Source organism: Pararge aegeria, chromosome 13 (genome assembly GCF_905163445.1).
Source record: "Pararge aegeria chromosome 13, ilParAegt1.1, whole genome shotgun sequence".
NCBI classification, from domain to species: Eukaryota; Metazoa; Arthropoda; class Insecta; order Lepidoptera; family Nymphalidae; genus Pararge; species Pararge aegeria.
In genome coordinates this window covers 5,779,900-5,851,988 of record NC_053192.1, presented here as the reverse complement: position 1 = coordinate 5,851,988, position 72,089 = coordinate 5,779,900, and the positions used below count along the sequence as shown (strand labels likewise).

Genomic DNA, 72,089 nt, shown 5'->3' with positions numbered 1-72,089 from the left:
ACAATATCGCGTTTTTCCAATTGTTCACCAACAATCAGGATGGCAACTTCGTCTACTGTTGGAGCATTAAATGTCCTTTCGTGTGTTCCAGATGGTCGTTTATCTGCTTTGATAACAACTTTATAGTCATCACTTGGCATGCGCTCTAAAGCACTCTTAAACAACCTGACCAACGCATGATGTTCATGAAGCAGACACTGCAAGTCTTGAAGAATTGCTCGCTTCATTCCTGCATTGATCTCTAGGCGTCGATCAAGTTGTTCTTCCATGTTGCCCATGAAATATATTTGTAAAAATTTATTCTGTGTATCTTCGAAAGGTAGTAATGATCCAATTCGATGATGAATCTGTCCTTGTATCTACAAAATAAAAACCAGACAGTATTAACTGGGTTATAAACACTTTTTTCGGTGGGAGAGTAGAGTTCAGAATTAGCAAATATACTACATAGGTACCAATAGATAAAGTAAGTTATTCTTTAACTACATTCTATATAAGTACAAAAATAAATACCTTAAATGTCGGATTAAATCCCCGTTCTTCGATAATATCTGCCCCAAATGACGTCATCTGGAAACAACCATTGTATTTTTGAGTATTTGCAAGAAAGTGGCGTGATTCTTGTGTTTCGCCACAAAGCAATGAATACAATGGCTCAGGTGGCGGAGTCAACAATGGCAATTTCACTTTACCATTAAGGCAGCATAATCCAGGCGTTTCTCCGGAAAACTTTAATGCACCACAATACTCGCAAACTACGTCCATTTGCCCAATGCAAACGCTAGGATGCAAGCTGTAATCATTGCTGCAATCGTATTGAAACGCTGCTCGATTCAAATCAGCACTTGATAAATATCTTGTTCTGCGTCGCAAATTATCTATTTGTTGACCTCTGTTGTTCGCTCGACGATTCTGCATTGCCAACCGAGCTGTTTCACGGGCTGCTTCACTTTGCTCTCGTGATTGAGAAGCACGAAGTCGAGCCATACTATCGCGGCGCTGTTCACGTGCAATTTCTTGTTCTTCTTCAGTCCTTTCATTTGCAGTATTTCGTATTCTTCTTGCATCACGGCTTTGTCGGGAAAGATTCGATCGTCTTGGTCGCGGCATTATTAATTAAACTTCACTTCACCTAAAAACTTAAATTTTTAACCATACCGAGTTTTATAGTTCACTTCACTGTTTATACGAATGGGCAATTGGGCAATAATGTTAATTATTTATTTAATAGAAATAGTTATATTATTGATTTCTTACAAATATCAAATAGTCATCCATACGTCATTACATAGCTGTCATTATACGTCAATTTTGTTATTCCAAGTCTGATTCTTTTTTGTTATACCACGTTTTATAGTGACTGACGTTACATGTCAAGTCACACGGGAATGATGTCGAACGGGATAAAAAGTATCCTATGTCCTTCTCCTGGCTCTAAACTACCTCCCTGCCAATTTTCAGCTAAATCGGTTCAGCCGTTCTTGAGTTATAAGTGAAGTAACTAACACGACTTTCTTTTATATATATAGATTTTCTGCATGCGAGTCAAGTACTATGCCTTCTTGACAAGACTTTTAATAATTACTAGCTGACCCGGCGAACTTTGTTCCGCCTTAATGTCAATAAATAAGCAGATTTTTTTTTTATTGGAAAAAATACAAAAAAAATTAAATTTCTACATCAATCATTCATAATTATTTCTGTATTTTAGTACATAGGTTGCTCTTCATTTAAGTACCTTGTGATACACGACATTTTTTGTTTTATTATCAGGCGCAAAAACAAACAACGCAGATGGTCTTCCGACCCGTGAACATGCCACGTATAATTGACCATGGGAAAAACATGAATGTTCTAGATTTAAACCACAAACTTTTAAGGATTGGCCTTGTGATTTGTTGATGGTCATGGCAAATGCAAGACGTATCGGAAATTGAAGTCTTTTAAATTCAAACGGCATATCGGTTGGGATCATCGGTATCCTCGGAATGAGAACTTGCTCACCTTTGAATTTTCCTATCATTATCGTAGCGTAAATTACATTGTTCATCAATTTTCTAACCACCAAACGCGTACCGTTGCACAGTTTTGGTTGGTTTATGTTTCGAAGCATGATTACTACGGAGCCAACCTTTAGGCGTAAATTGTGCGGTGGTAAGCCAGGCACGTCCAAAGAGTTTAAAAATTCAATTGGATAGTTGGTGGCTTCATCTTCATTTGTGACGCAGTCAATAGATTTGAATGAATGCATTGTTCCAATGATCTTATTTTGAATTATGTTGTTTAGGTCATCTACATCTTTATTCTTAGCCGCTAAAATTGCTCGCTCACTCATCCATTCATAATTTTTGTAGTTAGAAATAATTTCTGGAAATACATTGTTGATAAGTTCGTCTTTTGATGAGACAAAATTACAGAAATTATTTGGAAATGATATTAATCCGCTCGATTCATCGACAGGTACTTGACCATTACCGATAGTCAGCAATTGCTCCGAGAAATCTTCAGCAGATGTATCATTAAGCAATGCAACTCTCATGTTTGTTGTCAGTTGCAGTTTCTTCACATGGCGCCATAGATTTGACGATTTGAGGCAAGCGTTTATTTCGTCGGCAGCCGTAGATCTTGGAATTACTGGCAGTATTTGGCGGAAATCACCAGAAAGTAAAATCATTGCTCCTCCAAAACATCTCGAGTCATTGCGTAAATCTTTTAATGTTCGGTTAAGTGCTTCTAATGCACGTTTATGCGCCATTGTGCATTCGTCCCAGATGATGATTTTCGATACCGCTAAAACTTTGGCCATTGCTGAGTGTTTTGCAATATTACACGTTGGTTCTTCAATAGTTTGAAGATTTAACGGTAATTTGAATGCTGAATGAGCCGTACGGCATCCTTCTAACAATGTGGCTGCTATTCCAGAAGAAGCAACTGCAACCGCTATGTTAGATCTCGCCCGAACAGTTGCTAAAACTAATGACATGAGGAATGTCTTGCCAGTTCCACCAGGGGCATCTAGGAAATATAAACCACCATTTTCATCATCGATTGCCTTCATTAAAGTATCATAAACTTTCTTTTGTTGGTAATTCAACAGGGGTACATTCGTTTGAACTACTAAATCTAATTCCTGGTGATCATATTCACGTTCCCGTTCCAATTCTCGATTAAATGCGTCATTCATTTCACGATATGGTGCTGGCATTCCTAACCTGATTAATAAATTACCGCACATGAGGTAACACATATCTTCGATCAAGAGTAAAGCACGATTATGTATCTCCTCATTCATCTCAATATCGTGATTTCTGGAACTGACACGAATTTGATGTAAAATATCTTCTGACATATTATCCTTGTATTTGTGCCACAGGTTACATGGGTTTGATGGAAAACATGTCGAAATTATGATAGCGAATAATGTGCGTATCTGACTTGGAGATGCACAGATAATGGCTTCAGCGATTGTCGTATCCCAATGACTATCGTTTTCTAATAACTTCAATTCTTCACATGCAGCACGATATGTTGGGAATATTACACCATTAACAGTTCGTAGTGACTCAAATGACGTTGGCCCACGCACATTTACCAGCAACAACCGCAAATAGAAACATTCATTATTCTTTGGATGAACTGTATACATACGACCAAGAGCATCAGTAGAACGCACATCTGGATACCCAGGAACCGCATCGCCTTGCTTCCGTCTTTGAAAATTCTTCGATGAAGCATTCCAAGTATAATAACGTGGCATCTCCGAGTAAAGCAAAGTTCGTGCAAACTGATCGCTTTGGCAGATTGCAAAAAAACTGGTCAATGTAGTTGCTGGAGGTGTTTCAGCACGTTGCGTAGCATTCGAAGCCGTGAAATATACTCGTTGACCATTCTCCAGATGCACCGCCAAATGCGTAACAGTAGGATGACGTTCGTGAATGGGAAATGCGAATATACGCCAAATCGCTTCATTACAGTTCACATAACGACCAACTTGATAGCGTGAAATTTCATCGTTGGTATTCGAGGATTGCAATCCAAAAACCGCCATATCACTGCCTTTCGTGACATATTTGCAAATATATTTTATGGACTTAACTGAATTGCAGTATTCAACGTTGCAATGTGTCTTGAACGATTTAGAAATAAGTGGCGAATATGGAACAATCCAACTGTTGTCGACAACGAAATCCATTCTTTTCACTTTCGTTGTGACAGTTCGACCGTTGTCATCTGGTGATCGACGCCGATACAGCGGATAACCATCATTGCCAGTGACAGTCTCCGCCGTTAATTTCCGTGGATATCGTTTAGAGCACTTTCCATCGACCATGCAAGGTGATTGGGGATTGATGGCACCACACGGTCCATGAATCATATTAGTAGTAACAACATCATGTAGGTCTGGATCGACTTCATAATCAGGAATCTCAGCACATATGATATCATCTATTTGGTCAGGCTGAATTCTTTCCACTAACCAAATAAGAATGTGTGCGTGCGGCAGGCCTCGCTTTTGCCATTCGATTGAATACATCCAGCATCGAGTATCTCCAAAGACGCGTTGTTTAACAATAAAGTTCATCAGGGACCGAATTTTTTGCCTGAATATACGTGCTGTGATGTCGTGTCTATCACTTGATGTTTGTCCGGGAAGCAGCAATTGAGTAATTTCTATCCATTTTGGATTACAGGTAAAAGTAATAAAGAGATCGGGCCGACCGTAATGACGAACATATGTCATTGCATCTTGTGCATATTCATGCATATGACGTGGACTACCAATGTATGTCGCCGGCAGAATAGTTAATCGACCAATATTAGCTGCATTTCCTTCAGTATTAACTGCATCACGTAAATGGATGTACTCCTCAGAACGCAGTTTGGCTTGGTTCAACCTAATGAATGTTAAACGTTCCGTTTCTATTTTTACATACATGTCAACGCAATACTGCTGAAACAATCGACGAAACCGCAGCAAATAGTTGTCAGCATTTTGACGAATCATCAAACGATATGCGTAATAATTCATTGAGCTAACTTTCTTTGTAGTTTCTTCACCTGAAATTAAAAATTTGATAATTAACCATTTCAAAGGCAAATTTTAAAGGCAAACAATACAGACATTAACCATTTTTTTAATAAGCATTATTTTAAATCAGTGTCTTTCACAAATAAATGAAATAAATTATGATACTGATACTCACCATTCAATGGATTTTTCATTTTAATATTAAAATAATATCCATCTTCTCCTTGCCAAAACATCAGCGGGTATTGCAATGTGTCATATGATCGATGAGTTTCAGATATTTGTTGCAGTTGCCCAGTATCGCGACGTGTAAGCACAATATCGCGTTTTTCCAATTGTTCACCAACAATCAGGATGGCAACTTCGTCTACTGTTGGAGCATTAAATGTCCTTTCGTGTGTTCCAGATGGTCGTTTATCTGCTTTGATAACAACTTTATAGTCATCACTTGGCATGCGCTCTAAAGCACTCTTAAACAACCTGACCAACGCATGATGTTCATGAAGCAGACACTGCAAGTCTTGAAGAATTGCTCGCTTCATTCCTGCATTGATCTCTAGGCGTCGATCAAGTTGTTCTTCCATGTTGCCCATGAAATATATTTGTAAAAATTTATTCTGTGTATCTTCGAAAGGTAGTAATGATCCAATTCGATGATGAATCTGTCCTTGTATCTACAAAATAAAAACCAGACAGTATTAACTGGGTTATAAACACTTTTTTCGGTGGGAGAGTAGAGTTCAGAATTAGCAAATATACTACATAGGTACCAATAGATAAAGTAAGTTATTCTTTAACTACATTCTATATAAGTACAAAAATAAATACCTTAAATGTCGGATTAAATCCCCGTTCTTCGATAATATCTGCCCCAAATGACGTCATCTGGAAACAACCATTGTATTTTTGAGTATTTGCAAGAAAGTGGCGTGATTCTTGTGTTTCGCCACAAAGCAATGAATACAATGGCTCAGGTGGCGGAGTCAACAATGGCAATTTCACTTTACCATTAAGGCAGCATAATCCAGGCGTTTCTCCGGAAAACTTTAATGCACCACAATACTCGCAAACTACGTCCATTTGCCCAATGCAAACGCTAGGATGCAAGCTGTAATCATTGCTGCAATCGTATTGAAACGCTGCTCGATTCAAATCAGCACTTGATAAATATCTTGTTCTGCGTCGCAAATTATCTATTTGTTGACCTCTGTTGTTCGCTCGACGATTCTGCATTGCCAACCGAGCTGTTTCACGGGCTGCTTCACTTTGCTCTCGTGATTGAGAAGCACGAAGTCGAGCCATACTATCGCGGCGCTGTTCACGTGCAATTTCTTGTTCTTCTTCAGTCCTTTCATTTGCAGTATTTCGTATTCTTCTTGCATCACGGCTTTGTCGGGAAAGATTCGATCGTCTTGGTCGCGGCATTATTAATTAAACTTCACTTCACCTAAAAACTTAAATTTTTAACCATACCGAGTTTTATAGTTCACTTCACTGTTTATACGAATGGGCAATTGGGCAATAATGTTAATTATTTATTTAATAGAAATAGTTATATTATTGATTTCTTACAAATATCAAATAGTCATCCATACGTCATTACATAGCTGTCATTATACGTCAATTTTGTTATTCCAAGTCTGATTCTTTTTTGTTATACCACGTTTTATAGTGACTGACGTTACATGTCAAGTCACACGGGAATGATGTCGAACGGGATAAAAAGTATCCTATGTCCTTCTCCTGGCTCTAAACTACCTCCCTGCCAATTTTCAGCTAAATCGGTTCAGCCGTTCTTGAGTTATAAGTGAAGTAACTAACACGACTTTCTTTTATATATATAGATTTATAAGTAATAGTAGTAAATACTGGCGGATGCCAGATTTTTTTTTAATTTCCCAAGTACGGTGCTCATCCATTTACTGACTTGGGTCAACGTTGACCCAGCGCTATCAACTAAAATGTGATGCTGCTACTTAGATATGTTAGATTAAGAATTTAAAGTTTAGTTGGACGGTTTACGGGATTGATTGATATGTTTTTAAGCAATTAAAATATCACTTGTTTCAATGGTGAAGGGAGGAAAACTACAAGCCTGAGACTTCTCCATAATGTTCTCAAAAGTGTGTGGAGTCCACCAATCCGCACTGGGCCAGCGTATTGGTCTAGGGTCTAGTCAAGCTCTAGAGCTTGTTTATATACTTAGTTAATTTTAAACTGCCAGTACGTTTAAAAAATTATTTGCGTTGTTTAGCTGATTTATTGACGAAGTTCGTAAACTGTAGTATTACGCTGCCTCCCGTAGCTTACTCGGGTGAAACAGCAGGCCACAGCTTGTGCTTAATAAATCGCAGTTATTTCAAAGACTTCTGTTTTATTTATGTGCTATTATATATGTATAGATTCCCGGAAAACCCGAGCGTCCTCGATTGCTGAGCGAGAGAACAAGTCAGTTGATCAGATTGAAAATTTAGTTATCGTGGCTTAACAATCAATACTTTGTTATCTCGCTTTGGCACTGTCTGCTGCATAAACAATGAATATTTGTTTGTATTCGGTTTTGTTTGCGTTAGGGCCGGAGTCAGCAAGATGGAAATTGTACGATTTCGCTGACAATATAACATTAACTTTTACACAGGGATACACAGTGATTTTTTTGCCGTCGAACATTGACACCTTAGTCTATACGATCTTCAGTAACTCTAAAATAAAATACTCATGATAAGCATACTTAGATATATTTGCCGTTATTGAGGTGATGGTGATAATAAATCTAACTTCGTTTACGAGTAACTTTATTTTTAAATAGTGATAACATTAACATTTGGTTGTCCTATTTCATGTAAGGAGCATCTTTTGCAACTGATTAATGATTCGTTTTACCGAGGTAGCGAAAGAGCAAGAGAGTGAGTCAATAGTACTTTCTTCCGGAAAAACCAGTTTCATCATCAATAGCCTATAACAGTCCACTGCTGGAGTAAAGGTTTTTACCATAATCTCCTGAGCTGAGCAAACGGTTTGGTGATCCCAGTAAATTTTTGTATTAGCATAGAGAACGCGGCTGCCCGATTTCCAATATATTCCCTTAGTCACCTCGTACGAAACCCGCGGAAGAGGAGGGTGGACAATATGAAAATTAAGCTTAATTTGCTTATAGTCCACGAAAAGCAGGAGAATCTGTATGGTGTACTTAATTTATAATTTCTTAAACACTTATACCTACTCCACACCAAACAGATCTTCGGCAATGTACCCTCTACGCACGTCTCGCTCCGAAACCGGAGCTGTTGACTTTACAATGAATAATTGTTAACAATTAATTTGTCATACAGATTGTATGTCATAGTTTGCTATAGTCCGCCAAATGCAGGAGGCACTCCGCGGACTATAGCAAATTAAGCTAAATTTTCATATTATATCATGGATTTCCGTAAAGTGCTTCTATCCAATTGGAGGGGGGTCTTTATTCTGAACGTCATCACACAAAAACGAGTTTATGCTGATGAAACGTGTAACGAAAGTTGATGAGTTTATGGAAATCTTCTTCTACGTATACAGGGTGTAAGAGAAAAAAAATAAAAATTAACGAACACTATGTGAAGAAGTTACGCTTAATTCCTACGGCAAAAATACAAATACCATTTACTTCAGAAATTATGGGTAACCGATTTTGTAATTTTTGAGCACGTAGTGTATTACGAACATTGTGATCTACGTACCTATATTACCTATTTACTTTTTTTTTTTTTGGTGATCATCATATTTCTTATAAATTTCATTTAATATCTAGCTAAGACTGAGAAAATTATGATCTTATGCTATAATTAGTATAAAAAACGGAAAAAATATCATGTAATTTATTAAAAAAACTGTCAAATTTATGAAAAGACTGACAAAAATTGAAAAACTCAGAAACTTTTGTTGAATCCCTGGTCGTTATCATGTCGCTTACATCCTTTATTGGCTGGCTTTGGTAACCTGATTTAAATCAACCGCATTTATTGCACTTATATTCCCAGTGCTCGTTGCTTTTCATCGATATATCACGCTGCGTTATTTGATACTGAGAGCCATTACTGTAATTTGAATCGCCATGACATCGAGTAAACTGAAAAATAGAATTCACAAGATACACAATAAAAATATATAGGTACATATTAATTATTATCATTATCTATATATTTTATTGTAAGTTTGTTATATGTATATATTACATTTGTATATATAGGTTTATGCATGTTTTAAATGCACCACCTACCTCTCTTCTTGAGCTGTTTTTAACGCCTTTGGTTGCCTGGAAGAGATCGCTATGTAGCGATAAGGCCGCCAAATTGTATACTTTTTGTTAAATTTTTACTTTTAATTTGTCATGTTTATGTGGTGTACAATAAAAGTGTATTCATTCATTCATTCATTCATATTATCTAATCTTACGATTAGTTGCGATTTGCCTTTGTTACTTTAATTGTCTTAAATGAAAGCCTATCTATATGATAAAAACAATATACTTTTATTGTACATAAAACAGAAATCAATCACAACACATAATATACAGTTATCGCTAAAATCTAAATAACGACCTCTTCCACGCAGCAATGGCGTAAAAAACAATAACTACAGATAATAGGTAGGAGCATAAGCAGCAATATGGATGGAGTAGTATAGTAGGCGTCACTAAACATTTGTTAACAGTAATTTGATGGAAATTACTAATACGTGGAGAAAACCATACCCCCGCCACATCACGCGAGTAGCTTACATTTGGGGTAAAATGTAATGTCATTCATAAGGATATAGCGTACGTTCATCTTTACAAAAGAAAACAAAATAGAATAGTTTATAACACCCCATCCTTTGTTTTTTGTTAACTAAAACAATAAATTCAAAATTTAAAGTTCCTCTGACTTTCAATTAAAAGTACATTATTCTACTTATCAAGCCCTTTCATTTGATTCCGATGCGTGCGATGCGTGAACGGTAACCGTTACGCCAAACGACGGAAGTATGTAGTAAGTATATCGGAATTGTCGGAATTCTTTCTTTAAAGTTCTATAAAACAGTCTGCGACAACATACGACTATTTTTAAAGTTTCGCGGACGTCCGCGAAAGTCCAGCAGCTTACAAATAAGTTGGAGAATAAAAATAGATTCAAAATAAAAAAACAATACTACCTCCTAGTTTGTAAATAAATTGTATACTACTATACTACTAATATTATAAACGCATAAGTGTTTGTTTGTTCAGCTCAACCAGTTCACCGATCTTCGAACATTTCGCATTTCGGAGATATATATTGCACCGTTGACATGGTTGTACAACATAAAGTAACGTTTCCCGCGGGACTTTAAAAATAACGAAAATAGACTCTGACCAAGCACCAGGCTACGTGGCATTGATAAACAATGCTAACTGGCAGTAACGAGCTCATATTAATGACCTACGAGCTCATTGCTCGATGCTAACGGGATTTTAAGTTGATTTATATGCCTCTAGAGACCGCTGAATGGCGCGAGACCTATTTTAGTACTTTAGAGTAAGTTATTTTGTGTGGCTGTTGCAAAAAAGAACCGATTTTGTAATAAAACTAATAATTATAATATACATTTTTTTTAACTTCAATTGCTGCATCAACCCGTTCCTTCGTCTTTCCTAACGTCAAAAAGGAACGTCTGGAAGAAATCGCTTTAGCTAGAAGACCGCCTTGCACTCCCCATTTTTTAAGTATCTTCTGTGTAGGTATGTTTTCATTTTATATGAAATGTATGTGCGCAATAAAGTTTTCAAACAAAACAAATAACTAATACTATAAACATCGCCTAGAGCAATAGGCAGTCGATTTAGTAATTTAAGGTAATTTAAAGTAATTTAAGAATGCGTTAGCTTAGATTGATGGTTCTAAGCTGAAATATTTCGTAGAATAATTGGGCTAATCGAGTCTGCAATAACCCTAGGACAATTGAAAAGGACTAAATAATTGGACCCTATAAATCCTATCTTCCATTTTCACCTTTACACCATCGAACTGCGAGGGATCTCCCCTTACGTAGCTGATATCCCCTAGACTCAAAACTGGCAATTACGTGCCGCAAAGCGATTTGGCATTCCGGTACGACGTCGCGTATTAACCGATTAGGGGTACGGGTTTCATATAATTGCCATACCCCTAACAGGTGAGCCCGTTACCATCTGCGACTGCATCATCACTTACTAGCAGGTGAGTTTGCTGTCAAGCGCTAGTATATAGATTTAAAAAAAAAAGTTTGGTACTAAAATATTTGAATAAATAAAGTTCGGTTAAGTTAGGTGACAACACAAAATAAATAAATACAAAATATAAATATACTATGTCAATATACACATCGCCATCTAGTCACAATATATATTTATGTATATTAAAAATAACCATAAATATATATTAAGAATAAAATAACCACCTGGACACTGATAAACATTCATGTTCATCACACAAACATTTTCCAGTCGTGGGATTCGAGCCTTGGACTCAGAAAGCAGGGTCGCTGCACATTGCACTTATCGCACGTCAAAATATATTAATAACTCCTGCATGGGCACAAGACAATTATCTCCTCGGGGAAAAAATAAAAATTTATCTTCTCCCACAGCTTTATCAACTCTCAGAGCATTGGCGTACAAGTGGAAATAATATCCAAATAATATATGAATAATAAATAAACGGGGGTAAACTTCTCCTTTTCTATGTTACCGTGCTTTAACATGGATACGTTAATTTCCCTGTCAGGAGATATAATTTTTGTCTCCTGCCTGTGCTAGCCCTGTAGCCATGCTCTTACGCGATGGTAAGTATAATATATCTTCTACCTATAGCCAGAAGGTATATTATCCTATCCTGGATTTTATCCTAGTCTGGATGATTGCAGACTGTAAAAACTGTCCCAAATATTCAATATTACAATTTTAAATCCAATTTTCCAGCCCTGTGCAATCTTTCTAGATTTTTTGCTAATTATCGATTGAATCTCACATATCCTTATTCTATGAAAGTCTGTTGAGAGCCTGTTATTTGATATTTGCTCGAGCAATTTCTAAACTGATTATGATAGTGATCCTCAGCACACTCTCAGGAACTCCGATTCCGATTGCTTTTCTGTCAATATTGAATGAACAAACCGAAACAGTTTGATATATTTGCCAGGTAAAATGTACATTATTGAATTTCAAACCTTATTTTAAGGGCACAGAGCTCAAATTGTTTAAATGCTTCTAGATGTAAACGTTTTTCAATCTTTCTCGAAAGGTCGTTGTTGATATGAAAACTTGGATGACCTGGTGTGAATTCTCGTTTTTAAATTACAAGTCACAAGTCTTGTATACGATATTCAATAGTACATTCACTACAGTCATTCATCCACAGAATGTCTGGGTTACCGGATGACCTCCCTAGGCAACGGTTAGCGCTGTGAATTTAAGTAAGAAGTCCCGGGTTCCCGAAATATTTGGGAATTTATAATATCTGAATAATTTATTTATTTATTTAAAGACGTGCGATTAAGCATTCCGGTGCAATGCCGCGTGGAAACCGATTAGGGGTATGACTATCATACTCGGTACTCCCTACCATCTTAGACTCCATCATCACTTACTACCAGGTGGCAGTCAAGGGCTAATGTGTAGTGGAATTAAAAAAAATATATATGTTTCTATGTTTCTACTGTCAAAAAATAATTTTCTTTCCTCCTTCTTCCTGAGAAGGGAGTAGCTTGTGTAGAGCAGTGAAACATTAATAGATTGATGCTCATCATCAAATTGAACAAAATTTTTTTGATCCGTGTTTGTAAGATCGATGACTTAAATGATTTTTTAAAAGAACAAATTTAACATTTAGGTTTCCTTTTAAAAAAAAAACAGTTTTAAATTCGCTTGTACGCGCTGGAGTTTAAAGCCAAGTATAACTAAAACCATAGAATGAATTTGAATTTGCATTTGATCGAAAACGCAAATACATACATGAACTTTTTCTCACACACGCGGTACTTTTTGAGTTACGGGTGAAGTTTGCCAGAGCGCTGTATATTTACAACATTATAATCTCAGTTCGTCTGTGTAATCATACTTGAGTTATATGACATAACGTTGTATCGCAGAAATTCCGTACATCGTATAATTCCGTACCTATGATGTTGAAAAAGTAGATGGATCATTCACCAACAACACATTATTAATAACAATTGCAAGTGCTCATCATATTTCTCTTCACTCTCTCCTAGAACACACAATCCTTCTAGCATCGGCGATATGCGATACAGATGAGTCCGATGCAAAGAGCATCTTCAACAATAAACCTTCCCAAGGAGAGTTGACGTCAGACAGGTCATGGTTCGTAAATATGGGCCTACAACCACACCAAAGTTGAAGACGAATATCGTCCTCAACTTTGAGGATCGCCGTCTACGTCCGATACTATCGGTGACCGATTTTATGTCGGCCAGAAATGGAACATATCGACGGCAATATTGAACACGTTCCACCAAAAGTCGGTCAAACACAATTCAGAAATATTACGGCATAATCATCGGTCAAATTATTTATCTAGCCTACAAAAAGTTTGACGTGGGCGGGCCTGAAATATAAATGTCACACACATAACTTGTGTTACGGGCAAGCGGAGAGATCTGCGTTATAGCCGCTTTTCCGAAGCTTGAAGATTCATCCGAACTCCTCAATCTGCATATTTGCATACTCTTGTTGTGGCAAACAACACAGCCAGCTGATCCAACATCCATAGTATCGGGAAAACGTGTGTAGCTTTTAAATCACGACATTTCTAGAATGCAACGAAAATATTGTCTAGGCAACGAAGCAAACGCTTTAAATATCAGGCAATTACCTTATCGCAACACTGCCATTAAAGGCAGGCAACGCTTCTATTCTGATAAGATCTTCGTCTACTATGTTAACGTAGCTGTTCTGTTTAGACAGATGCTGGGAAATGCTGTAGTGGGTAGGTTATAAAGTTGGTTAATGAACACCAGGTAAATTCATAGCTAAGCAAACTTTCTTAACTAGACTGTCTTTCGTGAACTCTCTCAAACTTTCTCCCGCTCATCTCACTGCGACTTCGCCCGCGTGGAATTGTGAAGTCTAAAGGCGTGACACGGATAAAAGGACTAATGCCCGTTAACACTAAAACTAGGAATTGCCTTAATCGGATGCCGATTGATTTAGGTGTTTCCAAGCAAAAAAATTCAAGTTTTCATTTATTTACCTTAAATCCTTACAAAAAAAAATGTGATAAAAGAAATACAAAATACCACACCTAAACCATAAAATGGCAAGAACCATAGACAAGTAAGGCTTGTGCAGGAGCTTTGGTGATGTGCTCGTCCGTAACCATAGGAAGATCTTTACTTAACAGTACGAGATTCTCCGTGTCTGTGATCGTGCTCGGGGACCGAGATCTTTATGGCGCCATGGCTTGTCTAGTGAAAACGATTGGTGAAGTGGGTGAAGGAGTGGGTGTTGCCATCACTTACGGTTCTGAAACGTGGTTGCTTACTATGGGCCTCATAAGAAGGCTCAGAGCCACTCAGCGGGTACTGGATACTGCAATGCTAGGAGTATCTCTATGTGATCAAATCAAGAAATGAGGAGATCCGTAGAAAAATTAGAGTTATTGACAGCTCAGCGGGTCGAGCTCAAACTCAGTACACATAGCTCGAAGAATCAATGGACGTAGGGGCTTTAAGGTGCTGGAATGGCGACCCCGCACCGCAACGCAGCGTAGGACGGCCCCGAACGAGCTGGACGGACATCAGGCGAGAATTTCGAATCTGTAATATGACGGAATTTTCTCTACATGGACTTTGCTTTTGTTATTTAATTAAAAAATGCAAGGTTATTACGAAACTGCCCCAAAGGAAATGTAATCGTAATAAATTCATTACCGTCCCACTATCTGTTACGCGTCTCCTATTAGAATAAGAAGGGTTTAGACCATAAACCAACACGCTGGCGAAGCGCGGATTGGTGGACTTCATACGCCTTTGAGAACGTTATGGAGAACTCCCAGGCATGCAGGTTTCCTAACGATGTTCCTCCTTCGATGAAGCATGAGTTAAATTAAAGAACGCACGTAACTCGAAAAGTTACAGATGTATGGCTTGGGATCGAACTTTGTCTCCCTGCATGGTTAGCATAGGCAGGAGACAATTATCTCCCCGGGGAAAGGGTAAAAGTTTATCTTATCCCCCAGGTTTATCAACTTTCATAGCTGGCGCATAAGTGGAAATAATATATATATGGGTTATAAACGGGGGTAAACTTCTCCTATTCATTGTTCCTGTGATTTAGCAGGTGGACACGTTAGTTATATCCCTTGTCTATATATCTTGCTTTGTCAGGGCGTGTAATCGGGGATATAATTTTTGTCTCCTCCCTGTGCTAACCCTGCTGGAAGAGGGGCCGAAACCACCACCACCATGGCTATGTGTAGGCGGTTTCCACGTTATTCGGTCTTCTCTTGAACTAAAAACGCACGGTGCATTCATTATTAGTCTCCTATCCAAACGCAGCGTTGGTATTTTATCGCATTAGATCCTCGTCGGAACTCGTATTGCATTTTTACCTTTTTAGTAGTAATATTTTAAAATGTATACAATATTTCATTAGATTCACTCATCTTCACAGTACGAAAAACGAATAAAAATCAAATACTTTCCTAATTTGAATTTGGAATTATCGTCTTTAAAATTTAAACTTTTAATGATACCAAAACCAGCCAAATACAAATAGAGAAAGAGATTTTATTACAAGTTCATACAAACTATAATGCGAAAAGAATTATTCCCCAACCTATTACAAGGTCCTCACAGGTATCATTTAAAAAAAAAAAGAATTTGAATTGACCTAAAACATGAAGGTTTTAGTACAAATTGAAGTATATATACTGTAATCCCGGCCATTTCATACTTCAACCCCTATTATAATAGGTATATTGTGTGGACGGTTTGAAATATTATTCACTTAATTTCTGAAAGTAACATTTCAGAGAGTTGAACCTTGCTGTAGGGCATGTAGGATTGGGCGGCCCACTAGCTTCTTTGTTGTACGTGGGATGAATATTATTTTAAGATTTGAAATGAGTTTTATATACGTAGGTTGGAGATCTCCCTGACGCAGCGTTGAGCGATGTGTTTTTATGTAGAGGTATCGGGTTTGATTTGAGCAGGTGCAATTTGGAATTTAAAATTTTGGAATTTTCTCCGGTTGAGACTAGTGGGAGGCTTCGGCCGGCTATTACTGTCCTACCGATAAAGACGTGCCGCTTCTTTCCATGGGCTTGTCTCCATACTTGGTTGGCCGGAACCTTCCGTTGTACGTTACTGCCTTATGGAAGTTATAGGGTAAGCCTGCTGCAATTTTAGACTGCCTCATCACTTACCAGGTAATACTGCAGTCAAGGGATAAAAGAGGTAATTTTCAAGTTCAGACAAATTAAATTTTCAACACCTGTAAAAACAGTTTATGTGTGTTAAGCATATAACCTCCTTTCAAACCTTCTATTCCAATATGTCCCCTAAAAAAGCAGCGGGGGACAAACCGGAAAAATATTGTTCTATCTGTCCCCTGGTCGAGACCAATAGGAAGAATCGCCCTTCTTATTCCTTCCTGTGACCCTGAAAGGTCAGAGCAGAGGTTTTTTCATAGATGCAGCTTTCCGTGGTTTAAATGGTAAATAATTAATGCTTTAAAATTGTAACTAGATGTAAATTTGGGTAGATCTAGCTATTTACTGGAGATGGTAAAATAGACTAGCTTTTGCCTGTGACTTTACCGCGTATTTTCGTTTTGTTTTTAATTACGAGTACCCGTCACTTTTTCCGGGTTAAAAATCCTATATCCGTCTAGCATGTAAGCTATTTCTATGCAAAATGTTGCCAATATCGATGAAGGTTTGAAGCTGAACATGGGTAACGCAGGCTGTATTTTTAAATGTTAGGAACGTTAACTGGTAGGCTAGCTTTTCTGAGACGAAATATAATTTGTTCAGGATGCAAACAATATTCATCCGATTTCAAACAGATCGGTGCATTGCAGAGGTTTAGTTAAACATAATATGTATCAAACAAACAAACAGAAAAACAGACACACTTACGACAACACTTATTCTTCATATTACTATAAAAAATGTTTGCTATTCTTCGTTGATAATATTAACTAAAGAGTAAAAGTTAAGTTTTTGTTGTTTTCTTCATTTTTTTTGTTAGTTAGTACCTCTGAAGGAATGAGTTTGATAGTTTTATGAAAAGCGACCGAAAACGAGTCCTTGAAGATGACTCGGCATTATAACTTAATTGATTAATCGATTGGCGGTATATCATGGCCCACAGTTTGGTAACATACAACTGCAGCTGATGACCTCCCATTTATAAGGCTACAGCTTTATACCATGACCTTATAGATGGGAGGTCGCGAAATGCGCTGCATATGGAAAGGTCAAGTAATATTTTCCGTTGACTTTACCGCAATATAAATCAATATCAGACTGTTAGTAGATAAACTTGTACTTGCTACTCTGAACTCTGTATCGCAAAGAGTATCTCTTATTATTCAGCGCAAGTATCTCTAATTAACACGCTATTATGTCCAGCTTATTAATGACTTAATGATCAACTGCTTAGCACAGTTCTCCATCTATCATAACATTTTAGAAAATAGAGCCAGCACACTGTTCCAAAGCGGGTTTGTTTGAAATCTTTATTGTACACACAAATACAGAAGAAAAAGTAGAGAAAGAAGCATAGCAATAAATATTTTAGCCTGTATAGACGGTCTTATCGGAAATTCCACAGAACAATTTGGTCAGGCAATGACTTATTAATTCTTATTAATCCTACTTCCTGCTATATATATCCTACTAATATTGAAAATGTGAAAATGTGGATGTTTGTTACTCAATCACGCAAAAACGGCTGAACGAATTTGGATGAAATTTGGCATGCATAACTAACGGGCTAACCTGTTAATGGGGGCAGTTTTTATAAGCCCTAATAAGTTTTCTACGTGCCATCGTACAGGAACGCTTAATCTGCGCTGTGTTGACCGATGTGGGGTCGCCATTCCATAGAATTTTAATATTATAATTTTTATAAATTAACATGTAAATTAACATAACCGCAAGCTAGCACCTCGTTGGTCTAGTGGTTAATATGTTCAACTGTAGTTCAAGGCCCTTGGTTTTTTTCTTTTTAAGAAAATTCCACAGGAGAGTTTGATACGGACCCAAAGTAAGGAGATTTTCACTATCCACCTATGTTCTGTTACTCTTACCACCGTTTCATAGTTGAGTTTAAAAATCGTATTGCAGCCAAGCAGCGTGGTGGGTTTAAGCTCTATAACTAACTGTAGGGGTTTCCTACGAACATTGTAACTTGATAAACATGTAATGTATACACCAAAGTATTGAGCGACAGTCATTCGTCACTCGCCCCTAACGGCGCTCACACGCATCTAACAATAAATTAGTATGTGAACTTTAATATATAATTAACGTCCCAACACCCGGAGTGACACCGCTCACTCATATCTTCCAAAATCCTGTCAGTGCCGAAAATGTGCATTTTATTTTTATTAAATTGATAATTGTTCCAAGTGTAGGTAAAAACCATTACGCTGCCTCTTATCCCGATGCCTTTAGTAGTTCCCGAGGGAAAATTGAAAATTGTTAACGACCTAAGTCGCGGGCAGACAGCTTTGAAATTTGGTATGCATGTCACCTATGCTATGGAAAGGGACATGTACTTTCTACACCAATCTCTCAAATAGTTCCCGTGGTAGGATTAAAAATTGTTACCGCAGCTTTAGAAACAACTCCACGCAGACAAAGTATCAGGCAGAAACTAGTATTCATCTAAATACGAAAGTGTTTATGTTTGTTTCTTTGTCATTCCTTTACGCACTCACTAGGCGAACAATCAATTTGATTTTAGTTAAAATGACGGAGAGCAGGGACATTGGCTACTTATATAGTTTGTCGTCTTCTGTCGAATGTTAAATTACTGATGTGGAAAGGAAGAGTCTAATGTATAACTAATCTCTAGCTATACAACATATATTAGATTTATTATTTAAGCCGGTCTAAAAATACATATAAAAGTAGGACTTAATTTAAAAGTTAGCCGCTACGTTAAATTCGCTTGCACTCGGAGCTTTGATCTGTATCCGTATAATACAAACACGTGAGTTCGTTAATTTGTTGCAAGTTTAATTTCAACTCGACCAGCATTTCCAACAGTTATTTATAACAGCACGTGTATTGCAGCTTAAATGCAAGACTAAAGTTCGCGCACATAGTTGTTGCTCCATGAAAAATCTATCAGTTTTGACAATACCTAAATATCAGGGGGAGACTTTTTGCGAAGCTCCGCCTTAATCTGTGTTACTCTTTATTTATATCTGAAAATCCTTATTTCATTCTACTTAATAGGTTGGTATATACATCAAATAATTTTTACAAAAAAAATATGTTTCCATCTTACTTCATTACACTTTGGTTCAACTAAGTAAGTTAACGTTATTTTAGCGTATATAAATTGTGTTGAACCCGGAAAAAACTTTGAAATGGTAATAAAAGGCAAGTCATTTGCATAATAATAAGTGATTGCTAAAATTAATATACGTTTTAAAATTATTTCGATCTGGAACATTACCTAGGACAAAGTCCGATGACACTTATCTAAGGTGATTCTGGAGTCGGGTCAGTAACGATTATACCAGAAGAGCGAAGAAGAAAGAAAAAGAAAATATGTATAAGTATTTATTTTTAAATAATCTTTTAAAAATCAGCACTTTCCACCCATCCAGCATGTCCATTCGGATAACACGTTAAATCTACTATTCATCATCATCATCACATCAACCCATTACCGGCCCACTACAGAACAGGGGTCGCCTCCCAAAATGAGAAGGGGTTAAAGCCGTAGTCCACCACGCTGTGCCCAGTGTGGATTAGTGGACTTCACACACCTTTGAGAACATTATGTAGGTCTCTCAGGCTTTCAGGTTTCCTCACGATGTTTTCCTTCCGTTGAAGCAAGTGATATTTTAATTACTTAGAACGCACATAACTTAGTAAAGTGAGAGGTGCATGTCGGGATTTGAACTTTGCCCCCCGTAAATGAGCTCGAGCTCCTGTCAAGCGCTATCACCGCTTCTCTATTTTTAATAAATTATAATTACTATTATATATGATAACAATCAGTTCACAAATTCTTGTCCAATGTTCTAACTCCCTCTCTGTTAGGACATTGGCCCACCATTGGGCTTGCGTTTCACTGCTGGGCAAGCATTGATAGGCTGAGGATTATGATGAAAGGTTAGAGGATTCAAGAAAAGGTTGAGAACCTCTGTTACATATCATATCAGATGTGGCTAAGGTAAATTAGATTTATAGGCGCAATAGGAACTGTGCCAACACTAACTAGATGTGACGTGTTGTAAATTAGAGTTTGTTATGTAAACAAAACTTTATCACTGGGCTCAATAAACACTAAACAACACAATTAAACTGTGGTGTAACCACGCGAACCAGTTTATGCAAAACTCGAAGTTTATGAAGCCGTCAAATGAGAAACCAAACATACGATCTCACCCCCCTATTCACAAACATTACCTACTTTTAAATACTAGACCAGCGTAGGTAAACCAATTAGCAGCATATAGTAGCTTGTTATTGTATTATTTATTATTTTATTTATTTTAAAGCAACTCGATGAAAATCCTGTTACCAAAAATACTTAGTAAAAAATAAAAAAAGGGTTGATATAGGTGCAATTAGTTAGATTTTTATTATATAATTTTTACTACGGTGTTTTTACCTATACTTGAAGGAAATATCAAATTTATAAATTTTAAAATGCATATAAAAAGTTCAGGATTTGAAGCCCGAAGCTATATTTCTACTGGTGACGAGTTTTGCTTAAAATCACAATATGCCAACGCAATATGCAATTAATACAGTTGCGCATTGGTTTACTGCCTGCGCCTGACTCGTTTGCATCGCGACTGCATTGCTACGATCGGGCGTAGAGGGTGTGTTTAAATAACGTGGTGTGCACAGGCCCTTATAAGTCTTGTACAGCAAGAAAAATAAGGGCGTCTTGAAGCTTCGTTAGATAGTGAAATATAAGTCATGAAGCCAAGTCGGTCAATTCGAGTAAGCACTTCGTTGGCACACAGACATACAGACTTACAAAGCGGCCAAACATATATAACGCTCTTTCTAACACTTTATCTTAAATTAGCTATTGCCGCTACGTTACTCCGCTGCGTTAGCTTCATTTTTAAGAAAAGCCCAAGCAAAGGTTTTCTCCTGAGATTACAAAAGTATCTTCCCAATCCTATGCCGCAGGAATCCTATCCAGGAATTCTTTCCTTCCTTCTTTCTTAAAAGTAGGTACCCTATGGCTGTCATAGACATAGTTTTTAAGAATTCAAATTTGAATGCCAATCGATGGCGATTGTAGCACGATTATAATATTGTACCCACCAACTATATATGTAACTCAAGCTACACACACACAAAGAAATTGAAATTGAAAGTGTCTCGTGGATGTGCGTCCGCAAGGTATTTCTGTGCCAATTTTCGTCAAGATCGATGCAGTATTTAAGTCTCATACACGTAACAGTCAAAATCAAAATATACAGGCACGCTTTTGCTTTTATAATATTAGTAAGTAAGGATATCCTTCTTTTCTATCTAATATATCTTCTTGATTTTTCCTCTCGTTATGGGTTGAAGTGGCAAAAAGTATTCATTAAAAGAAATAAGCTAAAAGAATTATTTTAATTAAGATAAGCGCGATAATTATTTTAATTAATATAAAAAAGCGGTGGCTAAGTGAAATAAAACAGTGAATATACTTCGGTGTCTTTTAATTTAATTAAACCTTAAATTAAATTAACGCAGATACACTTTACTTAACGCTTAGAACAACATTTCAATGACTAGAATAACAGTTCATAATATATATATATATTCTCTTAAACATCTGAGATTAAACAACGACATTTATTCTTTTATTTACAAAATAACTAGTAGATTCCCACGACAGTACATTATCAGTGTTTTTAGTTAAAAATATGCCAGAAAACTTCTTACATCAAATAAAGTCTAATGTGTATCGCACGAAATTATAAGCAATCTCAGAATTAAGAACATACAGAAACCGTGTACACGACTAATATTGAAGCATTAAAAAGTACTCCACTTTAATAGTGTTTCTCGAACAAGTGGTTAGTCACTTCATTCCATTTAGCAGTTGATAGTAATTATTTTACCCTGTGCATATTGTTTTGTAGAGCTCGTGTATTTATGAATAGGTTCCGGTAGGCCCCATCCCAACAGTTTCGTCCGTTATCATCTTAGACTGCATCACCACTAGGTGAGATGCCAGACAAGGGTTACCTTGTTGAGGAATAAACAATATAAATAACAAAGAAAATAACAATAACGTTAGAATGCAGTTTTAGGGAGGCAATGTACAGCGTGGGTTGCGTGCAATTAATATAACAGTTACGACAAAGTTCAGACAAGAAAATATCTCAGTAATCAGAAAAAATTATGAAGATGTGTTAAAAATAGTCGGACGTGAGTCCTACAAGTAAGTAGGCATGACATCCGAACATCTTAATATTATATTGCCCCTTTGAAAGATATTGCCCAATGAGAGGGGTAGAACTGTGTCCTGCAAGCACAGGAATAGGTTGAGGATGCGGAAATTGATAAACACTATGTTACAATATCTATTCATAACTTATATTATTAACAAACTGGACTGGCTACAAATGTAATTTCATAGTCCCCATTCGAATCACCAAATGTAACAGTCAAGTGTCTCTGGAACTAACAATTTGGACGACACGTTTGGACACGTTTTTTGGACGTCTTAGCGCTTAACTGCTATGTTAATCAATGCACAGAAATATATATTTATTGTACTTATCATTTTTACATATGAGATTCATTTCTACGTTCTGCGTACTACAATTCATATCTATTTTACAAATTTTCAAGAACAAAACTCGCAACACACAAACGAGAATAAATGATGCTGCGTTGCTAAAAATAACGCGAGAAAATTCACGACTAATTACAAGGTCCACCCAATCTGAGCCAGTATCATGTGTTGCATATGGCGAGGACTTTATTTTTATTTTAGGTATTATTTGAATAATTTTTTTTTTTTGTTGAGTTGCGTCCGGCCAGTTACAACCTTATAAATTAATCAATTGTTACATCAAAAAGTCACTGTAATTGACAGAGTAGGTACAAAGAGACATTTCCTTTTGAAATTAAGATAGCGCTGTCGAAGTGCGCTTTTGAAATTTGTCAGCTGCAAAGACTTTATTAAAACTTCGTTCTGAAGATTTAGTTTTCTCTAATTTAATATTCGGTAAATGGTAGGTAATATTCAATAACAACATGTTTCTTCATACTTTTCAAAAGGTTATTTTTTTACTTTGATAGTTAACTATACTCAACTATGTTCTAAAGTAAAAAGTACCAGTAAATAGAGATACCACGAAAAGTGGTTTTGCTGAATACCGAATATTCGGCCTAGCTCTCGACCGAATGTTCGGTAAAATATTTCCCGGATGACAGGTTACGGATAGTGTCACTGCGGTACGTGAAGTATCGATGCCGCGGGCGTGTTTATTCCATTTGCGAGTAGACCGAGTTATATGTCCACTTTTACACAAAATTGTGACTATTCATGTCTTTCAACTATTCAGCGGCATCTAACTTATCCCTACTAATATTATAAATGTCAATGTAAGTTTGTTTGTTACGCTTTCACGCAAAAACTACTTAACCGATCATCATGAAACTTTGTACAATTATTCTTGGAAGTATTATAAGTAATAAAGGATACTTTTTATCCCGACATTAAGCTCGGTTCCTTTGGCAGAAGGGATGAAAGTGTTTGACGATTTTACTTATTATTTTTGTCCTATAGATAAATAATTATTTTTGTCCTATAGAGGTTATAATATGTGTTAAATTTTGGCCATACTTTTTGTAGATCTGAATGTGGTTGGAGTTAGAGGACAGAACTCCTCAGCGGACGGCAGCAAACCCCTCATTTAAGGCTTAGCGATACTGAACACTTTAAATTTTTTTAGAGCTACAACTAAATTGAACGCCACATCAAAAAACAAAATTAAACGCAGACGAAGTCGCGGGCAACAGCTAGTTTTAATAATAATTCCCAAACCAAATAAGTCTCACTAAAATAATATGTTTAATATAAATATATATTCACATCTTTTTCAACCGATTAATTTTTATGTTTTATTTATGAATGATAAATATGATGAAATTATAATAATGCTTACTGTTAACAACTGTCTCAGAATTATCTAGAAACACGAAATACTATTATTTAGTCCGTTCGTCGTTTCGAGTATCGAAACAGTGCAACTTCATTGTAGAATGATACTAATTTAGATTAAATTAGTCTAAACTTATAGCCAGTGCTGTTAAAATAAGTAGTATAGAATTAAACACGAGTTTATAGCGTAATATTGATGTAACAGTGTTCCGATAATTGGAAACGAGTCTATCATCTCGGAAATTACTTTTCCTAGGCACAGTACCGTTGATCCGGGTTACTACATTGTAAACCTCACCAAACCTTTTCTTACTGCAGATAAAAGAACGAATGTGTAATTTCAAAGCATAAGTGTAGGTCAATTTTAATTAGAAGTTCTATTATTTCAATGATTGACGCTATCCAATTTTGAGAGGTGTTTCGTTCTCAGGGTAGGTACCATGTACTTAAAGGTGTTAAAGTTTCTTAAGTAGGTTATATATAGACAAATACATATTTTTTTCTGAGTCAAGCCACAGACGACTTCAATTAGAAAAAAAATATACTCACATATCTTAAAATTACAAGCTCTTTAGCATTTAATGAAACTTATTCATTTCACTACGTCACTTTTGATATGCTGCGTTACGTAATTCTTTTATTTTCTTTTGCGAAAATTATTTCATTTATTAGTTACATACTAATAAATGAAATAATTTTATAACAATTATTTTTAAGTATATTTTTAATTTCTACGCAATAAAGATGTTTAAATAAATAAAAATAAGAATTCGCATTGAATTAAGAACATACCGAATATTCATTCAGCCATAATTTTAGGCAGTGCATTGTGTCCAAAAACAGTGAAAACTTCCCGCGCACATCTCACTTACAACCGCGGAATGTTGCTAGCTCACAAACATTTTGTAATTTAATTGAGAACGCTTAGAACATTTAAGGTAAAATTGAATGATAAAAATTGTCAACTGCTAAATTGTAAGATGTGTAACCGTTTGTTCAAGAAACCATACTAAAGTAGAGTGGTTTTTGATGCTTCAATATTATTCGTGTAAACGGTTATGTATTTGAATTTTGGTGCCACCTGCAGTTTGTTCTCCTATTCTAAGGTTGCATTTTGTATTCTACTTCTATTTCATGTTTCTGTTTTCTTGTTTATATCTTTTATTTAATGTGGTGTTGTTATGACAGACCTTGACGTCCTTAAAATTAGACCCATAAAACTGAAACCAGAGCGTAAAAAGAATTAAAATAATACTGTTTCAAGGGATGATAGAAAGAGAGGATATCTATCAGCGCAAGGTTATTCTCAAAAATACAAACTATTCGGAATTTTTTCTCCGTGTACTCTTTAAGAACAATCCGTCAGAATGTTATGTTTTTGTCTCTAGTCTGTCTGTCGGTCAAGTGTGCAAATAAAGAGTAATAATAATGATTCTTTTACATTTGTATCTATTTATGGAGTTCAGCTGATGACGTTTGGTCGTGGGCAGTCCATTTAAAATTAAATCTTTAAGGTATAGCAGGTTGGTAGGACATTTTATACTAGAAAACTCGTTCGTTGGGCACTAAAGCCCTATGAAGCACGTTGTTATACCGATTAACCCGAATACGTGTGATTCACAAAGCAAAAGGATTAGGAGGACTAATATTTCTGTTTGGGTTAGTAAATTCCATATTTCAAATATTCTGAAACGAAGCTTTTCACATTGGGAATATTCTGGATGGGAACCAAACTACACAAAGGGAAACGAACAAGCGAGCAAGCCCGTTATAATTAGGCTATATGGGCTCTGTTAGAAAAAAAAATAACCTTCTTAACGTTACTTTAAATTTTTTTTTGCCTCTTGATCCATTTGGGAGTCACGTATATAAACTAGTAATTTCGTTTCAGATCGAAATTTATTTTCGAATTTTCATTCTTCGATCTATAGGTTTTGGCCTACAAGCAATAGGTAAATGATAGAACAACTATATATTAAGCTGCGCAGCTTCGTAAACTGTTTAATTTATATTTCAGAAAAAGGTGAGGGTATGTAACCTTACCTTTCATATACATACACATTCGACGGGGTGTTATGACTTTGACGTGTGTGTGGGTGTGTGCGTCTGTCTGTGGCATCGTAGCGGCTGAACCGATGAACCGATTTCGATTTTTTTATGTTTGAAAGGTGAATTAGTCGGGACTGATCTTAGCATAGCGTTCTTAGCGGATTGTTTGATGAAAATCAGTCCAAGATGGCCGCCGTTACAAAATGGCTGTGTACATATTTTTTCACAACTCCCTCAATATGCGTACGAAATGAAAGGGCCTGACTAGACTAGTAGAAGAATGTACAAGATATTAAAGGCCGGGGGTTTTTTAAATTTAAAATTTATATTTGATTTACTACATTGCATGCTCATATCTGTGTTTGTATAAAAACATCTTTCGTGTAGGCGGTGCGGTGTTATAGCAGTTCATTTACATGCCACGACCATAGAAAACTTTACATAACAATAGGGTATATTAAGAACTTACTTGTTTTTCGGTAATTCTACCAAAATTGTGAGATATCTACAGCTAAACTATATTTATAACTTGAATAATTTATACCAATTTTAATTCTACTGAATATTACGAATTTAGCGATTATTGCCGTACAAGCGTTTTTGTAATCTACCGATTTTGGGTAAGTATAAGCCTACCATTTGTAGATACTTAGAAAACTACCGATTCATAGTGGCACCAGCAGTTTTACCTATTTTGCATTGCCATTTCGAAACGCTTGACTAAAATACAACATTACAATAAACAAATACATTTTTTTAACATTAAACGCAGTTTACCGCTACAAAACATCACGTGTTTGACTAGAATATTCTTAAATGTGTGTGTTACACTGTGCGCTTTCTTTTTCGTCTTGCGTTTGCGTAAACAACGCTATCGATTATTATTTGCAGTTGCTTTTACAGTTCAAGACGCAAGATGAAACGTTCAAGCGTTAATATGTCGCAGGCAATTGACAAAATCAGGAATTTTACAAAACACTAGGTACAGTATTTGTAACAATAACATGTAAAAATCTATTTAATTATCCATAATATATTCCCTTTGCTAATTTTTTGCGTAAATCAGCCTGGCTGTTCAGCGCGGAAATGCAGCTAGCATTATAGGCACAATTACAAGTGAACATGACCTTTGCAGCAATTAATTTGGTTAAAGGTTTTTGTAACATTATCAATAAAAAAACACTCAAAAATAATATGTGTTATTTCTAGAACATAGAATCAAAACTGGTTTCTTCTCAGAATGAGATGGGTGTAGCACCATGCTGGCCAATTGCGGATTGGCAGACTTTACACGCCTTTGAGAACGTTATGGGGAACTCGCAGGCAAGCAGGTTTCCTAAGGATGTTACCCTCCATCGTTTAAGTAAATGATAGATATTTTAATTGCTTTAGATAAAGAATATTGGCTTCGAAATAATAAAACAATAATAATAATAAATAAATATACAACGACAAAGCACACATCGCTATCTAGCCCCAAAGTACGCGTAGCTTGTGTTATGGGTACTAAGATGACTTTTGAATATTTGTATGAATAATATACATAAATACTTATAATATACAGATAAACACCCAGACACAGAAAAACATTCGTGTTCATCACACTAACATTTTCCAGTTGTGGGAATCGAACCGACGGCCTTGGACTTAGAAAGCAGGGTCGCTGCCCACTGCGCCACTCGGCCGTCAAACGATAAAAGGCAATCAGGCTGGCTGGTTTAGAGCATTGTGCCACTCCCACCAAACTTTTGATTCATTACATCGAAGCCGCATAGTTCCGTGTGAAATTAGAGTCACTTAACTAGATTTTCTCAGAAAAAACATATCATCGAATCAAGTTTATAGTCAGTGCTTTGTCATTTGTCAATTTCCTGATAACATAATTTCCCTGCAAGATACACCTTATATAGTTACAGATATGCCCACAAAATAATTAGCACAACATCCGCGCACACAAAGCTGTGCCATGTTGCAACGCATCGCGTTAATCATCTACACGACGATCACGAGCAGAATACATTACACGCATTCAGGCGTTCCAGAGTTATCGCCTTGATAGCAAACACCACATAATACGGGCATAGAATCTGTGAATTGGACGGTGGCAGTAAATAAAAGCATTGCATATTGTAAGTTATCTAACATGGAATAATATTAGTACTTACTAATTCAGTTGTACACACATACTAAACTAAACTGAATTGGCAGATCCAAAAATCCTGCTATCTTTTTTAACACGCAGTTAAAAAGGATGACACAACTTTTAGATATATCATTACTTTTTATAAAAGACTTATCGTAGATGACTAGACCTCATCCCACCTAAAACATTTAATTCATCTATTTTAGAATAAGCTTTTGTTACAACAATTTTTATAGACATCTCAATTTATATGTAAGGTTTTTCGCAGACTGAAGGCGGTCACGCCTTTACGCGTTCTTTGCTTGGATATAAATTTAATAATTCTCATTGACAGTCCAACCGTAGCACACATTTAACCTAAATTTTTGACGTAACGACTGCCAGGCACTTCAATGAAAATGTATGTCACAAACACTTGTGGCAGAGATCACATGTGATTGTTAAAGATATGGCAAATATTAAGTCAATCCAGATTTTGCCTTCTTGAGAACACAGATTACAGAATAGTTGTTAGCTTGGCTTGAGAACTGTCTTTGTGCCGGCTCTCAATGTCCGCTGCAAGAGCAATATGAGCACTTCAATTCACATAATATTTCCTTAAAAAGGCAGAACGAGAACGTAGAGTGCGTGAATAGGTACGTGACCAACTCCTGCCTTCGTAATCCCTAAATAAATAACAAAAAAATATATCCAACAATCTTAAATTTGTCTCTAAACCTATGGAATAATACAGAGAGATACAAGAAGTACGCACTAAAGTAATACTTCGGTATTGTAAAGCTAACGATATGGAGGAACCCTGTCGGATAAATCATTATGTCTACGATAGCGTTGTAAATAGATATAGGAAATAACATTTGGTCACAGTATTGGTCGGGAAGGTAGAGTAGGTATAAGATGCTCTATCTCATAAAGACGGTATGGATGTTGTAGTGCCATTTACTAATTAGCTTATGTTGTGTGAAACAGTGTAAATATATTAGCCTTAAATGCAGTTTTTTTTATTAAATGATAAAAAAATAAGCGTATCGTAAAAATATATATAAAGAAATAAATAAATATACTACGGCAATACACACATCGCCATCTAGCCCCAAAGTAAGCGTAGCTTGTGTTTTGGGTACTAAGATGACTGATCAATATTTTAATGAATAATATACATAAATAATTATAATATAATATATACACTCAGACACTGAAAAACATTCATGTTCATCACACAAACATTTTTACAGTTGTGGGAATCGAACCCACGGCCTTAGACCCAGAAAGCAAGGTTGCTGCCCACTGCGCCAAAGTAAGAACGTTTCAAATATATGTGGTTTATTCACTTAGATCTGATAAACAATTGATTTCTGAACTGCTGTTGTAGTCTTTAAAATCATATTATAAATGATCATCAGTTAAATTAAACTGTATAAAATACTTATTATATATTTTTAATATTAAAATGCTGTGTTTGCCACTTTGTTCTTCACATTTCGGTTGAACGACTGATCGATGTAATGAGGATGTAATAGTCGTGACTATAGAACTAGGACGTGGTATTTTTGTCTAGTAAGTTTTAACTGAAACTAAACTTAAAAATTTAGAAAACGGTAACTGGCATGCATCGATCCCAAAATAAACCTATATGCTGATTAAGTTTTATTGAAAGAAGGAGTCATTATTTAAAAGAAACCCTAGGTCCTAAAAAATAACCTTAGCCTTAGCTTGGTCTTCGTGAGATAGATACATCAATAGAAAGCTTTTACAAAACAATTAAAAACAGCAGCACTCGACTGAACCACGCGCACAGTTATTGTCATTTACACATTAAAACGTACCAAGATTATGCATAAAAATGACCCGTTTTATAAAACCTCTTGCTTGACGTAATCACGCTGAGGCCAAGACAGGAGAAGTTGTTCATCTGCAGTATGGTCTATAGAGATGTTCTCGGAAAGTGCGCGGGAACAGGTCATTGTTCCTAAAAGAGCTCCGCTAGATCTGGAATGCTGTCTGCAAAGTGGACGTCGCGATGGTGACTCGCATTCATCTGACATTGCTCTGGTAACAGTTATCCGGGGAGATTGACGTCGTCTACGTTCTCTGGTTACACCTTCTTCCAGCCCAAGAGCGCGACCAAGAACAACATGTGGTGGTGCTCTTATTATAGGGATCGCAGATTGTCTAGGTTTAGGCACTTCAATTTCCAAAGGCTCCTGCAACATATTACATGATGCTGCACGTTGTGCCGGACGCTCTGATCCCCGTGAACCCATTGCTGCAGCGTCAGATAACCTACGAGTCGTCAATGGCCTTATGCAGCCTGATCCAGCCGATAAAGATGGTCTCCTCGAACCGCAAGCGCTCGGTGTTCTTGCTTGAATCTCTTGCGTTACTTCACTCTTTGTCATTCTTTTTCGTCGATAATTACGGAGTGAATCTCTTAGTGCTCTGCTTCGAACCCCGTAGAGGATGCCGTTGACGGGTGGAGCCGCAGCTAAAAGTGCCGCGGATAAAGCAGCGAGAGGTTGTGGAGGGACAGCGATAGCTGGCCATATCAACACGCAATAATATGGAAAGTACAGTATTGCTAGAGATCCCAGAGGTTGTAGAACAGCTGATAACGCTCGTCGGCGTGGGGGAGGTGGAGTGGAAAACGGATTACGTTGATGGGTAACAGTGACCTGTGCAGACAGCGTTACTTCATATATCGCAGCCGCTATTCTGTGCCTATGGTAACGGGCTATACGGAGTATTTTCAGGCTGCAGAGGAGGACTAATACTGTAGGCGTCAGGAGAGTTAAGAAGGCATAAATAAGGCAGAATCCTAAAGCTGCGGGTCCCGCACCACAATCAGGCGCACAACCTCCAATGCCGATGCTGTAGATCAGTGGCGGTTGGGCGGCTGCTAAGGGCGCTAGGAGAGCTGCAAGGATGACCCAGCCAGTCGCGACGCAGATTATTACCTTAAAGCAAAAAAAAATTGCTCTAATGCTTGCTTAACGCTTGTGGTTTATTAGAATGTTGCTAACAAAAGTTAGCAACAGTTAATGAACCACAGTCATCTGAGTGGCAAATTTTATTTAAATACGTCCAGCCATAAAAAGCCGTGCTATATCGAAGCATCTTAACATTTATAATTGGCAAATAATATTATGTATTGAGAGTGCATAAAGAATACTTATGCAGGGAACGGAGTAAATACAACGACCTCCCTAGCAGAGACAAGTGTGTGTTAACCAGCGGCAAGATTTTTACCGCCACGCTTATATCTGCCTCCAAGCAGCATTGTTGTGCTCCGGTCTAAAGGCGTAGTTGCCGGTGTAACAAGCACTTGAGGCTTAACACCTTTGCCTTAGGTTGATGGACACAGAGCGGTACATGGTAAGACGGGTTCCTTGCATGCCCTGCGAAGTGTTGGTCAGTTTATATTTTTTCACGCCAGTCGATCAGTTGAGCCATCTGTTTGGTCGGGGAGTATAAAAGGAGTAGTTAATGTATTTAACGCTCTGCATGTATGGGGCATTCTATTAAAGTAGAGTCAGAAAATAGAAATACAATAGAAAAACCTTCTTAGGGGAGACAATTGCCGCGTAGTGCAAAGGTGCGGCTATAGCAGCGGCGCGGTCAGCATGCAAGCCGCAGACAGTCCAAAGTTGCAGAGGGTGTAGTGCGTGTAGCAATGCACCGCACACGCAGGTTCCACCACCTGCGCACAGTGTAGCGCCGCTTGCCAGCGCCCCCACAGCCCCTAAGTGTACCAGTAGCACTGACGACGCTGACGCCGGCTGTGGACAAGAACAGTATTGTTAGAAACCATTGTTTTTGTCCATACCTGGTGATTATCTCAATGACCTCGACTATGAGCGTTCAATCAGTCGGTACACATATTAAGGCTATGCTCAAATAATGACTCCAAACTGCAGAGAGATCTGTTAACTACACGGGAGATATTCACACTTTTGGCTCGCTCTCATAGTACGATGGGACGACAGATCCGGCACGAACGTAAATAGACCAGGTGCAGTATCGACGGCTACAAGCTCTCCATGGGACCGAATCATCACGGTACTAAGAATTTCTTTATAGAATCACCCAATGCTACTCATTGGCCAGACCAGGGAATCGAACTCAGCGCCTTGTGATTGGCAGTCGAATATTATAACCACGAGACCAACGAGGCAGTTAGGAGAATACGCATACCCTTATTATAATAATGGTTTAGAGTACCCGGCTAAGTTTTTGTGGGCTCTTCTTAGACCAGGGCGCGTTTGGAACCCTTGTAGTTTTAGGCTGAAGTTGGCTAACGAAGTTATCACCATACTCTTACAATTATGTAAACATATATGTATAACGCTTCATTAGAATAGGCCTGTGATAGGCCTACATGAATAAATAAATTTTGAATTTGAATATGAGTAACAAACTGCATCAAAATAGGTCCGAAAAACTCTTATACCCACGTAAACTAATAGCACTCCTTTTTTACGGTGGAGTGAAATTAAAATCCTGTCAGTTTGTATAATGTGGTACTAACCGTAGTAGATTCTCTATTTAAAGCGAGTGAAACTATAGTTCATATCTATATAAACTTTACGGGACAAAGTGCGACCGGCGTCTAGTGGTGGTGTAAAATAGTAATAATATAACTAGAAGCGAAAGTGCGACACGCAACGTGGCTTTGCATACATTTATAAATTCGATCTATCTGGTGGCCAGCACGTATGCCTTTCAAACAAAGTCGTGGGGGATAGGATACCCACGATATCATCATCATTATTACCAACCCATTACTGACCCGCTACAGTTCAAGGATCTCCCCTTAGAATGAGAAGGGTTAAGGCCGTAGTTCACCTTGCTGGCCAAGTGCGGATTTGTAGACTTCTAACGACTTTCAGGACGTTATGAAAACTATCAGACATGCAGATTTCCTCGAGATGTTTTCTAGCAACTAAAAGCAAGTGATATTTTAATTAATTACTTAAATTATACACGCACTGAACTCTGAAAAGTAAGAGCTGCGTGCGTTTAATCCCCGGATTGAACTCGTCTCCCCAGGAAGTGAAGAAGAAAAATATGATCGATCGGGAGTCGGAAACGAGAGTGACAAGGCTTTACTTTGTCTACCCTGAGATTTTTTTTAATTTTGTGAGATAACAGATGTTTGACGCGGATGAAGTCGCGAGCGGAAGCTATAGTAAATAGGTTACGTAAACAGTTTATATATTAAACGATATCCTCGAGGCGTGAACTGTTTTGTGACAATCTGTGATGGAATTTTCTGGCATTTCCCTTTGGCATGATTGTTCTCCGAGAAAAGTTAAATATGCGCAATTACCTACCCATTTGTTTTCAACTTTTCCTTGACGGGCTTCAGCTTATTTTTATTTTACCAAAAGCAAATTAACTTACAGGTTGTTTTGGCAACGCAGTTTCGTTGAAGAAATGTAGAGTTCGGCAAATAAAACGCTTAAGATACTTATAATTATGTATTTACACGTATATCGTTACAATTTTTTTCGATAAAATAAATAAAAAAATCTGTAACATTTATAACTATGGCTCCATATCTGAGAATAAAAAAAAATTACCTACTAGTGTGGCTTACCTGAACCAGAAACTTATGGTGACTGGGAGCGGCAGATATTGAGCTTCATTTTCTTATGAACTTCCGCAAAGTAAAGCCGGTTTATACCTACTCAATAATCAGAATTGTATAGTCTTCTCGATGCTTAATGCGAATAAAGCCCGGTGTAATATTTTCGTAATTACGCATAAACGAAAATTGCTTCGCGCCGCTATTATTTATTTATTTATTTATTTATTTATTCCCATCTTACATTTTTGTCATTACAGGAAAAAGTTATCCTAATACGACAATGCAGCATGTTATGTAAATTTTAATAATATATATAACTACTAGCTGTTGCCCGCGACTTCGTCTGCGTTTGATTTTGTTTTTAAAGTATTCAGAATCGCTAAGCCTTAAATGAGTATAGTAGTATATATAACATGTGACTATCAATTAATTATAGACAAATAATTTGCAATAAAATAAAAGTGCGACTATAATTAAAGATCTAAGCTATCCTATCTCTTAAGTTGGACCAGACTGCTCACGGTGTGCCAATTTAATTTAAAATCGCTTAAGTAGTTTAGGAGTCCATCGCGGACAAACATCGTGACAGGAGATTTATATATATTAAGATAGTGTATATGATAAAATCCAAATCGCTATATTTGTGAGGTATTCATGTCGTAAATAGCGCATAAAATAGGTAACGTTTTTGTGTAAACATTTTGTCGGTACACACGTTGTAGTGAACCTTCTTCTGACTGTAACTAGCCAAGAGTTTCTCTCTCATAATCCTAAACATCTCATTAGCTACAGGGTCAGAGTAACAGCAAACGAATATCCCTGAATTTCTTTCAAAAAATACTTGCCCGCTAGTTATGTTTTTACTCCATTGGCGAGTAATTTATGCATATAAGACTTACTGTCATATATGATGTTGAAATTAATTTATAATTTTTTATACAATTTTGGATTTTTTAATTCGAACTGAACTCTTATTAAAACAAAGATCGGTGTTATACAGAAACGAAACACAAATGAAAGAAAACAGGTCGTTAACGGCCACTAGTTGCTAAGCTCTGCGATGACGGAAGTGTGTGGGGGAAAGTACTTACTACAGCCACTCAAGGAAACTACGACCGACTATTATATCCGGTGGAATGTTACCTTTTATAACGTTTTCACTTACTGTAGCTGTAGTGTTACTGTATCTGCCTGGTACCTGCCTAATTATTATTTTTTACTTATTAGTACATATTTATCCATCTATTTAGTGCTTTTAGTGCATAATAATGATTTTCCCATTATTTTATGGTAATCACAGGTTGCAATCTAACCTATCAATCCTTCCAAAGACCACATCTCATTTTTAACCACTAAGTCATAGACACGATATTCAATCATGACTTGAATGGGGTTGTTTTACTTACGATTACTTGGAAATGTTTGCATTACGATTATATGCTGAAAAAATTCGTTGTATTTATCTAGTATTGATAGAGACAATTCTTCTTCTTCTTTTCATTTATGGCTTGTCGAAGTGCCAAAACAGCACAATGTACTTTGCTAGTGTCAAGTGACAGAGACAATATAAAAGTACAGTGGCGTCCATCTTGCAAAGGTATTGTTTTTTTGAAAACGCACTTTTCACTTTTTCTACTCGTTAAAACGATTCATTTGTTATTCACGATTAAAAAAAGGTAAAAAAATGCCAGTTTGTGGCAGCGGCCATCTAGGATTTAGAGTAATACTGAATATTCATTATAAATAAATAAATAAATAAATATACTACGACAATACACACATCGCCACCTAGCTCCAAAGTAAGCGTAGCTTGTGTTATGGGTACTAAGATGACTGATGAATATTTTTATGAATTATATATATATAAACACTTAGAAAATACATATAAACACCCAGACACTGAAAAACACTTAATGCTCATCACACAAACATTTTCCAGTTGTGGGAATCGAACCCACGGCCTTGGACTCAGAAAGCAGGGTCGCTGCCCACTGCGCCAGTCGGCCGTCAAAAGTTTCGGAACCGACATTCGGATTCGGATTCATTGTCATCAAAACTAAAAGTGTAATTTTCAGATAAATCGACAAACAAGAGGGGGTAAAAATAACTAGACTCACACAAGAGTGTTACAGTCCGAGCAAAATAAAACCGTTTAATAAACACGACGTTTTATTTAATCCAGATTGTTGTTTTGCATCTCCTAGTTTAACTTATGAATTCATTTTCCCCCTACAAACACAATTAAATGCCACAGAACTATGATGCTCGTTATTTACAAACACTAATTATGTTTATTGCGAGTACATTATTTTATTTTCTAGTTTATATTATATGCCTTTGAATGTATGACTGTGAATCTAGTTTTATTTCGTATAGGTATGTGGGAGATACATGTCCGAGAATACCTGCTGCAATAAAAAGTTACGGCAGATCCAATAGACTGTATCTGGAACACCGAGGATGTACCTACCGACGCGGATGTAGTTATATATTTTTTTTGTTTGAACCAGTTTCATAAACAATAATAAGAATAAGTATTATGGAGGGTAGAGGTAAGGAGAGTCATCTGTGTATATGAAAAAGTGTAGTCAAAATGTATTAAATTAGGATGGCGCCACATTTGCATCAGGGTAACTCTTAAAAGAAGCGCCAAATATAAATATTGTTAGCTTGAAAAATAAACAAGGAAGTATGGAGATACAAGGAAGTAAGGTTATATTTACCACAATATTTTGTACAACGTAAGTTGTTGAAATTCTCAATAATTAACTAGTTTAGTCGATAATGACATTAAATTTTTTAACTCGGCATACTTCAATTCATCTACGATTGCTACATTCATACCATACCCTGTGCATCCACCAGCGCCATTGTGGAGGATTTTTGAACTGTTATTTAGCGCATACACTGGACACTTTTTCAACTTTTCTCCCATATAAGATGACTCTCCTTACCTCTACCCTCCATAATAAGTATGTATAAAAACCAAAGAGGATATAAACACTTCTGATACCGTTAAAATGATTTTTCTTTGTTTCGATCACTTTCAAAAACAATATTATTATTGTCTTCCAAGCAGGTATACGTGACATTCGCGTAGTAGGTACAAGGTGTTGATTTGGCACACCTAAAAGCCAAATAAAGCAAAAGAAGTAACAATATTATATATATATATATATATATATATATATATATATTTTATTTTATTTTATTTATTTTATTCATTTATTTGTAATCAACAGCGTTGCATACAATATAATTTTACATTTAGACTTAATGCTAAAATAAGGCCAAATAGGATTACAATCCTTAGCTTGACAATTTACTTAAATGCTATACTTAAACTACTAATTACAACAGGTTTGGAAATTTGAAGAAACTAAACAATTTAAACAAGCTTTACAATTTAACAAGATATTAATAATACAAAAGAGTAGTAAGATAATTACAAAAGTGTGTGTGTGTGTGTTTGTAGTGTGTGTGTGTGTGTGTGTGTGTGTGTGTATGTATGTGTGTGTGTGTGTGTGTGTGTGTGTGTGTGTGTGCGCGTGTGTGTGAGAGAGAGTATGCATTGATAATATGTATTTATGTACTATTATAGATATTAATATAAATATTATAACTTACACGTTATTAAGTTTCCGATGTAGGCTAGATATTTCTGTTTTTAATTGTATTTTGGATAAGTGAAAAAGATCGATATCTGAGTAAGTTTTATTATAGGTACGTGCCAGGCGTAAAAGCACGGAATTTCGAGCGTAGATTGTATTTGATTTTGGTACACGTAATAGCTGCGGTTTTCGAGGCCTAAAGGAGGAAGCATTGAGTGAAAATGCAGACAGCAGTCTAGGACAGTCAATTCGTCCAGTCAAAATAGCTTGTAGCAGTAGCATGTCACTTTGGTTTCTTCTTAGTTCCAGGGAGTCAATTTTGTAATGAGTACAGGCTTCTTTGTAACTGTTAAATTTTTTGAATTCTTTGAAGGCCAGGTACTTAAGAAATTGTTTTTGTATTGATTCAAGCCTATGAGTATGTATAATATAATAGGGTGACCAAATGTTGCATGCATATTCGAGAATACTACGAACATACGCAAAATACAAGGTTTTTATACATTCTATATTACTGAAATTACGTGTTACTCGTTTAATAAATCCTAGTTGTTTGTAGGCTTTGTCCGCCACAACTTCGACGTGGTCATTCATCGATAGTTTAGTGTCAATTTTAATACCCAGGTCTCGGACGGTATGGACTTTAGCAATGTTTGAACCATTGATTTGATAGTCGTAAGTTATTGAGCTAGTTTTACGGGATAGAGTAATGTGGTGACATTTTTTAACGTTAACAATAATTCTATTCCTGGCATAGTACTTACTCAGGTTGTTTAAGTCTTCTTGCAGCCGAGAACAATCCTCAAGGAAACGTATTTTAAGGAAAATTTTCATATCGTCAGCAAACATTAAATGTTGCGCATGGCTGAAACAGCTACCAATATCATAAAGATAGGCGTTGTATAAGAGGGGACCAAGGATAGACCCTTGGGGTACCCCTGACGGTATGGTTACAAAGTTGCTCCTAGCACTGCCCGTTACTACAGCCTGCATACGGTTTTTGATGTATGAAGTCAGCCATCGGAGCAAGTTCCCGCTTATTCCTAGGACGCTTAGCTTGTGGAGTAGGATCACGTGATCCACACGGTCGAAAGCTTTTTCGAAATCCGTGTAGATCACATCCACCTGGCATCTCTCATCCATGCTTCGCAATACATAGTCCGTGAAGACTGCTAAGTTGGTAACAGTGGAACGATTTTTCATGAAGCCATGCTGCTCGTAAGGGGTAGATCTCGAAATGATTGGGGATATGTATGAATAAATAACTGATTCGAAAAGTTTGCTCATTACGTTAAGAATAGAGATAGGTCGGTAATTCTCTATTTGAGTTTTTGATCCACTTTTATGAATGGGGACTATTAGTGCTTGTTTCCAGATGTCTGGGAAACTGCAGTAGACATTTAAAGAGAGGTTAAAGATGATCGTGAGAGGTTTCGCCAGATTCGTAGCACATTTGGTTAGAAAAATTGGAGGAATACCATCGCTACCGGCTCCCTTATTAGTTTTTAGAGTTTTGAGAAGCTTGAGTACAGTATTCTCGTCAATGGTGATTTTACAGATGGATTCTTTATAGCTCGAATTTGAGTGGCTCATAGCGTCGTAGGAACTTGCCGGTTTTGCGAAAACATATATATAGGCAAAAGAGGATATAAACACTCCCTTTACAGTCAAAAAGTTTTTATTATACCGACTGAATAGACTGTATGAATTTCGATCTTTGCCTATCCCAAAGGGGGTTGAACCTAGAAACAATGAACAATAAATGTTGAAACACTAACCTCCAGTAATAATAGTGTGGTCTCCAGTGGTAACAGTGGTGGTGTGGAATAACAACAACAAAATAAAACTTTTTTCACCAAAGAGATTACAGACGCTGTTTTTGTGTAAATTTCAAAGCGCAATGTAAAATACAATGTTTTTCTTTTTAGCATCTCTTTTGCTATTAAAATTGAAAATTGCGGTATATACCTATCAGTAATGATAGTGCGAATAAAATTAACGCAAGTGCCGGAGTCAAAACATAATAGTTTGATACTTGCATTAATGCATGAAATATGTAAGTTTAAATGTATTTTCATCATCATCACTTCAACCGATTGACGTCCACTGCTGGACATAGGTATTATGTAGGAAGTTCCAAAATCCACAGTCCTGGGAACCTTGTTTCCAGCGGCTGCCAGCGATTCGTTTGTTGTCGACTTTCCACATAATAGGGTCCGACCAACTCGTCTTTATATGTATTGTATAGCTACGCAGCTTCAGTTGCGGGTTATAAACTTATTATACTTAAGCAAATGACTTAGCGTTCCGGTACGATGCAAACGTCATTGCGGTCGATCGCAGCGAATGATTGGGACAGCGTACGCGTGTACCTACGGCAGTTTTAAAGCAATCGATACTGTGACGATTTGCCCTTAACGCTCTCTTCGCTATGATAAAAAGTTATATAGATTTTTCCAAAATAAATTCAAAGCATACTTACTTTTTTCAAGTACACACGCAACCTGTGCTTTTTCAAATGATAACTATCTGCATGCAACTCAATAAGTAGTTTCAAGTCACTGTAGCGTTCTGGTACATTAGATGGCGCATAGAAACCGATTAGGGGTATCGGTTTAATGTAACTGCCATTACCTCAACAGGTTAGCGTGCTACCATCTTAGACTGTATCATCACTTACAATCAGGTGAGATTACAGTCAAGGGCTAACTAACAAGTGTTAACTTATGGAAATATCTTGTGCAAGTAACTTGCACGAGTAGCCCCATGCGACGGATTATCTGGCAACTGATCGGTCTGAGTTTGGGAACTTTTATCAATAGGAATTCCATATCTATCGTATACCTAACCGTAATATAGAAACGATAAAGAATTAACTGAAAAATAAATAATAAATAAATAAATATACTACGACAATACACACATCGCTATCTAGCCCCAAAGTAAGCGTAGCTTACTTAATAAAATACACATAAATACTTATAATATACAGATAAACACCCAGACACTGAAAAATATTCATGTTCATCACACAAACATTTTCCAGTTGTGGAAATCGAACCTACGTCCTTAGTCTCAGAAAGCAAGGTCGCTGCCCACTGCGCAACTCGGCGGTCACCTTACTGTCTTCGAGTTTTTTTTGTTTAAACACTTTATCTCACAAGCAAAACAGTTTACAGTTTACATTTTCTACCTTCGGATTTGCGAGAAAAACGAGTACGGGTGTGGCAAATACGAAACTTTTGATGTTATAAAGTACTAGCAGTTGATAAGTCAACCTTAAAAGATAGACATAAGCTGGCGCGGAGTTTTTTTTTTAACTTTTAAAGGGGAACACCCAGCGGAAGCTCGAAAAAATAGACCGATTTTTAAACATTTTTCGTTTGTGCTATGCATTGGTTTTAATCTGATGATATTTATAGCTTATAGCTTTCCTCGATAAATGGGCTATCCAACACTAAAAGATTTTTTCAAATCGGAGCAGTAGATCGCGTTCAAGTAAACAAACATAAAATATCTTCAGCTTTATATATTAAGTTTAAAATTACATGATATATATAGAGATATTGTTTGAAGGTATACAGTATACAGAGGTACTGCACCTTTTTGTCAGTCGTTCAAAAAATAAATCATTAATTATTCACCAATTCATCAAACGTACTCAGTAAGTGAAACATGTACGGAATTTGTCATTAGTAATAAGCTTTTGTTTAATTTCAGTTCAGTGATGATTGATGAAATCGCAAAGTGAGCCGTCATGTGTTGCATTTTCACGTGCTGTGGCTGGTTGATCGATCTGTTTCAGAGGTAAGCCGTGTATATTAATTAGCTAGCATTAACCTGCGCGAAATTTATGGTATCCTAGTAGATTTCCTTAATTATATTCCAATGTCAGATAAACAAATGTTTTCAATGTTTTTGACCCCGCCATATCTAGCCTACGTAGTTGTTTTACCATCAATTAATAATAAATAAATAAATATACTACGTCAACACACACAGCCACACAGGCCAAAAGAATGCGTGGCTTTTGTTATGGGTACTAAGATGACTGATGAATATTTTTATGAATAAAATACATTAACACTTATTAAATACAGAAAACACCCAGACACTGAAAACCGTTCATGTTCATCCCAAAAACATTTTCCAGTTTTAGGAATCGAACCCACGGCCTTGGACCCAGAAAGCAGGGTCGCTGCCAACTGCGCTAATCGGCCGACCATGGACGCATACAAAGCACTTTGCATCCTCGTTTCTGATTCGCACCGCAAAGTTCAGGAATGCCTTTCCAGCTTCCATTTTCCCCACGACCTATAGAATCTATACCTATATATATATGAGTACATTTATGTCAAGAGTGAATCTCTAGGCAAGCGTCTTTTTGTGACAGAGCTCATCCGGGGAATTACCATCGCCATTGTTATTTCTGCCGCTAAGCAGCATTGTTGCAATGCTGTGTACCGGTCTGATGTATGCGGTTGCCAGTGTAATTACAGGCACATCAGTCTAACCACTTACGCCTCAAATTGATGGACAGAGGACTGCATGTTGCAGAACATGTAAAGTGTCGCTTTATTTATCGGCTATGGTTTTCCACTTAACACCAGGTGGGCCATCAGCTTGGTTCATCACTCCTCAGGTTTTTCCAGTACTATGAAAAAACGCATTCCAAACTTGGGCATTACCGAACGAAACAACAAGAAAATAAAAATAAACATATTGGGCGTAAAGAATAGAGGTTCGGATAAAACGGATAAAAGGAAAGACTAAGTTCAAATAAGTCGAAACAGTATGCAGAAAATTCAAATGGCAGGGGCTTTTGTTGAGAGAAAAGAAAAATAATAAATGACACTAGAGGGAGACAAAGCGATGCGAGGATAATTTCAAGAAAGTAGCATTCCGAGAATGAATGGTTACTCAGTAAAGGATAGAAACGAGCGGAAAGCCTGAGATGAGGGCTTTTTCGAAAGGCATGCGTTTAGGACGGGAGGCTAACTGAATTCCGGGCTTAACATTTAGTTCATAAACTTCCTTAACCCTATTTTCTACTTATAAATATTTATTGTTTTAACAATGTTAAATACTATTTACCAGCATTAAAGACTTATTATAACAACAATAAATACAAATTATTACATTGTATACTGCATTAGTTATCTAACTGAATCCTGAACTGAATACCCAGATTAAATAGTCCCAAATTGGGTCAGTCTAGTAAAAAGTAGTCTCAGGTTAACCCGTGCAAAGTACTCTTACTATCTAACTGAAAAAAATACGTTTAAACTTTTTGTAGTAAGGACTAATTATTCATGAAATGACTTCAATGTTATAACATCGCTTATAATACAAGGAAGGCTAAGATTGTAGACAAACAAAGGTTGTAAAGGGCATTGCACATAGAACACAAACTGTTTAAAATTCCAGTAAATAATTAATATGTTTCGTTCATATTCAGCACTTAGACAGTAATTAAAGATTTTAAACTAAGATTTTCGTGGTTAATCAACACTTACACAACATAAATATAGTTCAACGATTTGTCGATATTTCTGCCCGTGACATCCAACTTGACATCTCGTATCTACGCAGTCCCGTCGTGACCACGATCCATGCAACTGGGTCGAAATATCGACAAATCCAAAATATTATCGTGGTATGTACTTGTTGAACTATACTGAGATAGTACTTGCAAAAGTAGTAGTAAAAAGCTTCTTGTCTAGCTTTTTTAGCAGAGCTCATCCGAGGAAGTACCTACAGCATTGTTGCAATGCTGTGTTCCGGTCTGAAGGGTGAAATTATCGGTGTAATTCTTTATTTACACGAGGCTTAACACCTACGCCTCAAATTAATGGACACAGGGTGACATGTTGCAGGACGTGCTCCTTATATGTTTGACAGCCAGTTGGCGCAGTGGCCAGCAACCCTGCTTTCTGCCTCCAAGGCCGTGGTTTCGATTCCCATAATTGGAAAAATGTTTGTGCGATGAACATGAATGTTATTCAGTGTCTGGGTGTTTATCTGTCCTATATTATAAGTATTTCTGTGTAGTATATTCATAAAATTATTCATCAGCTATCTTAATACCCATAACACAAGCTACGCTTACTATGGGGCTAGATGGCGATGTGTGTATTGTCGTAGAATATCTATTTATTTAATATATGCCCTGTGAAGTGTTACATTGTTCATACACGATGGCTATTTAGAGTAAGTTACTATCTGTTGATCAACCTGCTTGGCCCGCAAACTATCATTGTAAATGTTTTTAGCACTTTTCCGCCTTGTTAATAGCCTAGGTTTTTTCCCACAGAATTAAGAACATACAGTATGTACACGGATGTACATGACTAATAATGAAGACTCAAAAACAACTCCACTTTAGTTCTCGAACAGTCGGTTAGTCACTTGAGTTGACAGTTTTACCTCTTATGTTTTAAACGTTTACCATAAAATGAGGAAAATGGGTATCGTTTGTATGATGTAACGTGCGTGAGTGTTCGGGGCGTCTTCTCTGTTTTTAGACGCAATGCACTGGATGCAATAATGGCTGAATGAGGATTCTGTATGTTCTCAACTCTTTGGTTATTTCTTACAAAAGTTTTCGTCCTACTTAATAAGTGAAAAATTACTTCGAGGTTTTTTTAAAGATTAAATAGACTTCGAAGACTTATATAATTGGCTAACAACACTCTATGTGACTAAAATAGGATCTTGAAGCATAGTAAGATAGTCCTCGTTTGCTTTCATAAAGTTGAAGTTGCCCCAGGTGTGTACATACTAAGGCAGTACTTGAATGGAAATGCGAAAGGTCGCAGGCTGAAACTAGGTTGTCGTACCCACTTATAAAACGACACTGAACACGTGCCGATACAAAACTAGCACTCTTTGGAGAAAAAACCTTGAAAAGTAAAGCTTGCATCACATTGTCATGAATAATTTAAGAGTTTTCGTTTCATTTCATTTAAATAACTTTACTGTATAACGGAAAAAGACCAGGACAAAATGAACATAATTAAAACGCAAAAGGGGACCTTAATACTAACATGGATCTCTTCCAGGCTATCTTTTCGAACGGAGCCAGTGAGACACTTGAAAGGCCGTATATAGCCATAATACAAACATACATACAGTTATATATTCATTACAATATATAAAATAATACAGATAATAATAATACATATCTAGATCGGCACAAAGTGAGGTTAGTTCCCCCTCTGTCGCCCCATAGTACGCACGCATGACGCTCTCATTGACAGGTTTTTTTTTTAATATACTACGACAATACACACATCGCCATCTAGCCAGTGGGTACTATGTTAGCTGTTAAATATTTTTATGAATATAATACACATAAATACTAATAATATACAGATAAACACACAGACACTGAAAAACAATCATGCTCATCACACAAAAATGGTGGCACAGGTACTGAGCTCGTAATCCCGCACTCCTATGCCCAGCAGAGGGTTATATGAAAGCTGAGGACTATGAAAGCGGTAAAATAATCCATGAACTGGCAAAGATAGAATTTTTCTCAAATATTTTAAACGCAGCCATGAATGGAATTCTAATATCGCCGAGAAAATGTTTAAAACAGCTCCTTTGAATTATTACACAAAGCTTTTATATTTCCTCTCTCAAAATTTATGAACAAAAGTTGAGACTATTTCAAAAATTCTAACTAGGCATTGACTGGACTGTTATTGGGCATTTGAAAGGAGAAGATAGAGCTATAATAAAATGGATACAATTTTTGGGTGAGAGTTTTACGCAAGCTTTAGTCCCTAGGCGAAGACTGAGGATTCGTTATGGACAGGGATGTGTTTATGTGAATGAATGAATGAGTACAATTTGAATGTACAACACATAAAAAATACAGGAAAAAATATAAGATTACTAGTTTACGCGGCATTAGTGTTTTTTTTTGTGTGCGATTCCTTGTCCTGTGGAGACCAGATAGAATCCCCACTCTGTATTACCGGTGCACCTTGGGCATTATGTAGGATCATTTTAAATATGTCCCAGAGGAGGGTCTACCTGCGGGCACCCCTGGCTGGATCGTGGGTGCGAAAGGGTTTTTCATCGCTTGGATTTTGATCGGCAGGAGTCAGACATAACCACCACGTCTCCCCATGGCACGGTAACATCCACGAGGAAATGAATTTAATAAAACATTTCAGTAACACCTCGTTAAGCAATGCTTTTATTCAGTAATTTAGTATTATAGAGCATTTTAAATAAAATCGGTTGCCCTACTTTACTGTGGCCAACATGTATTAGAAATTCATTAAAAATTTCTGCGCCCAAACTTGTAAATTACATCATATAATTAATTTAACGTTGAAGATAGTGCTAAATAAATAAACTGTTATTGTAATTAAACTGATATCCTGACGAAAAAAAGTGGTAATCATTGCATTAAAGAAAACTAAAAGTACTAGTAACGAGTGCGGCTAAATATTAAATCATTCCAAAACGCATAGGTGCACAAAATATTCCTCGAGTATTCCGAGTGGACCGCGATTGGAACGCCAATACCTTTGAGATATCTCTTTTTAAGAGTGCTTTTGAAATATAAGGAGCTTTTAACTTTGCCGTGTTTAAAATTTATTAAAAAATTTCTTAGTTTTATTGTACTTAACTTAAACAACAGCCAGAAACTGTCTCGCTGGTATAGTGGTTAGCATGTCGGGCAATGCATAGTAGTTATTGGGGCTTTCTATCAAGAAATTCTTAGCACTAGCTTGGAGTTTGGAAATTGACGGTTGTTCACCGGGGACCCCCGCTAGTCGGAGGGACGGAATGAGTCACCATATGTTAAGCTGTCCGTCATACACCTGTTCTCTTTCCGCTAGGGTCGGAGATGCCGCCGTCCCATCAGGCAATGAAATAGACACAGTTGCATCCTATATTGAAATATAGGATGCAACTGTGTTCCTATATTTCAATACAGGATGCAACTGTGTTTCCGCACACACACTTGTGCACTACAATATGGCCCGCGTTGTAAGAAAATCTTCTGAATTTTCACTGTTCAGGCTTCAGCCACGGCTAGTTACCATCCGTTCCGAGATGTGTCGCATCGGTCTACGCTAAAAAAAGTTAGGATAGCGGTTGGGTTAAAAAAAAGGTATCTGCCTAATTATCTCCTATGGTAATTTAGATTTATTGAATCCTTAATTCTGTGTTATTGCTGTCCAATATATAATAATTATTTTTTCAATCCTTTGTGCCAGTTCCACATCAAAATAGAAAATAACAAAACTTGTTAGGTAACATTGTATAGAACATTTAAAGGCTGGTCAGCATGCATTATTTATTTTAAGAGGTTAAATGATGGACAAAAACTGAATTATATAATAACAGTCATCATTTATACAAAATAATGTACTACGACAATACACTCACCTAGCTCCAAAGTAAATTTGTAGCTTGTGTTATTTATTTATGCATAAGACACACCAGCAATTAATTGTAACAACTTTCATAAAAAAAATTGTATTAGAATTAAAACTTCTGTCTAGTGTCATTACGACACGACGGGATGGAGTATGTAAAAGTGGACAGTTGGACAGACATGAATCAAGTATACGTGTATACAGCAGTATCTTTTTTATCTCCGGTCAAATTATAAAAAATAAAAACTAAAATAAGTATTAAACTAAAAACTATTAAAAATGATAATGTAAACATGAATTAAGCTATTATAACAGATTGATAAGTAACATTAAATTAAAATTAAAATTTATCATAAAGATAGGTTATTATTAATATTTGTTATGGGTTCTAAGATGACTGATGAACATTTTTATGATTAACATACGTAAGTTACTTCTACAGATAAACACCCAGACACTTAAAAACTTTCATGGTAATCAGACAAACATTTTCCAGTTGTGGGAATCGAATTTACAGCCTTGGACTCAGAAAGCGGGGTCGTTGCCCACAGCGCTAATCGACCGTCAACGTCATTGAACGTTGGATGTAATTTATTGCAGGATTTAGACTTTCACGATGTCTTGCTGCATCAGCTCAGCTGTATGCTGTTCCTTCTTGACTGCCTGCATGTCCGGTGTCGCCCTCGGCTACAACTACTCGTTAGCCGAATACATCGACTTGAAAGGTTTTCCGTGCTACATTTGATTACGCTATCTTTACATGAACTGTTTCGTTTCTCAGGATAGCGTAGTGTATTAGGTTACTTATTAAAATATTTTTTTTGTCAATAAAAGAAAAAAAAAATTCAAAACAATATTGTCCTTGGAAGAAGTTCAGTCACACTTTTCACACGCCACAAAACTTGAATTGCCTTACGTTACGTATGCCTATATTTAATCTATCTGTAATATGTTGATAAGTTGCCAAACAAAGTTGTTATATGATAAAAACTATATGAATATTTTTCGACAATAGCAATGTTGCTAAGTAAAAAATCTATAAATTACGCATATATTTTTCAAAAAAAAAATTCAAAATTCATTTATTTCAAGTAGGCCTAATATAAGCACTTTTGAAACGTCAAGTATGCATGTTTGTGTGACTCTACCACCGGTTCGGAAAGCAGATTCTACCGAGAAGAGCCGGCAAGAAACTCAGTAGTTGCTCTTTTCCAACATCAACATTTACAATCATTTTGCTATCTTGCGGGAGATGAGAGCGAGGCTGGCTGCTTCCATTCTACCTTGTCATTGAGGAATTCATCAAATGTATAGTAACCTCGCTGTACTAGATGCGTTTTTACACATTTTTTAAATGTATGCATTGGTAGGTCAAGAATTTCTTATTGATGAGATATTCTTTATTGATTATAGAGATAGTTAAGTAAATCGAATACTATCATTTTATGCATTTTCCCGCCAAATAACGAACCAACTTACGGAACGTCTATCTCAGTTTTCTGTCTTTTTTGCATATGCTTTGTTATGCCGAAGCCCGTCACTTAATTTTTGTTATTTTGTTTAATTTAATTGTAGATTAAAGAAGGGTTCTCCCTTGTTTTAAAAACCTAAGCATTTTACAAAACGATGTTATTACGGGTTACTTCGATCGCTTAAATCAGTACAATCAAAAACAGTTTAAAATTGCGTTTGGCTGTCATCCAACAAATTTATATAGGTGTACCAATATACTCTCCCTTCCAATCGTTTGACGCATAAGGATGTATAACTTTTTTTTCAGAGACAAACGTGTCCGTTTATTTGAAGCGAGGTATCTTCGATGACAAGATCGCAGATGACATGACTTGGCGACGCGGTGGGCATCTACATTGATGGATATATAAAAGAAGACAAACGTAAGTTTCATTCAATAAATTCACCATAATTTCAAATACAGGACATCCACTGCTGGACATAGTCTTTTGTAGGGATTTCCACAAGCTACTGTTTTGTGCCAGAGTGTAATTTTTAATATTTCATCATCGTCCCAACCCATTACCGGCCCACTACAGGGCATGGGTATCCTCCCTGAATGAGAAGGGGTTAAGGCCTTAGTCCACCATGCTTGCCCAATGCAGATTGGTGGACTTCACACACCTTTGAGAACATTATGGAGATAGATCTCTCAGGTATGCAGGTTTCCTCACGATGTTTTCCTTCGCCGTTGAAGCGAGTGATGTTTTAATTGCTTAAGACGCACATAACTTAAAAAGTTAAAAGTGTGCGCCACCCACTGGGCTATGACCGCATATTCATAAATTTAATACATTTATTTAGTAGTAGTAACGACAATGGGAACATAAACAGATGAAAACGATGATTCTGCATAGGTATAAACTGTGTTACAGTAATTAACGCCATCCAAAAAAAAGAAACAGAGTTTCAGAGTCCAAGCAAAACAGAGGAATTACTATGTTACAAGCAGAAAACAACTCTGAACAAAATTAGTTGATCAAATTATAATTTATTAAATTATTTTAAGTAAGAGAAGCCTCTTGAGTTTCTTGGTTGTAGCCCAATACCTGTGTATTTGTGTAAGGGCTTGCAGTAACATATTCCAAATAAAGGAGTAAACTTCATCAATAATAGTTCACTGCCAGACCAATAGCCTCCCATCATGAAATCGATTGACGAACAATTTACTTCGAAAATTAAAGACCATCAAAGTGACAGCGACCATGTTATAAAACGTTGTTTTCTGTCTTGTAATTAATTATTAAACAGTAATGTCTGTAAATTATACTCTTAAGTAAATAATTTTTTCTCGTTTATTAAAAACTTATATTCAATGTAAAATATAATTTATTTTTATTATTCAAATAGAATTAAATATTACCTACTGTGAGAGCTACGATTATAATGAGCTAAAATGAAATGTGAACGATAATATTTGTCAGAAAGATAAATAATATATTACTAGGTAATGACGTTATAACGGGGCGACGCTAAAAACTATTCACACGTACAAAATGTAGTAGTAACTATAAAATTATGTTTTGGCATTTTTCCAGGTTTATTTTTGTAATTTAATTTTACTTCCCGTAGGCAGATTATCGACGTGCAATCTAATATCTAACGACTTCGTGTTGTTTACTCGTCTGCGGAAGTGTTATGAAGATTCAGACTTTCACAGTATTTGTCTGTTTGTTCCGCTGTTACCTCTTATCTTTAAGACTCATTTTACTAACGTACCTGGTCGTTAGCATCGTCTTACCGTTCCCCGTATCAGAGGCCAGAAACAAGTAAAATGAGGACGAAACATTTATTTCAATTAAACAGAGTTCAAATGAAATTGTTTTAATTCTGAAAATATACACGTAGTAGAGTAGTTTATTTAGGAAAACCTTCACTTTCACGGACGAGTAAATTGTGTTATTGAATGTGTTTTAATGTATATTCATACGATCCCTCCAAACTCGAACACTACTCATCAGAATTAAATGCATGTAGCTTTGTGCATTAACTTCATATTGCTAGGGGGTTACAGGTTATTTTATTTAAGTAAGAACAAAATTTCGTATCAGAATGTACAAATTCCAAAAGATTTTTTTTTCAATACATATCTCGCTCAAAAAGTAGACTTTTCCACGCGTGTTAAGCGTGCAGAAAGTTACTCTATTCTACACTTGTGCTATTTGTTTTCCTTTTGCATATATCATCCGCGCCAACGTAGCGTATCTTAGTTCATAAGTATCATTAACGTAACCTCCCGCTCTCGTACGTATTTTATTTATTATTATCTCCTAAAAAGTTCTGGAAGCACGGTTTAGGAGATAATAAACATGCTATTGTTGCTATTTATTGTTTATGCATAGTAACATGCTAAGGGCAAAGTTTCAGCCACAGAAGATTGTTTTCGTATATTTTTGTTTTATAGGTTCATCATCCCGCGTCAACGAAGTCTTCCTAAATAATTATGAGCACAAAGAGTTCAAATTTATAAGAGCATGATAGAGGTTGTAAGGCTCTTTTTTTGTTTGTAGCACGTGCTTTAACTATTGACTGTTTATTATCTAGTGTTCAATGGTTATTGTAATATTTTGTAATTTTTTACGTCATCAATAGCCTTTAACAGTCCACTGGAAGACTAAAGGCCTCTCCTAATCAGTGGCGTGCAAAGAGGGTATGCACAGGGTATGCAAATGATATAAAATGAAGAAAATCTCCAGTACAAATTATAAATACTTAAGGGTAGGCTTTTTATAACTATTACAAAGCCTATCCCTAAGTTTTTATGAAGGCCTCTCCTAACCAGTGGCGTGCATAGAAGGTATGCACAGGGTATGCAAATGATATAAAATGAAGAAAATAACCAGTACAAATTATAAATACTTAAGGGTAGGCTTTTTATAACTCTTATAAAGCCTATCCCTAAGTTTTTTATAACTCGTACTGGAGATTTTCTTCATTTTATATCATATGCATACCCTGTGCATACCCTTTATGCACGCCACTGCTTCTAACCCTCCCTTGTTTGCCCATAGCCGGGGTTTATAATCGCTGTCGACGGTAGTAGTAGCAGAACAGAGTATACTACTGCCTGTTAGCTCTCCTCGTTCTACACCGGCGGCTAATGATATTTGGTGACAACTGTATCCTGATCTGCCGTCACCCTAGGTTATTAACTTATTATAACTGTTATTTCGCAGTAATGGCCGGAGGTCCCAATGACCCAACGTCCCTGAGGTCTGGTAGAAGGTTAGAAGACTCAATATACGAGTCGAATCATAAGCACAACTTCGAAGGTTCACTGATGAGGTTTACGGCAAGCCCACTGGATCAAATCACTCCACCCAGTGCTACTACGACCCCCGTAGTCCATAAAGATGAGGTTTTTATTTGCTTTGCTTAAATTGTTCTAATATTAATATCGTATTAAACTAAGTTGTGAATATTAAATGCTGTTATGGCGCAAGAATCAACCCAGGCGGGCTATTTTTAACCCCCGACGCAAAAAAGAGAGGGGTGTTGTAAGTTAAAAGGCTGTCTGTGTATTTGTCTGTGGTATCGTAGATCCCAAACGGATCAACTGATTTTCTATTAGTATTATTTATGTCATAGATAATTTTATCCTGAGTGTTCTTAGCCATGTTTCATTAAAATCTGTTCAGCTGTTTGAAAATCAGCAGATTGACTAACTTTCTTGTGTCCGATCGATTCAAAATTTGTTTTTTAGTTTTTAGAGTTCATTTTATGCGTCGGGTGTTTAAAACTCCTAATTTTTCTTTTATTAATGATAAAGGAACTTATGCCAGTGAAAAAAAGGTATCTTCTAACATGGCGATATAAGATCCGTTATTTTATATCGCAAAGTTTTGTAGCATATAATAATATTAATAAATAAATAGACTACGGCAATACACACATCGCCATCTAGCTCCAAAGTAAGCGTAGCCTGTGTTATGGGTACTAAGATGGCTGATGAATATTTTTATGAAAAATGTACATTAATACTTAGAATATACATATAAACACCCAGACACTGAAAAACATTCATGCTCATCACACAAACATTTTCCAGTAGTGGGAATCGAACCCACGGCCTTGGACTCAGAAAGCAGGGTCGCTACAAACTGCGCCGATAGGCCGTCAAAAGAAAGGGCTCTAGCAATACTAAGGCTACATGCTGTTAAGGCTCATTATCTCGCTCATATACATATACATACATTAATAAGTATTTATTGTGATTGATTGTGATTGCAGTCAAGCGCTCGTCTATAAACATAAAATATATATATATATTGTAATAATAGGTACTTATTATGATTCAGACTGTAAAACCTTTTGAGAGCGGATCACTCGACCAGCCGGAGGCAATTCAAAGCGCCATTAATATGAGAAAGGCTGCCGCTGCGCGTCGCCGAACAACAAAGAGAAGCAAGGAAGTGAGTGATATTTAATAACTATGTTTGATAACATTAAGTGAATTGCTGTGTGATTGTTTAATCTCACGAGTACCCAAAAAAGGAGTTTAATGTTTCAGCTTCTTTGTCGGCTGATTGGCGTAGTGGGCAGCGACCCGGCTTTCTGAATCCCAGGCCATCGATTCGCACAACTGGAAAATGTTTGTGTGATGAGCATGAAAGTTTTTGTGCCTGGGTGTTGTATATGTATATTAAATGTACAACACCCATTATAACACCCACCCGCCCTTATAAGTATTTATGTCTATTATTCATAAAAATATTCTTCAGTCATCTTAGTACCCATAACACAAGCTACGCCTACTTTGGGGCTAGATAGAGCTATAATAACTATTAATTTTTATAAGCCCTTAACTGCTCTCACCTGGTAGTATTGTAAGTGATGATGCTATCTAAGATTGTAGCGAACTAACCTTTAAGGGAAACGGCAGTTATATTAAACACATTTTCTTAATCGGTGGTTTAGCACTATCATACCGGAACGCTAACGCCGGTACGTTGTTGTAGGTAGGTAGGAAAGTTTCGGGCATGGCTAGCATGCTCGAAACCTTCCACCAGGCGAAATATGCATGTATGTGGATTTATTAATAAATTAAGTTTTTTTGGGATTTATAGTTAAATTCCACATCCATTACCAATGCGAAATTGTGTCTATAATATGCGCAACTTACCTTGTGTTATTGAGATTAGGCACTTACTCGCATAAATCTTATATATGGACATTAAGAAGCAGGTAGGAACCGTTCTCCCGGGTTCTATGTAACCGATGCAAGGCTAAAAAGCTTCAACATAAATAATATTTTTATTTTAGTAACTTGCATCTTGTTAATAGATTTAGAATTGATTGATTTGTTTTACCCACGTAAACACGAACTAAGTAACAACCATATGCTATTATCAATTAAGGATTATGCTTGAGTGTTCAAAAAAGCTTGTTTTACTCTCAGGATCCTAATTATATCAGAAGACACTTTGGCAACCCACTGTCAAGCGGACATGCCATGAAATATATACCGCCCTTCGAAGTATCTCCCCAAAACGCATCACCTTATAACATCAACCCTTTGCGCAAAGCCGTTTCAGATGACCAAATCAACCAATCATATAAATGGAGAATACCAAAGAAGCCTCCACAGGAGGTTCCAAAACACATTCGGATGGAAGCGATAAAATAAGTAGTTTTTAACTAATGTTCACTAGTCCTGGATTTGTACACCAAAGGTAATTAATTTTAAGTAAACCTTAGTCAAAAACTGTTTCAAAACTTTAGTTTGAAATTCTATTTTTAGCATTAAAGAAGTTGATTTTATTAGAACAATAAAATTTAACGATAAAACGGATGAAGACTATGAAGATGAAATAAAAGGTATTCCATTACGAAAGAAGCGAAATCTCGAACGAACTTTGGCTGCTAGCGTCGTACAAGTAAAGGAATCTAAAAATGAAGTCAGCAACCAGAATAGATCGAGTACACAAATTCGGTCAAAGAATAAATTAAGGAAGGGATTTAGAATCCGTTATGGATATTGATATGAGAAAAGAGGACAAAGTTTTATTATCTACAACGTCTTCACTTTTTCGAATATCTTCTAAATCTCCTTTAATTAAATTGTTACTAGAAGCATCAGTTGCGTGATTTAGATTTAGTTTGAGATTTAGTTTTTTTTTTTCGCTGTAATTATCATGTTTGTTTTTGTAAATGTGTTTTTTTATTAATCATTTCTTGTTTTAAAATTTAAAGTTTTATTTGCACAAATATAGGCATATTTAGAGATTTTGCATTGAACTCCGTTTTTTCCAATACGCATTGCAATAATATCCTTTCGATTTTCATATTTGGAAGCAGGAAGATAGCATAAAATTGGAAAATCTTCCTCCTATGCAATGCGAATTATACATCTTTTAGGGTAGGCAGTGCTTTTGTGCATGCATTAAGTGCACGCTTCTGTCCATAATATGTGTAACTTTACACAAAGACTGAAGAGGCATACACCAGGCAACTCCTGGTCCAGCAGATATGTATAATTTTCCCGATCCGATCATCGTAACCGCATAACCGTAGTTGGTCTTACCGTATCAAGGTTAGCATTACATTGTGGACGTTAACGTGGAAGTTAACTCCATCGATGATCGCGTATAAAATTTTTCGGATGTGTCAACTTAGATAGCGCAGGAAATTCTCTGGCCGAGTTAGATCACCTCTGATGATGGGACAAAAGCTGACGAATCGCGGATCGTATCAAAGCAGAGACCACGTGTTATGGCTGCTTATCATCACCCGTTTACATACGCGATATTGATACAGTGATCGTATAGTAAGTAGAGAGATATATAAACAGAAAATAGAGAGCGATATGAAAAAAATTATTAATTCGACTGGTAGTTCCTACTTCCTTCCTAGGTATAAATCGTAGTTCTAAAAAAAATCTAGTGTTAATAATGGATGGTCTGTACATGAAGTCCTTAAAATAAGGTTTATAATTCTGAAACAAGAAAGTAATTTTTTTTTTTTAATAATACTGCTTTATGCGATGTTTGCATGCCCCCGTGGAACAATACCACCTTAAAAATTTAAAACCTAATCTTAACCAAAGTCATAAAAAACCTTTAAAGTTAAATTAATAAAGTTTTATTTGTGATATTTAACTTTCAATTTGTAAAACTTGAAACAGCTGTTGGGAGAACGGTCGTAAAATTCAAAGTTAAATTTAATTAGACCAACTGTTTAGTTTGTAAGAAGTTGCGAATGAATGTAACTGCAATTGTGCATTTTAGCGCAGAGATTAACCAGAAGTAGAGACGTAGTGAGATATTTCCGTGTATACGTTGGAAGGTGAATGACGCGGGGTAAGTTAATTTACTGTGTCCTTTTTTTATAGAGTCCTTCCCTCATAAGGGAGAGAGTCGAAGTCAAAATTCAAAAATGTCTTTATTGAAGTAGACCCATATGCAGTGCCGTCCATAGAGAGTATACACACGGTAGGCTGATTATATAAAATGATAAAAATCCCCAGTACGAGTTATAAATAACTTAATGATAGGCATTGTAAGAGTTATTAGAAGCCTACCCTTAAGTTTTTATAACTCGTACTGGATTAATATAATTCATTTTATATCATCTGCATACCCTGTACATACCCTCTATGGACGCCACTGCCCATTTGTAGCGCTTTTTAAGCGTACATTACATGATAATCACAGGGTAGTGAGATGAAGGCGATAACCATATTCGTAAACTTAAAACTAAATGTACGAGGGTTCCAGACACGTCCTGGTCTAAGAAGAAGCCCACATCAAATTTAGCCGGGTGTTTTTTTTGTTATCACCATCTCACATTGTCTTTTAAATACTATTAAAGAAGCAACCTGGTTAGCTGTAACCAAAACCTAACCAGGTTAGGTATGCTCCAGCGCCTTTTTACGTGACTCCTACGGAAACAAATTAATGTTTCAACTTTAACTTCACATCGGATGACCACATACAGCACTTGTATCACGTCTAGTTCATTAATTATTCCATTGGAATTGTATTCCTAATATTCGTCGTTTCAGCGGGGGTGGACACGTTGTGTTGGATTTTTATCACGTACAATATTTGCATTATTCATTCAACCGGATCAATTTAAGTTCAGTTGTTTCGCCGTGTTCGTATGAACGAGTACGTACCGAAGTCGTAATTGAGTAAATGGTCCCCTGTGTACCAGTGCAAAGTCAAAGTCAAATATTTCTTTATTCAAATAGGCACATAGATGGCACTTTTGATCCGTACATTTCATGTAAAACATGATATAGGAGTGAGTGATGGCAATAAATAATTCGTCAACTAAAAACTAAAGCTACGAGGGTTCCAAACGCGCCCTGGTCTAAGAAGAAGCCCACAACAAACCTTGCCGGTTGTTATTTTATTTTGTTATCACCATCTCATATTGTCATTTAAAAACTATTAAAGAAGCAACCTGGTTAGAGCAATAATTTACACCCAAGCATTTTTATCATTAACGTTGTCCTTAATACTATAATAGGACTTTTCTATAAGCTTACGTTTAATACAAACTTTGAACTTTTTCAGAGACATCTCTAAGATATCAACTGGTAATTTATTGTAAAATAGTATACAATTTTAAACTTGTATACTATTTTAAACGCGAAGATCGCCGACCGAGAGGACCGCCGCGGCGTCGCTGGAGTGACGATATTATCAAGGCTGTTAGGAACAAAGAAAAATAACAAAAATAATTAAGATTAAATTGAAGATAGCAAATGAATGTAAAATTTTGACATACACAAACTGACTAAAATTACAATGAATAAATGTATGAATTACTATGTACGACTAAAAATTGTTATTGACTTAAAGTTGGAAATAAAGGCTTTATTATTATTATTATTATAATTATACTATTTTAAACTGTGCTTTTTTTTACCCAGCGTTCCACAGGGGCTGACCGCACACAAAATTTGTATCACGTCTAGTCATTATTATCATTAACATCAACAGGCTATAACAATCCACTGCTGGACGGGAGTCCTCTGATCTGCCATCACCAAAGGGCTTAACATCAAGTAAATTTCATCATCTAGTGATTATTAGTATTTCATTTATTAGTCCATCGGACATATCATCATATAGCTTCATTTTATATTCCACAGGTTCAATTTAAATTCAGTTATTTAGTATTTATAACTTGTAAGACCATGGAGTCAAGGATGTACTAAACACATTTAATTGAGTAAAATGTCCACTGCGTACCAGCGCTCTTTTTACGTGACACGAGTCATCTACTAAGGACGTAAAACAAATTTATGTTTCAGATCGGCTGATCACACATTGAACATGTGTCACGACTAAGTAGTAAATTTCATTAATTATTCCATAGGAACAGTTGTATTCCAAGCTTCGTAGTTTAAGCAGTGTGGTACTACTAGGTATATTATAACTTGTGAGAACACGCATTGGAACGGATATACTGAACACATTTCATTGTGTAAATTGTCCACTAGATACCTACCGGCGCCCTTTTTTATTTCTTACTTGACACGGACACACCCACTTAGGACTGGAAACAAATTAATGTTTCACATCGGTTTGCCACATACAGATCTAGCATCACGTCTAGTTCATTAATTATTCCATTGGAATCGTATTCCAATTGTTGGTCGTTTAAACAGAGCGTTTCGTGTATTGGACTTTTATCACGTACTACCAATTCTGAGTTCGTTGCGTACTACTCATTATTCATTCAAAAGGAGTAATTGAATTTCAGTTGTGAAGTACTCATTTATTTTTTGTGAGAACGCGCATCGCACTTTTTAAGGAGATAATAGAAAATTTTCAGGAATGAAAGTAGAAAAGTAAGTGTTCCGTCTACGTAGATTTCCTAACGATGTTTTCCTACCGGTGTATCAAAAATTTTGGGTTTCGGGGATAGAATCCGAAGCCCCTGAAAGAGAGGCCGAAATCCTAACGACGGGGCTATTACCGCTAGCTATTCACTGATACGTAATTTTTTACTGGTAATTTTACTGACAGTACTGTCTGTCCGTCTGTCCGGGCATCACGTGAAAACTACTGAACGGATTCAAATAAAACTTGGTAAAGTGGTAGTTGATATTCCGGGTCAACATATAGGCTACTTTTTATCCCGATAAACAATAAGTTTCCTCCGGGAAATGGGATGAAAACTTTTATCAATTTTACTAAATGTCTCTGTTAAATTTGCACCGATTTTAATCATTCTTTTTTTATTCGAAAGTCTATACTATAAAGCATGTATGGTCCTATTTTAATAAGGATTTGATAAATATTGTCGGAGATAAAGAACATAACTCTTCACAAATAACTGTCAGTTGCAAGGCGTATGGGACAGCGATCGAATGCATGCGTACCATCCTACTAATATTATAAATGCGAAAGATTGTGAGGATGGATGTATGTATGTATCAACTAAAATACCACGTTAAATAATAGTAGGTATATAGCTACCCACGATGATTATGATGTTAGCATTAGATATATTCTAGCTTCTCGATTGACTCATACAATGACGAAGTCGCGGGGGTCCGCTAGTAATATTATAAGATCAACCATTGTTGTGGCCCAGCTAGCACTCAGAAATAGAGCAAAGCTTAATATAGGTAGGTACTAACTTGAACCTACTGATTCAAGATAACGAAAGACACGATTGGAGATAGATAAATTCTCCCACAGAATTTCTTCTCGACAAGTTTTTGAAACTTTATACAGCTAGAATTTAAACGTATCACCCGAGTTGACAAACAATAAATAAACGGAAACTGTGTTTTATATGAATAGATTTTTCAATTTTCCATGGAAAAGAAGACACTTTCTTAGTTAGAGTATATACCTGTTCAAAGATATTGTGGGAAGATAGTATTGTAAAATTCAAGTGGATATGAAAACGTCGACCAGCTGAGTGTCTAAAGATTGGAGGTAAAAGATGGCAGCCGTAGATGACCGAGATACAACAGAAAATTCTTTTTATGTATAAATTTTAATTTTCCACCGAACTAATTCAGTGTAATTTCGTTTCTAAGATTTTAATTAAATTAAAAGACTAGCTAGCTGTTGCTTGCCACTGCGGGCATGCTTCTGTTTAAGTTTTTAAAAAGTTGGGTGAACCATTTGTTTTCCTGGAATAAAAATCGTCAAACAAACACATCTGATATGATTATATATTTTTATTCAGGGAATATTCAAGAGTTACCGCGGGATTGAAAACACGCGGAATAACAGCTACATTAAATCTCAGAACGCTTCCTTGTACACTGGCTCCCGAAATGAATAATAATCAATCTAATCCAAATCAAAAACCAAAATGAAGATGTCAGATTGAATTTATCAATGCTCTCCTATTCCTACTTTTACCTGTAGATAAGGATAGCACTACTAGACTCAATCTGTCATCTGAAGATTTTGTATTAGATGCGAAAGTTAAAAGCGTTAAATGCTTTAAAGATTGTAAGAATCACTAAAGGGAATCGAACAGACGCGTCTCTCTCTGCGATATCATTGTCATCAACGTGACACGTGTCTCTTGAATATAAAGCTGCTATATACAAAGGGTGCGTAAACTGCGTGGGTGAAGGGTTCATATAATATACAATCATATAGCATATGGAAAGGCGAAAAATAGTCAGAATATAATGGCAGGGTTGGAGAATAAAAGATATAGGAAATTTACGTACCTACTGTTCACGCTTTCATGCAAATATAACAACTTAATTCATTTATGACTGGCTTTATATTCAATGGTTTAAAGTAATCAGCTATAGAAAGCAAAACTCGATCGTTATTTTTAATTCGTTACCCCACCATAAATAGTATCATAAGGCCCACTAGCCACCCATAAATAGTATCATAAGGGGTACTAGCCACCCATAAATAGTACCACAAGGCCTACTAGCCACCCATAAATAGTATCACAAGGGGTACTAGCCACCCATAAATAGTATCACAAGGGGTACTAGCCACCCATAAATAATATCACAAGGGGTACTAGCCACCCATCAAAATTATCACAATCATTGCGAACAAAAAAAAATTGTAAATCCTTCTGTTAATAAATGACGGAGTTATGCTCAAACATACATAAAAGACAACCTAATTGACAACCTGCTCTTTTTTGAAGAAAGTCGGTTCTTTTAACCCCCGAAACCGTAATTCGGCTTGGTAGACTAGCCGGCCTCTACAATCGGCTAGTCGGCTAGACGGCTACTCGGCGAAAATCATAACACATAACATAACTTGTAGAGAGAAAAAATACGAACGAAATTCCAAAAGGCATTTTGTTTACGGTCAACATCGTCAGTTCTCGTTAGAACTTTTAATAACTCTATCTAATTATCCTTTTAATAACTCTAAAGATTGCTTGCTAAATGAAAAACATGTGACCACCGCGGAAATTTATTTTCCTTTAGAACATCAGATTTTTTTTTTAATGAAAAAATAAAGATCTTCGGGACATGTTTTCGTCCAAATTTCTTCAGTGCTTGAAGACCAAAGTCTTCGAACAGTGCGTGTTGCCAGTGATGACCTATGCTTCTGAAACATGGTCGCTCAACTATGGGCCTCATAAGAAGGGTCAGAGTCACTCTGCGGGCAATGGAGAGAGCCATGCTCGGAGTATCTCTGCGTGATCGATCAGAAATGAGGAAATCCGTAGAAGAACCAGAGTTATCGACATAGCTCAATGAGTCACAATGCTGAAGTGGCAATGTGCGGGGCACATAGCTCGGAGAACGGATGGACGTTGGGGCCCCAAGGTGCTGGAATGGCAGCCTTGCACTGGTAAGCGCTGCGTTGGCGACCCCAACGAGGTGGACAGATGACATCAAGCGCGCAACAGGGAGCCGCTGGACACAAGGGGCACAAAACCGTGAAATTCGGAACTCCCTTCAAAAGATCTATGGTCGTCTATCGGTTGATATGATGATGATGATGATGAAATAACGATCCCTGCAAATAATTTAGACTGCTTATAGCGTGGGCTAGGTGTTTACCAACGGTATTCCGAAATGAATACATTCCTCAATTTCGTGTAGGGGTAATTTATAAACATTATTGTAAAATATATAGCACTAAAATAATAATCTGTATACAATACCTACATACTCGTATATACAAAAGTTTATTTTCTATTGCCAGTCATAACACTAAAAGGATTCTGTAATTCTGGATAAACATGCTGGAATTGTTAAAGTGTGATAAAAATTTGATTTATTGATTGCCTATGGACGGTTTAACAACCAAACCGATCCTGACAACAATTTGCATAAAGAAAAGAGAACTCGCGTCCCCTTGGAATTCGGGAAAAACCGAGACAAGCGCGGGCAACGTCTACTCATAGTTTAAATAGTAGTCAATGAATTTCAAAAGCAGCTTAATTGTGTGTAGGGTGCGTGAAAACTGAGTGGGAGTGGATTTAGATGGCACAAAGCCGAATTACAACCAGAATTTTAAAGTAGGGACTGACTGAATCAAAGATTTAAGATGTTTACCGCTCGTGTCCTTTAAGCAAGAACCGTTTGATTAATTTAGTTTAACATGGCGTACTTTGTTAGGATACTTAAAGATAATACCCAAAATTTTCCCATCTCTGTATGTTTAATTCATGAATTAATATTTTAAGGACCCAATGAGATTAGGCACCTAATTTATTTTGAAGTAAGATTTGGTGTAGTTGAATTTTTAAGATTTAGACTTTTAGACTATTTTAGCTTGAATTGATTTTTCTTCTTTAAGTAAACTGTTTCTTTGTGTAAACTTTAAGTTATTTTCTTCTACAACATATACAATGTGTAACTGAATTAGGACATACTTAAGTATATTTTATAAGGAATCACCCTGTAAAAATATTAAATCAAACAGCATATTTATGTTTGCATACAAACTAAATCAAATCATTCTTAGTGTTTACTTATAACAACTCTATTGAAGATAAAAGACCGACGCGCGCCATGGTACCTACGCTACGCGACACGTACCTAATAAAGTGCATCCAATTTTGCATGTGCTGTTAGGGCAGTAACTGATTTATTTCAGTAAAAACTATGGTAGCGGGTCGCTCACTATTATGAAAAAAAGTAGAGATGAATTGGCAGTTTTATTAAACCCATAACTAATCGGTTTCTATGTGACTTGGTACCGGAACGCTAAATCGCTTAGTGGCAGTCTAAGGTTCCTTACTGCAATTTCTTTATTATTATAGTTAATATTGTGTGCCTTGGCCGTTGAAGGGTACACAAGGGTAGAAAAATCAGGTGCTCCATGGCACCACTGCACCAATCTGTCGCCAGAACCGCTACTCATTGACGATGGAAAATTGCCACTTGGAAAGCGTAGATTGCTCCGTGCCCGCCGATATTTGAAGACACTCTTCTAAATTAAATATTTGGAAAACCTGTAAGCAATCTTGCGCTAGCGTTGGAACCTGTCTGTATATTAAAGAGAAAATAATGACTGAATGTTGATGATAATAATAATAACAATCATGATGAGGATGTTGACACGTACCTGTTTCGTAATGATAATGACAAACAGTATATAAGCGTTGAGCAGCAACCCGATGGCGGAGATGACGGTGACGGCGACACTCAAAGCGAGCGTCACCGCCTCCTCGCCTCGAGCTTCCGTCCCGTTCATCTCCATGGCACTGGCTGTCTCTATCCTTTTCTAACTCCGTCTAGCTACAGCATAACGATAGGTTCTGCCACTTCATCTTACTGCTGCTGCCGCGTTCCATCGCATTTCGAAGCGTTAGAATCTGGAAAGAAGAAAAATGTTATTGTAAAGTAGACTACAAAATCTTAATGAGGTTTTGCATGTAAGGGTGCAAAATTACTTCAGATAGCAGAGAGTAGAGTTCATTTCTAGAAATGTAACGTAATATACCAATGTAAGAAAGAAAGATAATACTTTTGTACATAATTAGTCTTATGAGTACGTACCAGATGACAATGAGGATACAAACATTACGTCGTAGTCTTATTAGTTTCTGTATCCCTATTTTATTTATTGTTTTTTTAAGTCTTTTTTTTTAAACCACTATGAAGTAAGGAAAATAAAAAAAACCAATAGAAATACAAAGACAGAAGTAGAATACAAAAGGCGGCCTTATCGCTTAGTAGCGATCTCTGCCAGTCAACCTTTGGCTCAGAACAAGATGAACGAGAGCGGACAGGTGGTGTAAAATTATTATAACATAATTCAAATAGATAAACAAAATTGCTCAAATACGAAAAATATATAAAATAATAAACTTATAATATACTCAATCATACATAAATACTTAAAGAACATATAGATAATAAAAATAAACATAAACAAGGTACTAAAAGTCGTCATTATTTATATTATTATGGAAAACGGAAATATTAACTTTTACCATACTTTAAAACAATTAACTAGTAATGAAAATAATACCCATATAAACAGTATAGGAATTGTACTTAAGAACCCAAAATATTAAGCAGTGGAATATTTGGCAAGAGGCTAGTGTAGTTTGCTCAAATATCTCGCTAAACTGGGCCACGATCTGGCACAATTGTCCCTATAACAACGCCCCCGAACTGAAAGTTAATTAATATCTCATAGCACCAAATTTGGAACTCATCTGGGATTAATCTTGACAAATGTTTTGAACACGCTTTCTCGGCTAGCCGTCTCAGTAAAATATTTAACAATCGGTCTTATATGCTTTGAAAAGACAAAAGAATTTCTAAATATAATTTTCTAGTCTTAATTCTCAATATGTAGATTTTTTTGTTTTTTTTTTTTCGTTCGAGGAAAATCATTTACTTTATTTATTTAGTTTAATATTTAATTTATTATATTATTATTAAGTAAATATAATTTTTATATATCATATTTATTTGTCTTTAGGTACAAATAATGTTTTATATATATTTATTTAAGTATGGGTTTAAGTATGGGTATATTTATTTAAGTAATATTTATGTTATGGGTATATGTATATGACCACCAAGCCATTTTCTGTATTTGTTTTCTTCGCCATTGGTTGCCTGGAAGAAATCGCTATGAAGGGATTAGTCCGCGAAATTATATACGTTGTTGTTGTATTCTTTTCTTTTTTGTATGCCCTTTTTGTGGTGTGCAATAAAAGTATATTCATTCATTCATTCATTCATTAACTTTGCACACTGTTTTTGATACATCTTAATTACATCGTGAAGTTACGACGGACGTACCCGTCCGTAGAAATTAAGTTATTACATAGCATATAAAAAAAAAAACATTTTTATTCAATAAAAGTATGATTTTATGTGTTTATTGCCATATTTAGTAAATTGATAAAAGCGAGAAAGTTATATTCAAATTAGGGATGCAATAATTTTGGAGCAGGATTATAGGTTTTGTTTATCAAAGCCTTAATTACCGTGTTGCACTACCTAGCTATTCATCTTAGAGTTCACAATGCTCACGTCCCAAGTTGCCGAGTTTCGAGTAAATGCTATTAATCTGGAATCCAAAGCATGAATACAGGGTAAATTTTGGTAAATAGCGACATAGATATGCATATGTGTTATTTGCATTGCACTGATTCAACATTATATGAACATTAAGTGAATTGCAAATGGCAGCTCTTCAAACACGAAAACCCTTGTATAAACTCATGCAGTGAGATTTTATTACCTCTAGAGACTAGGAACCTATCGGAGTCCGTGAACATTTGGTTCAAAAGTCTGCTAATATAACTATTGTCTCTGTGGTCGGACTATTACATTATAGTAAAATAGTAATATCATACATAGACTATATATATTTTTTATTATTATTCAAATATGATCTGAAATAAAGAGCCTAACAAATTTATTTGTGAGGCATGTTGCAGATCAGCAGTGCGCGATTTTTTTTTTCAAATAATTAATTGTGAGAAAACTTAAGTAAAATAACCGAATAGACATCTTGAATACAGGCATACCTTTCTACCTTTTTTGTGATTTATCGACCATTGTGATTTAATTATAATAGCAGAATTTGGGTTCTGGATAAATCGGTGAAATGAAGGCTTGAGCTTTAGTCTTTCTCTATAACAGTTAAATATTTATCGGAATACGAAATGCATTTTCTGATGGAAATTTTGAAACCAGTTCACAAAAAGACTGGCGTTTTGTGCACCTTACAAATTGCGCTTAAGACACGTTCTAACCACAGTCTTTATCGCAATCTGTGATAATAGGGCATATATTACGCATCAGAGCTCTTATTCTTTAGAATAAGAGCTCTGATGCATAATATAATATCAAATAATATAAAAACTTAACTCCTCCTTATATAAGTTGGCAAGACCCGTTAGAACTGCGTTGAATTATTGTAATTATTCAGACTCTATCCCTCGAACTAACATGCTAACATCTCACTGCATTCATGACTCTGATGATAGCACTTATGGGCTAAAACCTGAAGCTCAAACAGACATGTCCTTGAATATTATAAGAACGTTTTCATGCAAAAGCTATCATTTATATTACAAGTTTGTTTATTTTATTTGATGTTCGTCGCCAATAATTGACATATTTTGTCACATACGAAATAATTGCCTATATCATTTGGTGGGGAAAGTAATCATGGTGATTCCATGATTATTGTGCATTTAACTGCCGTCTCACATGTATTGGCAAAGTCAAAGTCAAAAATATCTTTATTCACGTAGGCCCATAGGTGGCACTTTTGATGCGTAAATTGATTTTGATGAGAAATATTGAGATGATGGCGATAACCATATTTGTAAACTTAAAACTAAAGCTACGTTGGTTCCAAACGCGTCCTGGTCTAAGAAAAAGCCCGCAACCAACTTAGCCGTGTTTTTATTTTTTGTTTTTGTGAAATTGAAGTGCAATAACCAGTTATAAATATGTTTTCTATTCGGATTGACTGGACCGCTTGCTCCTCGGCATTGAACCTGGAATACAGATCTTCAGATATGTATAATTGACGTGCCAGCAAAATGCAGAGCTCTATTGTATTCCGATAACTTGCCCAAATCGAAGAGCATTAAATACTTCCTATTCCGTGGCAAGAATAACTGCCATCAAACACGAAACTTTATACCTTGCCTACCCGTAGTTTATAATGTAAATACGAAATATTATTTGTTCACCCTATGCCTTCCGGCAGATGAATAAAATCAGATCACGTCAGTTTCACTGACCTCCGCTCTGTTGGCAGAGAGATATTTAGAGCTTAGTGAAGTACCTATTTATGCTGATCTAATGCGGTTTGATAGGCAGTACCCATTATAAAGCGGTAAAAGATTAGTAGTCAGAGCTTCAGCTTCTGCCTACCCTTCGGAGAATCCGAGTTTGATCCGCGGTCCACACCGCTAATGTTTCGGAGCTATATGCGTTTAAAACAATTAAATAGTTAGAATACTTCCGATAGCGATACTATTTACTGCATTGAATTAAGAACATATAAAATCCTCAATCAGCCATTATATTATGAAAATTGTAGACTTAACAATTATTCATTGTAAAGTCAACATCTCCTGAGGATGCTCCGGTTTCGGAGCGAAACGTGCGTAGAGGGTACATTGCCAAGAATCTGTTTGGTGTGGAGTATACGGATTGAAGTACTTATAAATTACATCATACAGATTCTCCTGCTGTTCGCGGAGTATAGCAAATTAAGCTTAATTTTCGTAATATATTATGGATTTCCGCAAAGTAACGCCTGCTTCTACCCAATAAGCAGCCGTTAGTGTATGCAGTGCATTGTGCCCGGTGTGTGTGGCAATGTACCCTCTACGCTCGTTTCGCTCCAAAACTGATCCTCAGGAGATGTTGACTTTACAATTTATAGTTTTTTCTTAACAATTGAAATTTAAAACAAACCATTTGTTTCATTCCAATGTAAAAAAAAACGTAATAAACGCGGATGAGAAAAGCGGGCAACAGCTAAAAAGGTAACTTTGTATTTTTTGACAATAACCTCTCAAGCCGAAGTTGAACAAAAAACAAATTCGAAATAGTTCAGTATTTCTAGTTATGCGGTGTCATATCCGCTTTAATACTTAAAAATAAAAGGCTTTTTAATCAGAAGTTAAGCTCTGTGGAGGCCACTTCACTTTATCCGGAAGCTCGAACATTTTATACGTAAAGCTTTCTGCATTAAGCTCAAATGAAAAATAGTATTATTGTGGTGCATAAAAATATATTACTTTCACCCTACAGTGAAAAACAATGTATCTATGTATCTTGAACGAACTCAAGTACAAGAATAACGATTCTGAGACCAGAATAAACGCATATTTTTTTTTTTCTTAGGGTCGAAAAAATAATCTTTTCTGTTAAAGAATTTTCACTTCCAGCCCGACGCTAAGTTAGGAAATAGGATGTGTAGGTAAGCGCCGTGCCTCGGAGAGCACGTTTAGCCGTTGGTCAAGATGAGTATCAATTACTTCTGATAATAGTCGCTAAAACTCACAAACCCTACCCAAATAAAGTTATTAATAAATAGAAATTATGCCTTGACTACCGGTTTCCATCTAAACTATATAAAAAAAAAATTAGGTAGTATCTTTTCTGTTAGAGAATTTTCACTTCCAGCCCGACGAGCGAAGTTAGGAAATTGGATGTGTATATGTGATTTTGAAGTATTTCTTCACGGAAGTGCAAAACATTGATCGTACATATACAAAATTCTTACAATGTTATATTAAAGTTTTAATCGACTTGTCGCCGGCACGATCCCCCTAAGATCTTTGTATAATTAGCCACCTCCCCGCTTAGAAGTCGATTAGTTTTTAATAATGGTGTGATTTCAAAGGCGTGTGCAGCCCACCAATCCGCACTGGGCCATCGCTACTATTCGCATTTAAAACAAGAAGGGATGCACAGATTTGAGGAAAAAAAATAAAATTTCAAAACAAAATCTGGGATAGTTCTGCCGTACCTATTTTTTTTAATTAAGGGGGAATTCTACCACCTCGGTGGCCACCCTAGGCTCGTATTGTTAAGCTCTATGATTCATGTCCATCACACAAACATTTTTCAGTTATGGGAATCGAACCCAACGTCTTGGACTCGGAAAGCACTGTCCACTGCGCCAATCGGCCGTCAAATATTAAATGTAATGTGTTTTTACTTTCTAATACGACTTCGGTTACTGCGGCTATAACAATAAAGAGAGTAAATTCAATCAAGATCTTGCTTTCATTCCAAACAAAACTCCGGTTCGACGCCGTTTGGAGGAAAATCGATTTTGGTATCGTTTCACGTTGTTAGTCGTGAAAACGTTTACTTACGGTGAATTTAATTTAATTTGGTCTGAATTTTTATTTTATAAAATAAGAAGATGTCTATAATATAAAATTCTGGTATGGAAAATAGCATGTTATTTAATTTTATATGATAACCCGACGCTACTTTTGAAAATGACCGCTGAAGAACTATTATTTTTTCTTTATAAAGTATTTATTTGCATACGTTTATTATATGAGACGATACGTTGATAGCCTAGTGGTTAGGGCTTCGGCTTCACTTTCGGGGGCCGAGTTCTAAACCCAGCTCGCACCCCTAGCGTTGCTTTAACGGTGAATTAAAACATCGTGAGGAAACCTGTATGCCTGAGAGTTTTTAATAATGGTGTGATTTCAAAGGCGTGTGCAGCCCACCAATCCGCACTGGGCCATCGCTACTATTCGCATTTAAAACAAGAAGGGATGCACAGATTTGAGTAAAAAAAATAAGTTCAAAACAAAATCTGCAGTTGAACAAATGTTAGATAAAGATATATTTGACTTTGACTTTTCTTTATAAATATGCTGTAATCTATTTTAACCCCTTCTTATTTCGCTGTGATAAATAAATAAATATACTTCGACAATACACACATCGCCCCAAAGCGTAGCTTGTTTTATGGGTTCTAAGACAGCTGTTGAATATTTTTATGAATATAATACATAAATACTTATAATAAACAAACATTCATGCTCATCACACAAACATTTTCCAGTTGTGGGAATCGAACCCACGGCCTTGGACTCAGAAAGCAGGGTCGCTGCAAACTGCGCCAATCGGCCGTCAAATAACAATAAAGCTTTATCGTAAGAGTCCCGAGACTTATGCATGAGACTTAGCACCATTCAAATTTACTGAAGCATTACAGACGCCTGCTTTGCCACAGTCAAACTACTGCAGGGCTTTACGTTGCTAATTAGAATGCAACCTTTGATTTGTATAAACTTGATTATGAATTGTTAATCAAACAAGCAAACAATATGCAACGCCCATCCTGATCCTTCCAAACACACTACCCTGTGTTAACAATTGTGTGACTTGTAGAGTCAACACACAATTGCAAAGCAACACAACAAAGCTTTTCCCGCATATAACTTTAAGAGCTACAGTGCATAACGAATGCCACGTGATGCACCTTAAACATTTAAGTATGTAATTTCGCAAATTATGAGGTGAAATTCAATTTCACACATGGAATGTCTAATATCTATATCAGCGGTTATTATACCTGATATACATTTCAATAGAGATAGAGATAAGTAAGAGAAATAATAACGAACATACCTAATAAGAGACTGAATTACTTGGACTTTGCTGAATTTGCGTATTTTTTACGAGGTTTAAAACATCTTTTGTAGCTGTTCCTGCTGATAGTTTCAATAACTCGTACTTAGGCCTATAAGCTGAGGCTGACTGTAGTTCTAAAGTGACTTTATAAAATATAATAACTGATACAATGCTAAGCTGGGAGAGGATCTGATTTGCTTAATTTTAATCCGAATTATCACTTAGGCACTAGGCCTAGAAACGGTGATAGTGATCAACTGAGATTTTTTTTAGGTTTTGTTAGGCCACGTCCTCGGATGTTTTGGGATTTTTTTTAGCTAAAACTGTATTTAAGAGAGTTCATACATTTTCTGTGAGATTAACAGGAGGGGCAACTGCCCTCTCCTGCCCACCCCCCCGGGCTACGCCCATGACGCTACAATTCCTAGGTGGAGCGGTAGAGAATGGTTAATACGGAAAACGCTCTACTACTGCTCGCAAAAATTAGCGAAACCAATGGGGTATATAATAGCGCAGAACTTCCGCGATCGTGTTGATAGTTTTCAATTCATATTCCTTATGAGCTTTGATCATCTTTCGCCACAAAGTAATGCAAATAATAGCATATCAGAAAAATATCTTTGCTTTTTCTTTGATACATAAACATTATGGGGCAATAATTATAACTTCGATATAAGTATTTAAAAGATATTAAATACTATATATATGACGATAACATAGTTTTTATCGTGCAATAAAAAAACATCAAAAATCAAAGAGTATTTTCAAAATTGCCTTCTTTTTGCATAGCTCACATCCTGGTCAAATACAAAGAATACTTTTGTTCCTCGTTTTCTCCCCTCACTGCTGGTGTTCCTCAGGGCGGGGTTCTGTCACCTCTTCTCTTCTCAGTTTTCATCAACTCTATCTCTTCTGTTATTTCCTCATCTTTTCATTTCTATGCTGACGATCTACAGATTTACGCTTCCGAAACTGTTGATGGGATTTCCTCTGTTATCTCCAAGCTTAATTCAGACTTAAACAATATCTGTAGTTGGTGCAAATCCTTTGGGCTTGCGGTAAATCCTTCTAAGTCACAGGTAATCGTCATTGATAATCCAAGGCTACTGACACGACTCAATGATCTACCAGCAGTTTATTTTGACGGTGTAGCTTTGCCTTACTGCAATACGGTTAAAAACCTTGGGCTTATTATGGATAGCTCCTTTTCATGGGCACCACAGGTTTCAGAGGTGGGGCGGAAAATTTTTGCTACTGTCGGTTATCTAAGGCGTTGGAAGAATCTTTTGCCGATTAAGACGAAGATTGTTTTAGCCAATACCCTCTTACTTCCTATAATTGATTATGGTGATGTGTGTTATCCGGACTTGTCAAAGGAACTCCTAAATAAGCTGGAAAGGTTGCAAAACATATGCATAAGATTTATATATGGCCTGCGTAAGTTCGACCACATATCCCAGTTTCGGACGGAACTTGGGTGGTTGCCAATCAGTCAGCGGAGCGACTTGCATGCTTTGTCCCTTTTATATCGTGTCCTTTTCTTTCCTCAAACACCACCTTATTTGAAGGAACGATTTATTTTTCACGGAGCGGACTGCCAGGACTTGCTTCGATCTTGCACCGACGGCAAACTCCAGGTTCCATTCAGTCGCACGAAATACTATAGTAACTCTTTTACGGTTAATTGTGTGAGACTCTGGAATTCCCTCCCTGCTGACATACGTAAGGCTCAATCCCTAAATGTTTTCAAGAAGCGTTTGGAAAACCATTTCTTATCTATGTAATTTTATAGTATGTAGTATATTGCTTAAATATGTATATACTTATATATATTATGTATAATATGTATGTAGTATTAGAATTTAT

At 36.4% G+C, this 72,089-nt stretch overlaps 1 protein-coding gene across 1 annotated transcript; it reads right to left on the bottom strand.

The window, feature by feature from the left end:
• Positions 1 to 30,445: 30,445 nt before the first annotated feature.
• On the bottom strand, positions 30,446 to 63,324 carry LOC120628850 (olfactory receptor 4K2-like). Its single transcript, XM_039897489.1, has 3 exons — positions 63,190 to 63,324; positions 32,150 to 32,368; positions 30,446 to 31,546 (listed from the first exon to the last, which is right to left on the bottom strand). Exons 1-3 carry the CDS (start codon positions 63,322 to 63,324, stop codon positions 30,446 to 30,448), a joined length of 1,455 nt encoding a protein of 484 aa, XP_039753423.1.
• Positions 63,325 to 72,089: the final 8,765 nt, after the last annotated feature.

Bases quoted from the DNA above. Each gene is read 5' to 3' on its own strand.
- LOC120628850 (XM_039897489.1), bottom strand. From the start codon at position 63,324: ATGGAGATGAACGGGACGGAAGCTCGAGGCGAGGAGGCGGTGACGCTC. The intron at 32,369-63,189 runs GTACGTGTCAAC...TCTTGTCCACAG, and splicing joins TCATTATCATTACGAAACAG to CCGGCGTCAGCGTCGTCAGT. The intron at 31,547-32,149 runs GTTTTTCTATTG...TTTTGCTTTAAG, and splicing joins CAATTGTCTCCCCTAAGAAG to GTAATAATCTGCGTCGCGAC.